Below are 72,089 nucleotides of genomic sequence, written 5' to 3'. Positions count from 1 at the left end.
TACCTCTCGTCTAGAATAGACGTAGTCTATCCCCCTCGTACAGTAGGGTACAGCGGGGCAAGATCTGCTTAGGCACCGGTTTTGATCAAAAAGTGCAATTGATATACTTAGATTACCTTTTATACCCACGGGTACGAGTCAAGAGTTGTAGCTTTCATAAATGGTTTGGCATCCCACGAGGGGACCGACCACGTACTAGTACTACGTTGGCAATCGGGACATGTGACTGTGTGGCTTACAATAGGTCAAAGGCTCAGGTCGCTCCAGCCTGGGTGCATCAACATACTTCTCAGAATCACCTGATCAGATGGTATTGATGCACCCAGTTTGATATACCTTAAGGTACGTGACTGGAGTTGTGGGTTTCATGAATGACGTCGCATCTCCGAAGAGATCGGGCCACGCACTAGTGCCACGTTGGCTAAATGGGACGTGTAAGTGAGTAAAGCGATAAACGTGCACGTGGTGTGTGCAAAGTAAGGTGGGGTGTGCCCGGGGCCTTTTCCAAACAAATGGGCCCATGGCCCAATCAAACCAATTATAACATGAATTATATGGATATAAGCACCATTCCAATCACATAAACATTTAATCATGATCAACATTATGACCAACATCAAACATGCATTCCCAATGACATTATAGCACATTAAATAGGCAATCATCATGAATCAATAATATGGTCCGGTTCACGATTTAAACATGCACATATACGGTATGTGGCAATCAATTAGACTCGATCATCGCAAATTTTATAGTCCAATCAAGGGCGCTTTGGGGTGACCAAAAGATAATTCAAAATTTCCAAGAATTTCGGATTAAGGGTATGATAATGATCAATGAAATAAGAGGATGGTTTTATTCATTTAAAAAAAAAAAAAAAAAAAAAAAAAAACAGATTGAGCCCAATCAAGGAAATTCAAAAAACAAAACAAAGAAAACTTGCCTATATGTTGCTATGGGTAATATTTAGAAAATGACTTTGTTGTTTTTTTTTGAACTCCTTTTTTTTTTATGAAAAGAAAATCTCCAATCTTTTTTTTTATTATTTTGATTTTTTTCTTTTTTAGAAACAAATTAATTTCCTCTTTTTTTTAAAAAAAAAAAAATTGATTTTGTTTTAAAACAGCAGGATAACGTCGAGCTCAACAGCAGCTCAACGTCGAGCTCAACGTCGAGATCACCAGCTTAACGTCGAGATCAGCAGGTTAAATCATCGAGATCAGCAGGTGAAATCGTCGAGATCAGCCTATAACAGCAGGCTAGTCGTCGAGATCAGCTTAGAACAGCAGGCTAATCGTCGAGATCAGCCTAGAACAGCAGGCTAATCGTCGAGATCAGCCTATAACAGTATACCAGCGTCGAGATCAGCCTGTAACATGGGATTTTTCGACGAATTGTTCGCCATTTCAGTTTGCTAAGACGAATAAAATCTCTATGAACCTCCTGCTAATGATTTTAATCTTCTATTTAAAAGAAATAGGGTGAAGAATCATGCTTCAACCGATCTCTTCATGTTCGAACTTGAGATCAAGAAAAAACCAGCGACTTTGAACTTCTTTGATCAACGAAGGAAGCATCGATTTTTCAACGAAAACCGCTCGAAATTGATCAGATTTTAAAGGGATTGTGGATTCGACACTTTGCATCTCTACCTCAAACAACATCGATCAGATTTAACAGCTCTAAACCGATCTGTACAGAGGCGTTAAATCGTTACACACGGTCTTTGATGAAGACGCTGAAGAAGATGACATAAATTGAAAAAACCAGCTTTTTACTACAAGCACACCCCCCTTTAAATTTGAATCATTGAGGGTGTACTAGTAAAAATCCATTTTTAACACTTAACACCCCTTTTAAAAGACAATTTTCCAGCCATGTATGTTGCTGTCGTTGACAGCAACTCAAAAATCCCTACTTTTTTTTTTTTTTTTTTTGAAACTCTATATGCTGTCAATGGACAACATGTCTTGCCTAATAAATTAAAATAAAAACGAATACCTACCTAATAAGCGAAAAAGCAAATAACTAAATAAAAGTTAAATCAAGCACACACCCAAATTTTCAATTGAAATATACTTATATATGTAAAAAAAAATCATGGTCTAAAAATCTCATCCTCAATAAAAGTATTCCTTCGAAATCTCGTATTATTTCGGATCATTCCGAATGGCCCTTGATTAAACCATAGAGATGATATGTTAAATCAAAGTGCTCCAAGTAGAATCAAACAATCAACGACATACCAACAAGAATAAAAATAATAAAGAAACAATAACATGAAACTAACTAAAAATTAAATAAAATAAGCAAAACAAATAAAACTAGGTCATTGGCAATGTCCCCCTACTTGGGGTTTTTCAAGTTTGATCCTCAATGTCCCCAGTGGAGTCGCCACTGAAAGCGCCCTCGATCCGCGGGGTGTGCGGATCCGCTTTTGATCCTTGAGGTTTGGGAGTCGCCACCTAGTTATTACGGTCTAGGAACCAAATTGACCCTTAAATGAATAAAAAAGAACTAATCTACTATAGAAATCTGAATCCGGGGATCATGTTACGGGATTGGAAGGTGTTAGGCACCAACCCCGCCCGGCCAATGCCGGTCTCTACTTATCCCAAATAGATCTACATCGCTAATGATAAACCTAGATTAAAAAAAATAAAAATTAACTTACCTTTGATCTGCAAAAGTATTATTCCCTCAGATCTGGTGAAAATGGCTCCTTGTACCGTATTCCTTACTTCATTCTATCTCCGGATCTGATTTCTGATATCCGAGGTAAGGTATCTCCTTCTTGGATCTGGATGCTTCGAATTTGTTGTGAATTTTTGGGATGTTTTTGAGAGGTTTTTGGGTGTTTTTTAGGCTAAAATCGGAGTAGGGGTGTTAGGGAAGGAGTTGGGGCTCCAAAATTAGGGTTTTGGGGAGGTTATGGAGGCTTCTTCACCTACTTTTTCTAGGGTTTTTTCTTTGATACGAAAATAGGGTGTGGAGGCTCCTATTTATAAAGTTTTTAGAAGCATTTAGGGTTTGATTAGGGTTTCTTTTTAGGGTTTCAATTAGGGTTTTGACTTAGTCTTTAGGGTTTTAGGGTTTTGACTTTAGTCTTATGAGATTGACTTGATTAGTTTTAGATTAGGGTTTGGATTTAGGGTTTTGACCTTAGTCTTATGAGATTGACTTGATTAGTTTAGATTAGGGTTTTGATTTAGGGTTTTGACCTTAGTCTTATGAGATTGACTCGATTAGTACCTTGACTTCAGTCTTGCTTGATTGACTTTAATTTTGACTTCAGTCTCATTTGATTGACTTTAATACCTTGACTTCAGTCTTGCTTGATTTACTTTTAATTTTTGGAGAACCCCCTTCTATTATATCTTTAATTCTTTGAACCCCCAAATGGAGGGGTCCTTAAAGAAATATCCCACGAACCCTCAACAATTTTGCCTGAGAGTCCAATTAATCGATTTTTTAGGTTCAACTTTTTAAATTAATTTCATTAATGTTTCACTTTAATTATTTAATGTTTTATTTATTAATTTCGAATTTTTTAATTATGAAAATTGTGAAATTACCGTTTTGCCCTCGGAGAGGATTTTTTACGTTTTAAGTCGTTTTTCAATGTTCCAGGATGTTTTGGAATCAGTTTTTCGTAAGGAATTCAATGGGAATGTTGGTTTTTGTCATTTATGAAGTTTTTTGTATGAAATGATCGTGAACTTTATGAGGGGTATTTTCGTAATTTTATCAAATTTTGTGAAAATTGGCGAAGTGGTTTACTTGGTTTCGATTTGTTGTTTTATGTGTTTGAACGGATTTTCCTAAGCGTAATGTAGGCTCTAAGGTTATTTTGAGGTTAGGGGTATTTTGGTAATTTAATCATTTTTAGTGATTTTTATCGTGAAGCTTCTTTTTGATTTGCAAGATGATGATTTCTATGTTTCTGGGGTCGTATTTTCCTAGCGTATCGTGGTTTCTAAGTTTTGTCAGTTCGAGATACCTCATCCGGATTTCTGAAACATATCTGGTAACAAAATAAAGCATTGGAATAAACATCCATCATTGGGAACTTTTGCGATCGGGTTGACGAGTTGATTAATCAGGCGGATGCAAAAATGGGGTGTCTACAATTCGTAATGACTCAGTCTATCTCGATCCAACAATCATGATGGGCCGAGCCATTTAAATCAAAATGAAAATCAAATTCTTTGTTAAATTCGAATTTCAACCCATTTTCAAAGAAGGAAAATGATTTACAAAAGAAAAACATTTTCCAAGAAAAATATTTTCCAAAAGAAATGAAAAAGAAGAAAAAATAATTTACAAAAGCTCTATTTTTGCATGAAAAATTTTGAAATATATTTTTTACCAAAAATCCATTTTTTGCATGGTCCTTGGAAAATTATCAAAATATGTTTTTCTAAAAAGAGAATAATTGCAAAAAATAATCAGATTTGAGAAAATTATTCAATAAAAACATTATTTTTCAATAATTTTCAATAGTGCAATAAAATTATTTTCCTTCTAAATAATCATTGAATTAATGAATTGTTTAAAGGATTGGTGCATAGAATTCGATAAAATCTCAGGATTCATTCAAAACGTTATCAAGGGGGTAACACTGAAATTGATCAGATTCACCTTCAATGAGATTTAAGGGTCCCGGATGTTTTGGAATCAATTTTTCATAAGGAATTCAATGGGAATGTTGATTTTTATCGTTTATGAAGTTTTTTTATATGAAATGGTCGTGAACTTTATGAGGGGCATTTACGTAATTTTGTCAAATTTTGTGAAAATTGGCGAAGTGGTTTATTTGATTTCGATTTGTTGTTTTATGTGTTTAAATGAGTCTTCCTAAACGTAACGTAGGTTCTAAGGTTGTGTTGATGTTAGGGGTATTTTGGTAATTTGGTCATTTTTAGTGATTTTTATCGTGAAGCTTCTTTTTGATTTGCAAGATGATGATTTCTATGTTTCTGGAGTCGTATTATCCTAGAATTGCATGATTTCTAAAGTTTTGTCAGTCCGAGATACCTCATCCGGATTTCTAAACATATCTAGTAACAAAATAAAGTATTGGAATAAACATCCATCATTGGGAACCGTTGCGATCGGGTTGACAAGTTGATTAATCAGGCGAGTGCAAAAATGGAATGTCTACCGATGCTCCTCTTTGGTAGAGGATTGAAACAAACTAAATAGCAAATTTATTTTGGTAGATAGTGCGATATCCGAATGCCAAAGCTAGTGACAGTTTATTTTGCAGCCTGATTTAGCAATTCGTCTGGGTGTTCTGATCCTTGAGGGTAAAACTCTCCCCGAATTAGAAAAATGTTAGATCCGTGAGTGCGAGCTCTCACTGGCAGTGTCAGATCCTTGAATTTTAAAAATTTCTCCTTGACTGATGTGACAACTGTGCAAGTGTGTAGACTCAAAATCTGAGATAGATTTCAAAGAGTTTGAGTTGGAAATGAGTCAAATCTGAGCATGAAGTGAATATAAACTGAGCATAATTCCAAGAAAACCCTTGGCGGCATCTGAGCATAATTTCGAGAAAACCCTCGGCAATAATTGAGCATAGTTCCGATAAAACCCTCGGCGACATCTAAGCATAATTCCAAGAAAACCTTTGGCGGCATCTGAGCATAGTTCCGAGAAAACCCTCGGCAGCATCTGAGCATAATTCCAAGAAAACCCTTGACGGCATCTGAGCATAATTCCAAGAAAATCCTTGGCGGTATCTGAGCATAGTTCCGAGAAAACCCTCAGCGGCATCTGAGCATAATTCCAAGAAAATCCTTGGCGGCATCTGAGCATAATTTCAAGAAAACCCTTGGCGGTATCTGAGCATAATTATAAGAAAACCCTTGGCGGTATCTGAGTAAAGTTCTGAGAAAACCCTCGGTGGCATCTGAGCATAATTCCAAGAAAACCCTTGGCGGCATCTGAGCATGATTCCGAGAAAACCCTCAGCGGTAACGGAGCATAGTTCCGAGAAAAGCCTCGGCGGCATCTGAGCATAGTTTCGAGAAAACCCTCAGTGGCATCTGAGCATAATTCCAAAAACATCCTTGACGGCATCTGAGCATAATTCCAAGAAAATCCTTGGCAGCATTTGAGGATAGTTCCGAGAAAACCCTCGGCGGCATCGAAGCATAATTCCAAGAAAATCCTTGACGGCATTTGAGCATAATTCCAAGAAAACCCTTGGCGGCATCTGAGTATAGTTTCGAGAAAACCCTCAACGGCATCTGAGCATAATTCCAAGAAAATCCTTAGCGCCATCTGAGCATAGTTCCGAGAAAACCCTCGGCAGCATCTGAGCATAATTCCAAGAAAACCCTTGGTGGCATCTGAGCATAATTCCAAAAAAACCCTTGGTACTATCTGAGCATAGTTTCGAGAAAATCCTCGGCGGTATCTAAGCATAATTCCAAAAAAACCCTTGGCGACATCTGAGCATAATTTCGAGAAAACCCTCGGCGGTAACTGGGCATAGTTCCGAGAAAACCCTCGACGGAATCTGAGCATAGTTCCGAATAGTTCCGAGAAAACCGTCGGCGGCATCTGAGCATAGTTCCGAGAAAACCCTCGGTGGCATCTGAGCATAATTCCAAGAAAACCCTTGGCGGCATCTGAGCATAGTTCCGAGAAAACCCTTGGTGGCATCTGAGCATAATTCCAAGAAAACCCTTGGCGGCATCTGAGCATAATTCCAAGAAAACCCTTGGCGGCATCTAAGCATAGTTCCGAGAAAACCCTCTGTGGCATCTGAGCATAATTCCAAGAAAACCCTTGGCGGCATCTGAGCATAGTTTCGAGAAAACCCTCGGCAGCATCTGAGCATAATTCCAAGAAAACCCTTGGTAGTATCTGAGCATAGTTCTGAGAAAACCCTCGGCGGCATCTGAGCATAATTCCAAGAAAACCCTTGGTGGCATCTGAGCATAGTTCCGAGAAAACCCTCGGCGGCATCTGAGCATAATTTCAAGAAAACCCTTGGCGGCATCTGAGCATAATTCCAAAAAAACCCTTGGCGCTATCTGAGCATAGTTCCGAGAAAACCCTAGGTGGCATCTGAGCATAATTCGAAGAAAACCCTTGGCGACATCTGAGCATAATTATGAGAAAACCCTCGGTGGTAACCGGGCATAGTTCCGAGAAAAACCTCGGCGGCATCTGAGCATAGTTCCGAGAAAATCCTCGGCGGTAACTGAGCATAGTTCCGAGAAAACCTTCGGCGGCATCTGAGCATAGTTCCGAGAAAGCCCTCGGTGGCAACTGAATATAATTCCAAGAAAACCCTCGGTGACATCTGAGCATAATTCCAAGAAAACCCTTGGCGGTATCTGAGCATAGTTCCGAGAAAACCCTCGGCGGCATCTGAGCATAATTACAAGAAAACCCTTGGCGGATCTGAGCATAATTCCAAGAAAACCCTCGGCGGTAACTGAACATAGTTCCGAAAAAGCCCTCGACGGCAACTGAGCATAATTTTGAAAAAGCCCTCGGCGGCATCTGATTGAGTAAAACTGAGAATGGAAGAATAAATCTGGGAAAGAATGATTGAAAATGAAATCTGAAAAAGAGGTATTGAATCTGGGAATGAATAGATCTGGGACAGAATGATTGCCCTACCTCCTATGTGAGATCCAAAACGCATTTGTTTAAACCTTAAGGTTTTAGCCAAAAGTTTTATGAATTTAAAACTTGAATTTTTATTTCTTTTGAACCTCAAGGATTTTTCGAAAAACTGTTATCAAGAGGGTAACCTTAAGTTTGGGGTTCCCATTACCTTTTAGGATTAACATTGCTCAAAAACAAAATGCCCCTAGTTTGACAATAAACATGGCATTGGAGATAATTGAATACATCATGCAAAAAAATGCCCTTAGTATAAGGGGGAAACTATATATTTAGAGGAAAAAGAAAATGCCCCTTGTATGAAGATTTGAAATATTTGATTACCACAAGCGCAATAAAGATCTAACTTTTAATTTTGATTTTATTAAAGATTTTGAGTCAAGTTTACGAGAACAAAATATTTTCTTTTGAGATCATCATAGAATTCACCCTTCTCTCCATTGGTTCACTTAGGGAAGTAAAAAATTTCAGATCAATCGTAGACGAGATACTTATGGCTTCTGAGTCTGTGTTTGGTTTAAGCTAAGTATTGAACTTGATTATTCGGACTTCAAATGTTACAGCTCGAACCTCTTGAGATTTTATTTTGTTTTTCTTTGTTGCTCTAACTTTTGCCTAGATCGCCTTTTCAGGTTTTCAATCTATCGAGCTTGTTCTAGCTTTTGCCTAGATCGTCTTTTCAGATTTTCAATCTAGCGAGATTTTTCTTTTTTTTTCTTGGCTCTGATTGTTGTCAAAGTTTTCCTTTCAGATTTTCAACCTTGCGGGCTTGCCTTAATTTTTGCCTAAGTCGTCCTTTTCGAATTTTCAACTTAGTAGGCTTCATCATTTTTTTTTCTTCTGATCTTCTAGAGTTACTATCTGATCATGCTTTGCTATCTTCCTTGACTTTTTGTACTGTACTTAGGAGGACTTTTATAGGTGGGCTTAGGACTGGGTATAAAAAGAAAGGAATTTTGAGGCTCAAAAACCCAAATGCCCCTCGTGTGACATTTCATTTAAATTTTTTTCTTGAATTTTCTTTCCCATTTTGGATGATATTTCTTTTATACTTTGGTCTTATGAGATGGACTTAGTCTTTAGGATTTTAATTTAGGGTTTTGACTCTAGTCTTATGAGATTGACTTGATTAGTTTAGATTAGGATTTTGATTTAGGATTTTGACTTTAGTCTTATGAGATTGACTTGATTAGTTTAGATTAGGGTTTTGATTTAGGGTTTTGACTTTAGTCTTATGAGATTGACTTTAATACTTTGACTTTAGTCTTTCTTAGTTGACTTTTAATATCTTGACTTTAGTCATACTTGATTGACTTTAAGGTTGACTTTAGTCTTACTTGATTGACTTTGATTTTTGGAGAATCCCCTTTTATTGTATTTTTAATTCTTTGGACCCCTAGATAGAGGGGTCCTTTAATAAATATCCTAGCAACCATCAATAATTTTGCCTAAAAGCCTGATTGATCGATTTTTTAGTTTAAAATTTTAAATTAATTTTATTAATGTTTCACTTTACATTATTTAATGTTTTATTTATTAATTTCGAAAATTTTAATTATTAAATTTGTGAAATTACCGTTTTACCCTCGGAGAGTATTTTTTACGTTTTAAGTCATTTTTCAATGTTCCAGGATGTTTTGGAATCAGTTTTTCATAAGAAATTCAATGAGAATGTTGGTTTTTGTCGTTTATGAAGTTTTTTTTTATATGAAATAGTCGTGAACTTTATGAGGGGCATTTTCATAATTTTGTCAAATTTTGTGAAAATTGGCGAAGTGGTTTATTTGATTTTGATTTGTTGTCTTATGTGTTTGAATGGGTTTTCCTGAGCGTAACGTAGGTTCTAGGGTTGTGTTGATGTTAGGGGTATTTTGGTAATTTGGTCATTTTTAGTGATTTTTATCGTGAAGCTTCTTTTTGGTTTGCAAGATGATGATTTCTATGTTTCTGGGGTCGTATTTTCCTAGCATAGTGTGGTTTTTAAAGTTTTGTCAGTCCGAGATACCTCATTCGGATTTCTAAAACATATCTGGTAACAAAATAAAGCATTGGAATAAACATCCATCATTGGGAACCGTTGCGATCGGTTTGACGAGTTGATTAATCAGGCGAGTGCAAAAATGGGGTGTCTACAGTTTGGATGCCGACTAAGTATTAGTTCGTTGTCTTGATTGGTCACGATTGTGACACTAAATTTTTTTGGGGCAACCTGAACTAGACTAACCCATTTGCTATCTGAAAGTGGTATATAATACCTGCATTTAACAATTTGAGGATCTCCCCTCAGACAATATCTTGTAAAATCATAATTAGACAATTCTGTAGTTCTTCAAAGGTTTGAAATTTTTCTGAAGGTGGATTTGGTGTATAACCATAGAAGGACTAATGCCCTTGATGTCAATTATGGTCTAACCTATAGTTTCATGATGTTCGCATAAAACATCAAGTAGCAGCTTCTCGAGAGACATCTTTAAATCTGACAAGATGATAGTATGAAAGATTTCAACTTATCCAAGAAATACATATTTCATTGTGTGTGGCAATTACTTCAATTCAAGCTTGGGAGTCTTCCTAATTGGTGATGGAGGTGAAGGGGTGGGAAGACTCTCAACTTTTGGTTGCCATTTTTGAAAACCTATCGCAGGGACAAATTCAAGTAGGAAGTTGACCTCCCTAATGGATTTTTCCATGTCAAAATCAAGGCTAAATTGGCCTAGGTACTTTTATAGAGGGTCAATGTTCTCCACTTCCTAAAATGTATTGTTGATCAAAGTTTCAATCATTTTGACCTCTTCCAAATTATTCAGATCTATGGGTTGGAATTTGTTATTGAAGACATTCATTTCGATTTTCATGTCTCTAAACATTAAGGTTATGGTTTTATTTTTACATCTTATAACAGTATCAGATGTTGCCAAGAATGGTAACCTTGACCAATTTACCTGCTCAACTCAAGTGATATAAATATGTTTAATTTCTCCTAGTTGTTTGTAACTAGAAAATTGGAGAAGGTTCACGCTAACCCCTAGGTCTAACAGACTTTTCTCAACCATAGTATCCCTGATATATATAGAAATTGTAGGACAACTAGGGTCCTTGGATTTAGGTATAATTGTCTGTTAGATTAGATAAGAAGATTGGATTGTCATCATAATTTTTCTTTGCACAAGGTTTTTTTCACAATGGTGAGATCTTTGAGAAATTTAGTATAAGAGGGAATCTGACGGTGAAAGCGCCCTCGATCCGCGGGGTGCGCAGATCCGCTTTTGACCCTTGAGGTTTGGGAGTCGCCACCTAGTTATTATGGTCTAGGAACCAAACTGACTCTAAAACGGATAATGAACTAATCTACTATAGAAAATCTGAATCCGGGGATCATGTTACGGGGTTGGAAGGTGTTAGGCACCAACCCCGCCCGACCATTGCCGGTCTCTACTTATTCCAAATAAATCTACATCGCTAATGACAAACCTAGATTAAAAAATAATGAAAAATCTTACCTTCGATCTGCAAAAATGATATTCCCTCAGATCTGGTGAAAACGGTTCCTTGTATCGTATTCCTCACTTCGTTCTATCTCCGGATCTGATTTCTGATCTCCGAGGTAAGGTATCTCCTTCTTGGATCTGGGTGCTTCGAATTTGTTGTAGATTTTTGGGATATTTTTTAGAGGTTTTGGGTGTTTTTTAGGCTAAAATCGGAGTAGGGGTGTTAGGGAAGGAGTTGGGGCTCCAAAATTAGGTTTTGGGGAGGTTGTGGAGGCTTTTTCACCTACTTTTTCTAGGGTTTTTTCTTTGATACGAAAATAGGGTGTGGAGGCTCCTATTTATAAAGTTTTTAGAAGCATTAGGGTTTGATTAGGGTTTCTTTTAGAGTTTTAATTAGGGTTTTGACTTTGGTCTCATGAGATGGACTTAGTCTTTAGGGCTTTGACTTAGGGTTTTGACTTTAGTCTTATGAGATTGACTTGATTAGTTTAGATTAGGGTTTTGATTTAGGGTTTTGACCTTAATCTTATGAGATTGACTTGATTAGTTTAGATTAGGGTTTTGATTTAGGGTTTTGACTTTAGTCTTATGAGATTGACTTTAATACTTGACTTTAGTCTTACTTAATTGACTTTAATTTTGACTTTAGTTTTATTTGATTGACTTTAATATCTTGACTTTAGTCTTGCTTGATTGACTTTAAATTTTGGAGAACCCCTCTCTATTATATCTTTAATTCTTTGGACCCCCAAATGGAGGGGTCCTTAAAGAAATATCTTGCGAACCCTCAACAATTTTGCCTGAAAGCCTGATTGATCGATTTTTTTATTCACATTTTAAAATTAATTTTATTAATGTTTCACTTTACATTATTTAATGATTTATTTATTAATTTCGAAATCTTTAATTTTTAAAATTGTGAAATTACCATTTTGCCCTCGGAGAGGATTTTTTACGTTTTAAGTCGTTTTTCCATGTTCCAGGATGTTTTGGAATCAGTTTTTCGTAAGGAATTCAATGGGAATGTTGGTTTTTGTCATTTATGAAGTTTTTTTGTATGAAATGGTCGTGAACTTTATGAGGGGTATTTTCGTAATTTTGTCGAATTCTGTTAAAATTGGTGAAATGATTTATTTGGTTCCGATTTGTTATTTTATGTGTTTGAATGGGTTTTCCTAAGCGTAATGTAGGCTCTAGGGTTGTTTTGATATTAGGGGTATTTTGGTAATTTGATCAATTTTTAGTGATTTTTATCGTGAAGCTTCTTTTTGATTTGCAAGATGATGATTTCTATGTTTCTGGAGTCGTATTTTCCTAGCGTAGCGTGATTTCTAAGATTTTGTCAGTTCGAGATACCTCATCCAGATTTCTGAAACACCTCTAGTAACAAAATAAAGCAATGGAATACACATCCATCATTGGGAATCATTGCGATCGGGTTGACGAGTTGATTAATCAGGCGAGTGCAAAAATGGGGTGTCTACAGATGGATTGTATTTAAGAAGGGATATTGATTTGAGCATTTTTGAACACTTCTAAAATCTCTTCTAATTGTTTTTCCTTCCTATTGTTTGTAAGCTTATGTGGGAATGGGGCCATTAGATTAACTATTTGGGTTTCACTTGGTGGAGGTGTTTCCTTTCTTTAATCATCGTTCTCTGTCGCAGGCTGCTTAGAATTAGAATCTATGACCTTTGTTAGGGACTTGTGCCTCTCGTTGGGTTCATAGACGTGATTGTCCACCAATTTTTTTAAAAATAATGGATGAATAACTTGGATAGAGTCATTAGACATACCTGGTTGACTTTCTATGTTGAATTGCCCTTTTGGGGCATTTTGAACATCTCCTCATGGGTTTGGGACTATTTGACTAAGGAATTGTCCCTTTATTCCCCTCCACAACAGAAAGACTTAACCGAACATCAAGTTTGGTGATTGCTACACATTCACTAAAGTGATTTGTGATTGGTTTTGGTTGGTTTTTATTTGTTGTTTTTACTTTTTCAACTTAGTCATTATTACTTCTAATGACAAGTTTGTTTGTGCAACCGGGGGGAATAGTTAGTCATAGGTTTGATAACAATCGCCTTTTGATTAAAATTCTAAGATGGTGAAGAGTATTGTTTCTGCATAACCAAAGCTAGGTTCATAGTGGGTTAAGGTTGTTTATTATATCTCTTTTGGAAACTAGAAGCACTACCCTATTAGATAAGTTCATTCTGACATTATGAAAATTTTGGGTGGAACCTATTGTCAAAGTGATATGTCTAACTCTAAAAATTAGGGGTGAGTTTCCTATGGGTGCTATATGAACCAATAACATTGGCTTGCTTAGCCTTTACTATTGGTAAACTCATATAGCTCTGATGGAATGGTCAAAGCTTTCACATAGGAGACATGCTGATTTTGTCGTACTTGCGACACAGATTATTGGGATGGCCTCTTTGTAATTCGTTTTCACATTGAAAACATCAAGGGTATGTTTGATTGTACATGGAAAATAGGGTGGAAAATGACATTTTTCAAGTGTTTAATTGCACATGGAAATGAAAATTCATTTTCCACCCCATTCAAAATGTCCACTAAATCATGGATTTCACTTTCCCACCCATATGGGTGGAAAAATGAAATCCACCAATATTTTTCATCCTCAATTCTTCCCTACCACCACCACTACCACCACCACCACCACCACCATTACACTAACCTCGCCATCGTCACCATCGCCGTCGGCTCCGTCTCCGACCACCTTCTCTCTCTTTTCTTCTTTTTTTTTTTCTTCTTCTTCTTCTCCATCCCTCACCTCCTCCGCCACCACCACTACCACCACCACGTTCTCCCCCCATCTTCCTCACTTACCTCCGTGGTCGTCCCCAATGCCGTCGTCGTTGCCATCGTCGTCGCCGCCACCTTCGTCACCACATCTTCCCCCTCCTTCTTCCTCATCATCTTCTTCTTCCTCTCATCTTCTTCCTCCTTCTCCTCTTCTTCTTTTTTTCATATTTTTTCATGATTTTATCCAAGTGAAATCAAATAATGGAATTTGATTTTCCAACCCTACCTATTTTCCACAATTAATTTTTCATGGATTTCAAATTCCATGGAAAGTGACTTTCCATGCAATCAAACATACCCTAAATTTCTGATTAAGGATTTGCAACCCGCTAATCAGGCTTGTCATAACAGTCTTGAGATCAAGATCAGTCTTGATCTCATACATGCCTGGTCTCTTGGCTCTCATGTCTTCTCCATCGAATTTTTATAAGTGGGTACTCCAGTTTTGAGCATTTTCTACGAGTTTTACAAGAAACTCATATGCCTTATTAGGATTTTGAATCATGAATTTGCCTTTGTGCATAGACTTTAGTAGGATACGTTGACAAGTGAAAGACCTCGATAGAAGAAATTGATCAATTGGACTTTATCTATCCCGTGATGAGGAATATTGACAAGTACGTCGTTAAATCTCTTCCATATCTAGGAGAATTCTTTATCAAGTCGTCCTTTGAAATTTTGAATGGCAATCTTAAACTGCTCGATTTTTGCCATTTGAAAGAATTTGGCCATTTATTTTATTGATAACTCATCATATGTAGTGATAGAGTTCTAGGTCAAGGAATTCAACTTTGTAGTTGCATGATTCTTTTGGGAAAGAGGGAACAACCTTAATTTGACACTCCTTATTCAAGTTACTATTTCTAAAGGTCTGACATAGTGTTAAAAATTTGTCAAGATGGTTATAGGGTTGTTAACTCTTAAACACATAAAATTTAGGGAGTATATTAACTGTGGGTGCCCTAATTTCTAAGGTGGAGTGACTGTAATTGGTGCAACCAACTCATTTAGAGTTATTTGTTCTTTTATAATAGGTTGACATGGGACAGGTTGCTAATCCATTTCGAGGATATGAGGAATAGGTATGAGATCAAATTCTCTTCTAACCCTAGGGAGTGAGTGAGATCTTGTGATATCTAGATCAAATGGCTCAAGCGATTCTTGTTGAGACCTCTTACATAATGTATACTAGAGACTCACATAGAAAACATGAAGGAATTCACACAGTACCTTTCCGGGGTTCCTATAAACTAGACAACTTTTAAATGTGTCAAAGGTATAATCTACGCTTCCAACCTAATTTTCTAAAATCAAAGTCAGCTAGTTCAATCTCTATATGAGAGGTAGTGCACAATGTTAAGCAAGAGTACTCTTAAATCACCTTTTTGTGTCAAATAGATATAATATATTCCCCTTGTACAATAAGGTACAGCAGGACAGGATTTTGCTTAAGCATTGACTTTAATCAAAAAATTTAACTGGTTTAACTTAGATTAGTTTTGCTTGTTGAGCTCAATGGGACCTAAAGTCAAGTTTATCTAATTTTAAATTAATTATAGATGATTTTGAAATTTAATTTCTTAATAGGGCAAGAAATTGGTGATGAAATCTCATTCTTATCTTAATGTGTTTGAAAACGACATCGATCCGTGGGGTGTACAGATCCGTTTTTGATTTTTGAGGTTTGGGAGTCGCCACCTAGTTATTACGGTCTAGGAACCGAGCATTAACTCTAAATAGATAAAAATAACCTACAAATAAAAAGAAACTATGGTCTGGAGATCATGTTACAAGGTTGGAAAGTGTTAGGCACCAACCCCGCCCGGCAAATGCCGGTCTCTACTATTTCTCAAAAAAGGATTACATTGTTAAAAGACCTAAAATAAATAAATAAAATAAATAGAATAAAAAAATATACCTATACGATAATCACAACGATTTGTTCCCTTAGAATTGGTAAAATGGCTCTTCGTAACATACTCATCGTTTTGTTTCAGTCACTCGATTTGCTTCGGATCTCCAAGATGATGTACCTCCTTCTTAGATCTGAGTATTTCTTAAATTTTTTTTATGGATTTCTGAGTATTTTTGAAGGGTTTCTAAGTATTTTTTTAGTAAAAGCTGGGATTTAGATGATAAATAGGGAGTTAGGACTTCAAAATTTTGGCCTACTTTTTCTAGGATTTATTTTGACTTGCGAAATTAGGTTGTGGAAGCTCCTATTTATAGATTTTTTTTGAAAGCATTATGGTTTGACAAAGTCTCCTTTTAGATAAGGTGAATTAGAATTTTGACTTAAGTCTTATTTGATTGACTAGATTTCTTTAGATTAGGATTTTAATTAGGATTTTGACTTAAGTCTTATGAGATTGACAAGATTTTTTAAATTAGATTTTAATTCTTACGTACAATGAAAGAATATATTTTTGATTTTTGAAGAATCCCCTTTAATTATATTTTAATTTTTTAGGCCCCCAGATGGAGGGGTCTTTTAATATTTATCAAGCGGTTCCACTTAAATAAGTGGGCAACCATCAACAATTTTGCCTAAGGGCTTCATTGATTAATTTTCTTGATTCAAAATTTTAAATTAATTTTATTAAGATTTCACCTTCACTTTACGTTAATTAATGTTTTATGTATTAATTTTGAAATTTAAAATTGTTAAAATTAAAAAATTATCGTTTTGCCTCCGAAGAGGATTTTTGTGTTTCAAGTCATTTTTCAATGTTCTATGATGTTTTGAAATCAATTTTTCGTAAGGAATTCGATGAGATTTATCGATTTGTGTCACTTATGAAATTTTTTGTATGAAATGATTGTGAACCTTATGAGGGGCATTTTCGTAATTTTATTGAATTTTGAAAAAATTAGCGGAATGGTTAATTTGATTTCAATTTGTTGTTTTATGTGTTCAAAAGAGTTTTCCTAAGTGTAAGGGAGGCTCTAAGGATATTTTGATGTTAGGGGTATTTTGATAACTTGGTCATTTTTTAGTGATTTTTATCGTAAAACTTTTTTTTGTCTGTAAAAATGATGATTTCTATGTTTTTGGGGTTATATTTTCCTAGCGTAACATGATTTCTACAGTTTTGTTAGTTTAAGATACCTCATCTAAATTTTTGAAACATATCTAGTAACAAAATAGAGCATTGGAATATTCATCCATCATTGAGAATAATCGCAATCGGGTTGACGAGTTGATTAATCAGGTGAGTGCAAAAATGGGGTGTCTACAGTATTATCCTAGTAAGGGTGCCCTTTTTACTATACGCAAGTCGAAAGTGTGTAATTAATTCACCCAAAAGCAATACAGAAACCCATTAATAGTAATTTCATGGGGGTTCAAGTCTTATCTCTTGTTCTATGGGAGATAAACTAGTTGAATCAACTCAGACCACTAATACCAATCTTGGTGTACAAATCCAATGGACTGAGATAGTTACGTCCTACTGTCATCTTTCCCTAAAACTATTCTACTCCTAGCCTTCTTGGATAAGTTCAAAAGTTAAAAATGTGTTTACAATGAAAAGAAAAACCTGCTACAAGTCTGATCTAAGAAAAGAAAAGTGGTGTTGATTTGTTGAAAAATCAGATCTTGATGACTAAATAAAGCTTCAGCCGCATTGTTCCTTATGAAATCCTCCACCTAAAAACAATAGACAAATCCAAAATCAGAAAATTAAAAATAAAATATTCTATTAGGTTCTTAAAGAGTTTGGGAGATTTTCAAAGAAAACTAGTTGCAGATCTCGAGGTTTCATCGTGCTACCCAAGAAAGCCTAGGCGTTATGGTAAAATTTTGCGTGATTCAAATTTTTTTTTAATTTTATTTGTCCTGAAAGATTAATAATCAAAATAAAAATATTTAAGAAAAGTTTGTAAAATAAAACTTGGATTTGTCGAAAACCTTAATAAGATTTTTGTCAAAAATTGGATCAAAACGTTGTCCTTAACAGCATCACCAATTTATTTGTCGTAGATTATCATGCAAAATAAAAGAGAACAAATACTGAAAACCTTGGCAAGCAAGGGTTGATCCACAAAGACAACGTTGAGCCACAGTTTCTGATTTAAAACGATCACAATTCAAAGTAACTAATGAAAATTGATTGAAACTAAATTTAAATTAGCAAAAATAAAAAGGAAATGAAATCACAATGTAAAGGATTAGATTGGTTAAATCCACAGAGATTAACCCATCTCATCAATTTTTTTTTGTTTTTTTGTTGTCTTGATCCAATCAACAATTTAATGTTGCTGGATCGGAATATTAAATCTATTAAACTCATATGCTAAGTCTAACCTTTGTGATTAGATTTAATATGATAAAATTAAAATGTTAGATATAATATCCCTAACAAAACATAGTTTAACTTGAATTTATTTAAGCTTAAACCATTAAAATTAGGAAAACAAATACTAGATCTGATGATCCCTACCTAACAAAATAATATCACAATTAAATAAGAAAACACAAATGTAAAAACAATTTAAACTATTTGAGATAATCTCGCTAAGGCTTCATCGACCTCTCTAATGGAGGTCTAGCCAAAAATCATTGCTAGTATAATAAAAGAATATATAACAAGAAAACAAAGAGATAAAGGATATAGAGAGAATAGATTGATACTTTCTTTATTAATCTTGGCCTGAAATTGATATAAAATTCCTTCCATTTACAAAGTTTGAACAGAAAATAAACTAAGAACCTAAAAATTAAAAAATAGGAAGAAATGAGGTAGAAGAAGATAGGAGATGATGACCTCAGATTTTAGTCTAGTCTTTTATTTATAGAGACCAGATTAGGGTTTCATAAATTCAGAGAACTTTTGTACATAGTAAAAAGTCAGAATCCTAATTTATTAGGTTGCAAATCAAGCTACCATAAAGTTGCACAAATCCCGAGGTAATGCTTGCCAACTTCACCGCCCTGCCCTAGGAGATCACGTGGTCGCGATTAGTGTGGGCCCAATGGGTTTGGATTTTTGTTTGTAATCTTCTCTTTGATCTTGGAGTGCAATCTATTCTTTCGATTGTCATAGATCGTCCTTTTGGATCTCTAGACTTTGACCTATTACAAATAAATAATAGAAATTAGGCCAAAAAACATAAATTATTTGAAAATGAAATAAATATGGATTATTAATAAATTATATGTATTTAGGGTATTTAATGTATGATTAAGCCTTAGAGTGTTTATAATTAGGGCCTTAGAAATGACTTTCTATGACCTAATCAAAAGTAAAATGATTATTTTGTAATAATTGTAGAAGAAAAAGTGAAGGAGTACTCTATAATATTTGTAACTAAGGGAGTGTGCTATAATAACTATTAATTGTAAATAAGGAAGTTAGTAATAATTTCAAAATTCTCTTTCTATTAATAGAGGATAGATCTTAAAAATGAGTCATAATTTATTCTTGAAATTTCTAGATCACAGAAAGAGATCTGGAAAGAATGAGAAAGAGGAAGGAGAAAGTAAATCTAGAACAAGAGAAGATAAAGTAGAAACTCAATTAATGGTGGTCCAAATTGTTTAAATTCTTACTTTTCTTTTAGTTTTTCTTAATGAAAAATCCTACTTCGACTCATTCCTGCAAACTACAATGACAATACAGAATAGACTTTAGTAGGATCAATGCAATTGAGAGAGAGAGAGAGAGAGAGAGCAAATTATGGCTTTGACTTAAACAAGCAAGCGAGAACACTAGTGACAAGCGAAACATCTTTCTTGAACTCAGAAAATGATTCTTGTGTCGTAACTCGATTGTGTGCATCCCAAAAATTATATACCTGCTAATTTAGTGCCCACCCTGCCTCATATTGTGCTGGAATGGTATTTCCTACCGATCCATGCTGCATTTTGGGGTCGATAAATGAGTTGGCTTCCCCTTGGATCCATTGCCAAGTAATGGGCTAGAAGTCTTGTCTTTCCCTAGAAACTACTATGTTAGGTCTGAAGAGAGATGAGACTGGATATTTAATAGGGGGAGTAGATGCAAGTTTTTTCTTCCAATAGCCGGCCAAGCTAACAAAAACAAAGAAAGCCAATATAAAATTTCTTCTTTAGAAAAGTTCCTAGAATAATTAAATATGAGATATTTTGATGCTCATCTATTTATTTGGTGTATTATATTCAGTTTCGTGAATTGTTTTATTAGAGAGTTGTTATTGCCACACCAATTCCTATTTAAATACCAAAGAATTGCACACAGTTGGTGTGGCAGTAGAAAAAGTTGTTGTGGAAATGAAAGTTTTATACAAAAGTGGTGCGACAATATAACTTTATATATATAGATAGATAGATAGATACCCTTTTTTAATTATTTTCCCATTTTAATTAGTATTATTTTAGAAAGAAAAAAAATCGTTGCTAGCATTCAGTGTAAGAATCAACACATCATAACCAACCCATCAAAATCGTTTAACCTCACGCTTCCTTCAACCTCTCTCTCTCTCTCTCTCTGGGTTTGAATCTGTCCACCATGTGAAATCTCATTCCAGGCTTCCTGCAACAACACAGAAGCCAAGCCCATACACCCATCTTCTTGCATGGATCCTTCTCTCACACTAGCAATACATTCTTTTTTACAATCAATTCAAATGAAGAAAAAGAAGGAAAAGAGATCAAAAACAAATTCCTCCCTACTGTGTTTGTTTGATCTGTAATCTCTTTTCAGATCCATACCAATGCCGGTACCAGATCAAAGGACGGGCAACATCTTTGTATGGTTCCTATCTTTCCTTTTCTTTCTTGCTATAATCGCTGGAGGAATTTTCCTCATAATTTACATCTCAGTCCCTGTAACAGAATCCACTGCCTGGTTTCCTGTTGCAGGAGTGGTTCTGGTTGCAATTCCATGGTTCTTTTGGTTCCTTACAATCTTGTATAGATGCATTTCGAGAGCTGTTTTTAGCCGTGGCAGTGGTGGTGGTGGTGGAAGAGGTGCTGGTGGAGGTGCAAATGTTGGGCCTACGGCCATGGCTGAGGTTGGTGCAACAACGTCTAACTCTCCGAAGGTGGAATCACCAGCTGGCGGTGCTGCACGTGTCCATTTTGGAACTACCATCGTCGTGGATGATCAAGAATTATGTCAAGAGGGAGATGCTGGTCATCGTTCTCGTGGTAGGACATCGGGTTCATCAAGTTTGTCTTCTTCTTCTCGTGAGAGTGAAATGCCATTAACCTTGTCAATGTCCTCTTGATTTCGATTAAAATGCTGTTCATGTCATCATTGGTACATTTTTTTTCCCTCATTAGATCAGATTGAGGTTTTTCTTATCCGATCATCTTTTTTCACGGAAGAGTGACATGTCATTAACCTAATTGACGTCCTCTTCAAACTTGGGTTAGAATGCCATTGGTGTCATAATTGGTACATTGTTTTCCCTTATTGGATCAAATTGAGGATTTTGTTGTTATATCGTCTTCTTCGTGTGAAAGTGAAGTATCATTGGCCTTGTCCTTGCACACTCTTGACTTGATTACAATAGTGTTGATCCCATCATTGGTACATTGTTTTACCTCCTTGTATCAAATTGAGCTTTTAGGTGTTGAGACCAATTTCTCAAATACATCAATTGTTTCTCCTCTTATAGATACAACTTCTAAAATTCTAGATTTTTTACATCAATTCCGAAATTCCAAGGCACCTTGATCACTGTGCATCTGAACTGGGTCCAATCTAATGTAGAAAGAGGTGGAGAATGAGAATGAAAAGAAATGTCTCAAGATCATCGTTACATTTTTGTTAATTATTATCTATCAACAGTTTTTCTATCTTTTGATTGGAAAATTGAAACTCCATCAACTTAGCACAGGGAACCAATTTGCAGCCACAAAACCGATCCAAATTCCTATAGATTTCTCCTTCCATCTATACATTGAAATCAAAATTTACAAATGTGTCAATGAGAAGATTAACTGTAACGAAATTTTATACATGGTCCAAATTAATTTTGTGGATGCTCATCACTTGATAATCAGATCATTGATTCATCTAGCAGAATACAAGTAGTATTGAAGGCGAGAAAATAAAAAAGAGCCTTATGAGATAACTTGATTTTCCCTTCTTTCTTTTATATATATATATATATATATAGAGTAGCGTTCAATGGCCAACAGCTTGGCAAACATTTTGGCAAACACATTTTTCAAAACATGGGTTAGAGGTCTTGGAATGGGCTGATTTTTGGTGAGGATGATCTCTATGGTGAGGAGATCATCATCACCAAAAATCAGCCCATTCTAAAACTTCTAACCTCATCAAAAATGGTTTACAAAAAATGGACGGTTCACGATTTTTCAACTTGTAAAATGGGGCTAGAAGTTTTGGAATGAGCTGATTTTTGGTGAGGATGATCTCCGCACCGTAGAGATCATCCTCACCAAAAATCAGCCCATTCCAAGACCTCTAACCCATGTTTTGAAAAAGTGTTTGCCAAAATGTTTGCCAAACTGTTGGCCACGGATAGGGACCCATATATATATATATATATATATATATATATATGGGAAATGTTCAGCAACAAACATTTTGGCAAAACATTTTTCAAAACATGGGTTAGAGGTTTTGGAATGGACAGCTTTTTGGTGAAGATGATCTCTACAGTGAGGAGATCATCATCACCAAAAATCAGCCCATTCCAAAACTTCTAACCCCATAAAAAATGGTTACAAAAAATGGACGGTCCACAATTTTTCAACTTGTAAACTGGGGTTAGAGGTTTTGGAATGGGATGATTGTTGGTGAGGATGATCTCCTCACCGTAGAGATCATCCTCACCAAAAATCAGCCCATTCCAAAACCTCTAACCCATGTTTTGAAAAATGTTTTGCCAAAATGTTTGTCAAAATGTTGTTGCTGAACGGGACCCTATATATATATATATATATATATATATATATATATATATATATATATATATATATATATATATATATATATTTTAACTTTTTTGATTTGTAGATTTGGTATTCTCATGTAAGGTTGATTACCATCTGTAATATCCTCTTAAGATACTTGAATTTATCATGTAATATAAGGGGAAAAGATATTAGAAATGATAAGAGTTCTTTTGAGGTTTTTTTAACATATTCTTGGTTTACTGTGGTCAGTGGGGCCTATGGGATCAGCGTCAGCTTTCGTAGTGTTTATAGATCCCTCCATGTTCAATATCATGGTGGTCCCACAACTAGAGTTACTGACAATTCATCTCGGTCTCATACTTTTAAAGCCCAATCAAATTTATGAAGAAAAGAAAAAAAAAAAAAAAAACTCGTAATGCGGAACATAAATCAAATCAACGGTCAAGGATCCCGATGAAAAATTTATAATTATTTAGGCTTTTATTTATTTGGGTGTAGATTTATCCTTTAGAACTATTTTATATTGGTAATTTTTATTTTATTTTTTTTATTTTAGAACTTTAATTATATAATTTTTGGACTTATTTCCATGTTTTGTTGGTGCACGGTCTTATAATATTTAGGGGCAATGTAGTAACTTTGCTTGTTTTTATTAAAAAGCTAATATGAAAATTAGGAGAAAATTAAGAAAATAAAATTATTTATTTGCTAATTTAGTTTGACTAGGATTCTTGATTTATTTTCTTTATATAGATTGTATTAAGGTTTATTTTTATTTTTTAAAAAAATAAAGATTTGATGAATAAAAAATGAGTTTATTTAAATAAATAAAAAAAATTAAAGATTAAAAGAAAAAAAAAAGAATAGATAGAAAGATAAAACCTTGGTATCATACTAAGGGATTAGGGTATTTAGTTTCGACTTTTGCAAATATGACCACAATCCCAATGAAAATGATTAAAGATTTGTAGGATAAGAAAATGATTAAAGGTTAAAGATTTGGAGAGAAATTAATAAAATAAAGATTGAAGAAAATGGGAGAAATGATTAAAGCTTGAGGTTTGTAGGTTTCAATAATCAAGAATCAAGAAAATCAAGAACATCGAACTAAAAGAAACTCAAGAAAAAATAAAATAAATTAAAAGAAAAATAAACATTAGAAGAAAAAAAGTGAAGGGATAGAACAATAGAACCTTAGAATCACACCAAGAATGATGAAGAACTCATTTCACTCTATCAAAGAAACTCATTATCTAGTTATCAAATCTACATTTTTTAATAAAAACAAACCCTAATACAATTTATATAAAGAAATAAATCAAGAATCATATCAAATTAAATTACTAAATGAATAACCTTATTTTCGTAGCTTTCTCTCTCCTAATTTTTAAACCCTAATAAATTTAAATATAAGACAAACTAAACTTAGTAAATTACCTATAAATATTATACTAAGACGATGGCTAATGAAACATGAAAATAAGTCTAAAAAATATAAAATTAAAGTCCTAAAATAAATAACTAATCTAAAATAATCTTAAACAATAAATTTAGACCCAAATAAATGAAAACTTAAATAATTTCGAATTTTCCATCAATACCCTTAACCGTTGACTTGATTTGCGTCCCGCATTAACTCGATTACGACATCTTTTCTCAATAAAAAATGATATCAAGATAACTCTACGTAGATCACGATTTTTAAAATCATGTCACATTCTTATGTTTCTAGCCAGTGTTAAATATGAGCTAAAGATAACAAGGCATACCACCACACACACAATTAAGCAATGTGGGTTTGGACATGGTGTTATAAAATAAGATGCATCGTATTCTAGTGGATAAGATACATTGTATCATTATGAATGATCACTATAAGAAAAATAACCTATAGCGGTGAATTTATCCATAGCACGACTATTTCACTATAGTAGCGGATCTAAATTTTGTCACAACCTCGATCGCTGTAGAACTTGTGACGGATATAACTGATGTTAAGTCTTGAAATATAAATGTACCGTCAGAATCTGGTAGACGGTGCTGATGGACTTTGCCTCACTGATCTAAAGTCGCTCCTATCACCGCTTTCCTCGTACCGATGTGGTACCTGCCAAAATCACTCCGACGCTTAAGTTAGAGAAGTAGAGGAATGGTCTAAAGATCTGGTTAGACCTCCAATCAGTCAAAAATATCCCTGCTTCTATGCTAACTGTGATATTTATGAACCCTTACTACGAATTAGGGTTTTCTTCTCTCATGGGCGGTAATCCTAGGGAAACCCTTGATTCTGTAGATCCACAAATGGAAAAATGATCTTCTGGATTGGTCTTATTATGCTGCAGAGATCTCCTCCGAGATCTCTGGGATCGACGTGCGCATATCAGGATTACGATTATTTTATGACCAAGTTTGTCCTGATTGGCAGACTAGGTCTCATTCAGTAATGTGCTACCCTTCTAGCCAGACTAGGGAGATTTCTAGTTTGACCTGCTCTATTGAAGGGTAGCGCCCATATGCTAATTTGTACATGGTACCACTTAACCAGCTTCCCTCTATAATTATCCTCTCTCGAGGAGACACGAAGTCTTTATGTCTTCTCGAGACACGTATCTACTTTCTCATCAGCTGTCTTGATTCTCTATAATTACTTTTACCCTTAATGAATAGACACATTTAATGCACCGTCGTTTCAAATCATCTTTGATGATTAAGACGAATCACTCTTCATCTGTGTTCGTCCACTTACCCCACTATCATCTATACTACCCCCAAACTGCGACGTTCAGGTTGGACTTAGGCTGTCCTCTTAGTTGTATATACTATTTTATTTTCTCTTATAAATATGAGACATAGTACTTATTCTTCTTCTTATTGTGATATAACTCTATGATTTCGTCTCTCTGCATTCTATGAAGAATTATTTATCTCTTTCTTTCTACTTCACTATTACTTTTACATCTCTCAGATTGAGATAATCTTATTTCTTTATCTTCATATTTCTGCATACTTACTTTCTTAATGGTTGCTAACATAACCCAACTTCAGCGGAGACTCTATATTTCTACCTCTATGTCTCTTCGGGTTAGTAATGATCCCAATAACCCTAGCGAATGCCGTCAGGGAGAAATCTTGGTATACATCGGTCAAATTAAGGTCGGCTTTAGTTTCCCTCTCTCTCACTTCCTTAGGGAGGTATTGAGTAAGATAAACTAGGCCCTAGGCCAAATGTCTGGCAACTTTTACCATTTAGTGGAGATTATGGAGAAAATGGGCATAACCCCAATAACTTTCTCTCCAAATACAATCTAAAAGTCATCTCCCAACGTCTGGGGTATTATTCACTATTTTCCAAGAGTGCAGTAGTAGCACTGGCTCCTTCTTTCTCCAGTGTTGACAAATGGTGGTACAATGACCCCATGTTTATCTCCAAGAACTGGAAGTTTTCCCCTAGCATTCCTCATGAGAGATTTAGAGTCCCTCAGACCTTTCAAGGTAAGACTGACTTTAGGTTTCTGGTTGTTTAAATCCACTGTCCGGTCTACAACTTAATCTGTTTTTAATTTTTGCTTTATTTTTCTTCACAGATTTTTTTGCCTTTTCCATTGTCAATGCTAGGAAAGAGTAGTGCAGAGCATCCAAAGATCGGAGGCTAGTGGCAGTGGACCTCCAAAGTAGAGTTGCTGAGGGGGTGGTGATGGAAGACTTCTCTTTTGTTTTTGCCTCGACCACCTATACGACGAGTCTATTTTGATCAGGCTAAATCGATCTCAAAAGATCTCCCTTTTCTCCTTGCCTTTGTTTTTCCTTAACCACCTACACGACATACCTTATATGGTCAGGCTTCCTTTGGTCATGCCGAACATATCCCGGAAGATCTTGATCCTTTCTTGGCCTCTATTTCTAATCTTCCTTCATCTCCAATTCTATAAGGGTCCTCCGATGCCATTAACATTGACTTCTCAGAGTTTTCTTTCTCCTATTCCCATGCCATCTGGGCTGCTCCTCCTACTGACCCAGCCAAGAAGAAGAAGAGGATGAGTCTGGCCTTTTAAGGCTCCACTTTCCCTAAAAAAGCAGGCCAGTTAATACTAGTGCGTGGGAAACAGGTCATTCCTGCTTCTGCTTTTGCTTTTATTGTAGCTACTGCTATTACTATTGCTACTGTTGTAGCTGTTACTATTCATACTGGGCTTCCTGAGGAGATTTAGGCTCGGGTAGAATAGAGATTGGAAATTATCACGAAGCACCGCCCTGCTCCTAACCTTCAACTACGTAAAAGGCGTAAGTTGGTCAAGAAAGTTTTGAGGGATCCTTCCCCTTCCACAAGAGTCAAAACAAGAGGGTGTCAGTCACCTTAAGACTCTTCTTAAGGAAACTGCATTCTCCTGGAAGAGTCGTGAAGCCCTCCTCTAAGGTAGAAATAAGTACAATGATTTGCGGACTTCCTTCAACCACGTCTACAATAAGAGCCGCGGGGTGAGGAACCCTATTATTGCTGCCTCTCTACTCTCCCACTTCATTTTTCCCAAGGATTGGGATGTTGTAGACCAGGCCAATGCTAACTTGGGTTTCGATCAGTTTGTTCATGGCCTCTATCAGGTAGCTCTCTACTCTTCTTGTTCTGCTATTTACTTTTCAGGCTTTACTCACTTAATTGCTTTACTCTTCTTTACAGGCTAACATATGTGGAACCTTAGCCTTCTTGAAATGGCGTGAAGTTGAGGACCAGACAACTGCTCTGATTAGGGAGCATGAAAAAAAAAATAACTCTACTCCAGGCTGAGCTAGCCTCTTTTAGCCAATTTTCCCAAAAGGCTAGGGAGAAGATGGAGGCTAACTTGGCCCAATTTTCTTAGGAAAACCTAGCACCGATAAGAAGATGATAGATCTCTAGGGTATTTTTCAACTAGAACTAACCAACTGAAAAAGAGAGAATGCAAATGAGAGATGTAAAGTTAACGGATCTCTGAGAGAAAGTGCAACAACAAGAGTTTGAGCTAGGCTCCCTAAGAGGTGGTATTGAATCAGCTAAAGTAGCTCAGGCCAAGGAAGATGAGGCTGAGACCAGGAAACTATTAGGGAAACTACAGGCCCAATACTTTCGATTAGTAGAGGAACCTTCTACTAGGGCTTACTATGAAGACTTTGAGGCTGCTCGACTTTAGTACGAGGAGGAGAAAGAAGGCAATGAAGAGGAAGATAAGGAAGAAAGTCCTCTTGTTTCTCTTGTTAGGAGTATGTCTTAGATTTGGCATTTTGGGCTAGTCTCACCTTTTCAACTGGATGGGGAGGGAAACCCTGTTGCTGTCTTGGAATGAGTCCCTGGTTAGCTTATGGAGACTAGGCTTACCATAGAATTGGTCCAAATCAGATCGATTAATCCACCTATTCATGCCAGTTATTTGCCCCCTGACTTACCTTTTGACCTGCCTCCTACCCCTGTTATTGATGTTGATCAGAACGAGACAGTTGACCCTCCGAATCCTATTGTTGAGGTTGATCCTCTAAATTTTGCTGTTGAGACTTTTGTCAATCAATCATTTGCCAACGAATGAAGATTTGCTATTTGGGTTTTGCTTATGCTCTGCTTTTATTGCTATATTTTGTACTATACCATTATTGGGATTTCTCTTGTACCTTTTTCTAGTGATCAATGAGAAAATTTTGTCATCAACTTCTGTTTTGTCTTTAATATGAACTTTATTTCTCCATATTGCTTACGTTGCATACACAATCTATTAGGCTACTTTTTATCTTAGCATAAATTTCAATAACGCTTTGCTTAAAGATTCCAATAGATTTGTTTCTTCACATTGCTAGCCTTACTTATGTCAATTGTTAATCTGCCTCCAATTTGAACTTTATTCGTACTGTTTGCACTGTATATTCCACTACTAAACTGTTTGAATTGCTCATATTTACTACCTCTTCCCCCTAGGTTCTACCTTATGCAAATTTTACTTAGGTGAAATGATTACATTAGACTTTGGAGAGGTTCCTTTGAATTATTGTCCTTAAAGAAGGTTATAACTCAGCTTTATTTCTTTGTTCCCACAACGGCTATTCTTCAACACTTTTATTATTCTAAGGCAAACTGTAGTCTTTCAGCAACTTCTCTCCTACCCATATATAGATGTTTTTGAGGATATATTTTTCTACTAAACAAATCTTTTTACTCTATCACTTAGGACAAAACTTGATCGTCCAGTTCTTCACTCTAGTGGTTAAAGCAGAAGAGAGTTGTAAGGACTGGACTCTAGGATGAACTCAACTTAATGCTAACTTACTTGTGTTAGAGTAGGGCCCCAACTAGTTTCTTATTCTGCCAATTAAGGTAGAGAAGACGCTGTAGGCTCGGATCTAGATGGGATCCATTTTTAGTGCTATTGTACTCGTGACAAAGTAGGACCCTAACCAGCTTCTTACTCTGCTAATTAAGGTAGAAAAGACCCACGTAGGCCCAAATCCAAGTAGGACCCGTCTTCAGTGCTTTTGGACTCATGACAGAGTAAAACCCCGATCAGCTTCTTACTCTACTAATTAAGGCAGAGAAAACCAACGTAGGTCCGGATCCAAGTAGGATCCACATTAGTACTTTGTTACTTGTATTAAAGTTGGGCCTCGACCAACTTCTTACCCTACTAATTAAGGAAGGGAAGACCCACGTAGTCTCAGATCCAGGTGGGATCCAACTTAAGTTCTCTTGAACTCGTGAAAGAGTAAGACCCCGACCAATTTCTTATTCTACCAATTAAGGCAGAGAAAACCCATGTAGGTCTGGATCCAGGTGGGATCCACATTAATACTTACGCGTATCAAAGTTGGGCCCCAACCAGCTTCTTACCCTACAAATTAAGGCAGGGAAGACCCACGTAGGCCTTGATCCAGGTAGGGCCCATCTTCAGTAGCTAATCCGCACGTAGGCTACTGATGATCAAAAAAGATTTTTTATTGATAATATCTTTTCAGGTTACATGTATTCCACGGTCTAGACAGCTCTTGACCGGTTATTGTTATCAAGTAATAGACTCTTTTTGGCCTATTTTTGCTACTCAATATGTCCCTTCCCAATTAACACCCAGCTTACCACTATTCTCCTATTCTGTGTTCTGAAATACTCTACGTAGCACCAGATCACCTTTTTAAAACTACTTGTGGCAGACTTTCATATTAAAGTAGCTTCGCAACTTCTTGTAATAGCTTTCTAGACTTATCAACATTGCTTATCGCTTCTCTTCCAACAGATCTAGTTCTATGATTATCTGCAAGTTGTTCTGGTCAATCTGCACTATTCTGGATCTTATGGTGGAGAAGTTACTTTCTATAGGAATCACTGCCTCCATTCCATAAGCCATAGCGAACGGGGACATCCTTGTGGAGGTTCTGGCAGTTGTCTTATAGGTCCATAACACACCATGTAAGACTGTTCTCCATCTTCCCTTTATTTCTCCCAGCATTTTCTTTAACGTATCTATCAACACCTAGTTGGTAGCTTCAGCCTGTTTATTGCCCTATGGATATTGTGACATGGAAAATAACTATGTTATCCCATGCTATACTCGTCTTATGGAACACCACATATACAATCCAGAAAGGACTCATATAATCAGAGGAGAGGTTACGAAATAGATTACTATTCTCAGACCAATAAAATAGTCAAGGTAGAGCTCTCAAAATAGATTACTATTTTCAGACCAATGGAACAGTTGAGATAGCCAATAAGAATCTCAAAACAATCATCGAGAAAATATGTCAAGATTGGTCAGAGAAGTTACCATTCACACTGGGGACATATCGTACTTCAATACAGTCTTCCACTAGAATCACTCCCTATTCTCTAGTGTATGATATGGAAGCAATCTTACCAGTTGAAATGGAAATCCCATATCTCAAGATATTGATGGAAAGTCAATTGCTAGAAACATATTAGGTCCGTCATCGGTACGAAGAACTAAACCGGATTGAAGAAAAATAACCTAGAAGTTATGTACCAACTATAAACTTATCAAAGAAGAGTCACTCGTACGTTTGACAAGAAAATCAAAGTTCACCACTTACAAGTCAAGGATTTAATCATCAGACTTCAAAGAAAATTGAGCACTCATTCTCGACCATAAGAGGAAGTCTGAACCCAATTGGAGAGATTCATTCATTAAGAAAATACTACCTGAAAAAATCGTCAAATTTCAAGATCATGATAGAATTGAACTACTAGAGTCAACCAACCTTGATCAGATCAAACGGTACTAAATTTAAGCAAGACATCTTTGGCCGAATTAATTTTCTTTCTACCCAGTTTAATATCTCCTTTCTTAGCCCTTTGCAGCCTTTAAAAAAAAATGTCTTTTTCTTTCTCAGCCTGATCACCTAACCTAGGGAGGGAAGAATTCGAATTACGTTTTGGTTTGATCCTAAAATTCGGGAGCACGTAGGCAACCTGAGAAGTTACTTCAGGCCCGACAACATCAAAATAAAAAAAATAGATTCCCCCACAAAGAAAAAATTCAAAAATAAAAAGAAATATTGTCAGAATGGGGAAGAAAATTCAAAGAAAAAGAAAATAATGCCATACAAGGGGCATTTGGATTGTTGAAGCCTCAAAATTCCTTTCTTTGCCCAGTCCTAAGCTTACCCATGAAAGTCCTCCTAAATACCGTGCGAAAAGTCAAGGAAGGTAACAAAGCATGACCAGACAATAACTCCAGAAGTTTAAAATGGTAGAAAAAGAAAATTGAGGCCTGCTAGGTTGAAAAATCGAAAGGGCAACTTAGGCAAAAATTAAGGCAAGCTCACAAGGTTAAAAATCTGAAAGGACGGCCTTGGCAACAATCAGGACAAAAAAAAAAGAAAAAATTATAAGCTCGTTAGATAGAGAACCTAAAAAGGCGATCTAGGTAAAAACTAGAGCACACTCGCTAAATTGAAAACTTGAAAAAGCAATCTAGTCAAAAGTTAGAGCAACCAAAAAAATAAAAGAAAATATTCGTTGAGTTGAAAAGCTAAAAAGCGATTCGAGCCGAAACATCAAAAGTTCGAATGATCAAGTTTCAATACCCAGTTTGAACCAAATATAGACTCAGTGGATATAAGTATCTCATCTATGATTGATCTGAAGATCTTTATGTCCTTAAACGAACCGACGGGGAGAAAGAACAGATTCTATGATAAATTTCAGAAAGAAATATTTTGTTCCAATTTCTTTGAGCGTGACTCAAAATCTTCAATATAAAAAGTCAAAATTAAAATTTAAACCTTTATTGCGCTTGCGGTAATCAAGGGTTTCAAACTTTCATGACAAGGACATTTCTTTTTTTCTAAAGAGTAATGTTTCCCCCCTTATACTAGAGGCATTTATTTTTTTAAACTATGTTTAATTATCCCCAGTGCTATATTCCCTATTAAATTAGGGGTATTTTGTTCTGAAACCCAATCAATTTCAATTATAAATGATAAGGTTTACTTTGAATTAAAGGTTACCCTCTTGATAGCAATTTTGAAAACTTCTAAGGTTCAAAGAAATTTAAAATGTTGACCTGACCTTCATAAAATCCAACTCTTTGTTTTTTTTTTTAAAGGAAAAAAATCAAATACGGCGTGAATCCCCCATTTGTTTCCCAAAAGAATTAATTCATTACTTTTCACCCCGAGCAGGTAGAGTAGAACTCCGAGAAAATTATTTTATTACTCTTTTACCTCAAACAGGTAGAGTAGGACTCCCCAAAAAATTTGTTCATGACTCTTTCACCCGGAGCAAGTAGAGTAGGACTCTCAAAAAAATTAGTTTATTGCTGTTTCACCCCGAGTAGATAGAGTAGGACTTCCTAGAAAATTAGTTCATTACTCTTTCACCCCAGGCAGGTAGAGTAGGACTCTCAAAAAATTAGTTCATTATTTTTTTATGCTGAGCAGGTTGAGTAGGACTCCCAGAAAATTAGTTCATTACTTTTTTACCCCGAGCAGGTAGAGTAGGATTCCAAAAAAATTAGTTCATTACTATTTCACACATGTAGACACCGCATTTTTACACTCGCCTGATTAATCAACTTGTTAACCCGATTGCGATGGTTCCCAATGATGGATGGTTATTCCAATGCTCTGTTTGTTACTAGATATATTTTAGAAATTCGGATGAGGTATTTCAAGCAAACAAAACTGTAGAAGCTACGCTACGCTAGGAAAATGTGCCCCAAAAACATAGAAATTATCATTTTTCAAACAAAAAGAAGCTTCACGATCAAAATTACTAAAAAATGATCTAATTATCAAAATACTCCTAACATCAAAACATCCCTAGAGCCCACAGTATGCTTAGGAAAATCCTTTCAAATACATAAAACAACAAATTGAAACCAAATAAACCATTTTGTAAATTTTTAACAAAATTTGACAAAATTATAAAAATACCCCTCAAAAAGTTCACAATCATTTCATACCAAAAACTTCATAAGTGACACAAATCGATAATTCCATTGAATTCATTACAAAAAATCGATTCCAAAACATCCTGAAACATCGAAAACTGACTTGAAAAGCAAAAGTTCTCTTTAGGGACAAAACGGTAATTTTTCAATTTAAAAAATTTTAAATTCTGAAATTAATAAATAAAATATTAAATAATGTAAAGTGAAACATTAATAAAATAAATTAAAAAATCTAAACCACGAAAATCGATCAATCTTGCTCTCAGGCAAAATTGTTGAAGGTTAGCCAGATATTTATTAAAGGACCCCTCCATTTGGAGGCCCAAAGAATTAAAAAATATAATAAAGGGGGGTTCTCCAGAAAGAAAACAAAAATATATTCTTAGTCAATATAATAAGACAAAAGTTAAGACAAAAGTAGAATCCTAATCTAAAGAAGTCTAGTCAATCTAATAAGACCAAAGTCAAACCCTAACCCTAATAGAATTCTAATTTAACTCTAAAAGTATCTTATCTTATTTAAAAGAAACCTAATTTAACACTAACTTTATCTAAAAAATTCCTTAAAAAATCTATAAATAGGGACCTTTACAACCTAATCTCGCAGGTCAAAATAAACCCTAAGAAAAGTATGTGAAAAAGCTTCTCTAGCCTCATCCAAACTCTAATTTTGAAGCCTTAACTCATTACCTAACATCCATACTCCAACTTTAGCTCAAAAAACACCCAGAAATCCTTCAAAAACACCCAAAAATCCTTAAATAAATCAGAAAGATTCAAAATCTAAGAATGAGGTACTTCGTCTTAGTGATCTGAAGCGAATCTGGTGACAGAACAAAACAAGATATATTAATTGAGGGGATCTCTCCGCTAGTTCTAAGGGAACCACCATTGCAATCATCAAGGTAAATATTTTTTATTTTTTATTCAAGTCTTTTTAGCAATGTAGTCTTCTTGGAAAATAGTGGAGACCGACGTTTGTCGGGCAGGGTTAGTGCCTAACACCTTCCAACCCCGTAACTTGATCCCCAAACTTAGTTTTTTTGGTAGATTAGTTGTTTTATCCTTTTAGAGTCGATGTTCGATTCCTAAATCGTAATAACTAGGTGGCGACTCCCAAACCTCAAAAGTCAAAAGTGGATCCGAGCATCCCGCAGATCAAGGGCGCTTTCAACCCTGAGTAGGTATAATAGGACTTTCAAAAAAATTAGTTCATTACTTTTTCAGCCCAAGCAGGTAAAGTAGGACTTCCCAAAAAATTAGTTCATTACTCTTTCATCCAGAGCAAGTAGAGTAGGACTCCTAGAAAATTAGTTCATTACTTTTTCATCCCGAGCAGGTAGAATAGGATTCCCCAAAAAATTAGTTTATTACTTTTTCAGCCCGAGCAAGTAGAATAGGACTCCCAAAGAAAATTAGTTCATTACTCTTTCACCCTTCACAAGTAGAGTAAGATTCTCAGAAAATTAGTTCCTTACTCATTTACTCATGATAGGTAGAGTAGGACATTCAACTTTTGCTCAGATATTTCTTAAACCTTATTCAAAATTTTCTCAAGTTTTTATTTAAACTCAAATTTTTCTCAGGTTTTGCTCAGTCATCTTACTTAGTTTTTTCATAAATGCGCAAAGTAGAGGCACACTTTTTTTCAAAATCATCATTACACTAGTGCACACACTTGCACATTTGATCAAAGACCTAACAAACATTTAGTTTGGGGAGAGTTTTACCCTCAAGGATCCGAATGCCTCAACGAATTGCTAAGTCAGGCTGCAAAATAAGTTGTCACTAGCTTTGGTATTCGGATATCACACTATCTATCAAAATAGAATTTCTATCTAATTTGTTTCAACCCGCTGCCCAAAGAGGGGTATCTGTAGACACCTCATTTTTGCACTTGCCTAATTAATCAACTTGTCAACCAGATTGTGATGGTTCCTAGTGATGGATGAATATTTCAATATTTTTATTTGTTACAAGATATATTTCAGAAATTCAGATGAGGTATCTCAAGCAAATAAAACTTTAGAAATCACGCTACGCTAGGAAAATATGACCTAAAAATGTAGAAATCATCATTTTTAGACAAAAAGAAGCTTTACGATAAAAATCAATAAAAAATGACCAAATTATCAAAATACCCCTAAAGCCCACGTTACGCTTAGAAAACCCTTTTGAATACATAAAACAACAAATTGAAATCAAATAAATCATTTATCCAATTTTTATCAAATTCAACAAAATTACGAAAATACCCCTCATAAGGTTCACAATCATTTCATGGGAAAAAATTCATAAGTGACACAAATCGATAATCCCATCGAATTTCTTACGAAAAATTGATTCCAAAACATCCAGGAACATCGAAAAACGACTTGCCTAGCAAAATTTCTCTTTAGGGGTAAAATGGTAATTTTTCAATTAAAAAAATTTTTAATTTCAAAATTAATAAATAAAACATTAATTAACATAAAGTGAAATCTTAATAAGATTAATTTAAAAATCTGAACCAAGAAAATTAATCAATCAAGCTCTTAGGCAAAATTATTGATAATTGCTCACTTATGTAAGTGGAGCTCCATTTATATTTATTAAAAGACCTTTCCATCTAGGGGTCCAAATAATTAAAAATATAATTATGGGGTTGTCCACAAAACTTAAAAGTATAATCTTTCAATGTACGTAAGATTAAAAAATATAATTTAAAAGAAACCTAGTCAATCAAATAAGACTTAAGTCAAAATCTTAATTAAAACCTTAATCTAAAGAAACCTAGTTAATCAAATAAAACTTAAGTCAAAACCCTAATAAAATAACCTTATCTTATCTAAAAGGAGACCTAGTCAAACCCTACTTCTTCTAAAAAATCTATAAATATAGAGCCTCCACAACATAATTTCGCAAGTCAAAATAAATCCTCAAAAAAGTAGGTAAAAAAGTCTCCCTAGCCTCCTCTAAACCCTAATTTTGAAATCTTAACTCCCTACCTATTATCCAAATCTCAGTTTTTACTCAATAAACACCTAGAAACCTTTCAAAAATATCCATAAATCCTTCAAAAAATACAAAAAATAATCAGATCTAGATACCTCAACTTGGAGGTCAGAAGCATATCCAATGACGGATACAAAGCAAGGGATCTCATACAAGAAGTCTCTCCATCAATTCTGAGGGAACAAATCGTTGTGATCATCTAGGTATACCTTTTATTTTTTATTTTTTATTTATTTGTTTTAGGTCTTTTAGCAATATAATCTTTTTTGGGGAATAGTAGAGACCGACGTTTGTCGGGCGGGGTTGGTGCCTAGCACCTTCCAACCCCATAACGTGATTCTCGAACCTTAGTTTCTTTTTAGTCGTAGATTATTTATTTTTATCTATTTAGAGTCAATGCTCGGTTCCTAGATCGTAACAACTAGGTGACGATTCCCAAATCTCAAAAATCAAAAATAGATCCACACACCCCGCAGATCGAGGACGCTTTCATATACATATATCAAATATGTTTCATGATGATGATGACAATATTCATCTATATTATCATCGTCCTCGTCATTGTTATAGTCATCATTTTGATCTATTTCAGTTAAAGATTAATAGTTTTGGGAAGAGAAAACAATGATTTTTTTAATCATTTAGATCTTTTTTTCATTGATATGTAAGAGATAACCATAATTCAAGGCATGCCATTAATTTTAAAACATAGAAGTACCTCATATATTCTCAAACAAACATGTTTCTTTAAATTTCAAAAATCCTTAAAATGAAAATTACGGTACTTTTGCTTCAAAAATCCTTTTTATATTAATGTTTGATAAATTGATAAAGAGTCCATATTTTTTCAAAAGGGGCTTTTTGGTACATATTTTCAAATTAAAAATAGGCCTATGTGATCATTGTCATCACTTTTTTTTTTTTAATAATTTAATTATAGGTGATTAAAAAATATGATTTTATGATTAAACATCTTATGATGAACTTTATTATACAGAAAAAAAAAATTATAATTATTTTTATGGAAATATACAAGAGTAAATAATTATAAACCAAGTTAAAAGGTTTATCTTGTCTGAGACGAATTAACTCATCCAAGAAAACTCGGCCTCGTCCATGGATGAGACGTCAAATCAAGATTTGAAACCATGCAAATGAACAATCTCAAGAAAGCAAAAAAAAGATTCGAAGATATTAATGTTGATCATACAAACAAAGCTGCAAAAAAGATAAACGTGTACATGATAGACTTCAAATATAAAGAAGATAAAAAAAGGATATATAGTTGTATAAATCTCTCTCTTCTGCTATGCTATATTATAAATAAAAGAAGTATAAACATGTCCTTGTTCTTGTTCTTGTTCTTGGAAGTTTACCTCCTCCACTTCATCTGAATATCAGCAAGCACAAAGCCTTAAATCTATCCCACAAACAAATTAAATTGATTTTAGGTTCGATCGGCTTTTGTCCTTGCGGATACTCAGATGCCATGGATGTGGAGGCTCTTGAAAATTAGAAGCTCTGCATCACCGCCCTCCTTTCTTTGATGATGGAAAACTCCATCACCGACTCAATAAGGGAGTTAATTAGTTTGTATGCAAAGTTACCGTGGGTTCCACTAAAACTACGAACAACTTTTAAGGGAACCTTACAAAACCAATTACAATTTTTCTAAAAGAACAAGTATTAACCGTTGAATTTGATTTTGTACTTCCACGGTCAATTTTATAGGTCCTATGAATTTTGTTTTAAACATTATTCATTTCATTTTTTATTTTTTATTTTTTTCAAAAAATAATTATAAATATGTACTGTTATAATGAGAGAATACAGAGTATAAGTGGCTCGACATCAAAATTTGGATTTCGATCAGGTATGCCTCCACTTTTACATTTAGGGCATGGCAAATTATTTTCAACTGTTTGAGCATATCATGGAAAATCATACCCAAAGCTAGATTTATATTATTCTTTTAAAATTTTAAATGTTATTTTATCATTTAACATATGAAATACATATTTTGAATTTAAAAATTCTAAAAATAAAGTTAATAATTGAAAATTGTAATATATTAATATCATATATTAAATGATGTTTTAATTTATGTTTTTTTTTTTTTTTTGCCTAAATTAAAAAATCATTTAAAAATGCTAAAAATAACATTTAAAAAATTCTAAAAATAAATATAATTAAAAAAATACTACCTCCTACAATTTTATTTTATTTTTTTTTTAGTTTAAAAAAAATAAAAATAAAACTAGAAAGTGGCATGTCAAACCCACTTGTATCAAAAGGATTTATTAATATTTTAAAATATTGATTAAAAGGATTTTTCAAGATTATATAAGAAAAAAAAAATGTATTTTGGTAGTTTTCAGAACTTATTGGTGTAGATGTACATATACCCAATCCACGGATATTACACTCAAAATCTCGTAAAATCCATATGCATGCAATTCCCTACTAATATATGTAAACCCCTGAAACTTGCAAAAATGCCGGAATTTCTTATACTACTTCATGAAATTCAATTCTACTCCACTTAAAGAGAAAATCTGTTAAATTTTAACCTTCGGATTTCTTACGTGAAATCAGAGCATGAAGTTAAGAGGAACTAATTTATATGCAGAAGAGATCGACATATTCGAAGGAATTGAAAGTGTATAACATCGATCTAGCAAAGGTAGAATTCTTTCACTCTCAGTTTAATCGAGAATTCATAATAAGGTTGTAGTTATTTTCCATCCTTAAGTATGATACACTAATGTTTTTTTTTTTTTTAATTATAAAAGTTTCGTTTAATACTACCATGATGGTAGAATACTTTCTTTTTCTAATCTTTATGATATATTTACTATATGATTGTGGCATATATTTGGAATATCAAAAGTATATAAGATATTCTTTTATATAAAGATTGAACAGTTTTCATTGAAAAAGTTATGATTGTATGATCGCATTCATGAATTGATTTTTTGTTTGATAGAAATGATCGAGTCTTTTAATAGAAGAATTTCTTTAAATACGATTGTTCTGTTATCAATATCTAGGTCATTGAAAATTGGCAAAAGAAGTGAAAAATTCAAGTTGAATGAACTGTTTGTATGGCATCGGTAGATGTCCAAGAGGATGGGTCGGTTAACGTGAATCTCAGAATGTGGATTACTGTAGGATATTAATAGTGTACAAGTGATGCAGGTATGTAAGGTTAGAAGTTACTTTTTGGGGTCTCTATTGTTGGGTTTTATTTTTGAAGTCCTTATAAATCTTGGGATCTTCTTTAGAGTATTTAATGTATATATACTTGTGGAGTTTCACTATGTATGTTTATATATATTTTATAAAGCTGCACTCTCATGGTTTTGGTATATTTTTTGAAGATTTGTTTATTTTAGTTCAGATTTTAATTACCGCCAGAATTAGACCATGCGCAGTTTTTAAATTATATTTCACGGAGGAATGACATGTTAGGTTGGGTCCCCGGAGGGGTGTGACATAAAGATCCAAATTTTTTAAAAGTTGGTAGAAAGTTAAGCCTTTAAGTTGCTTTCTCGAATGATGAGAACACTATTTGCAGAAACATCTGATTTTGGTTGTACGGAGATCCAAAGAAAATTAATCCAATTCATCACGACACTGTTATTCTTATTTAAGGCCAATTTTGAAAATGCTTCGGTTAGGATTTAACTTGTCCGAGCATTTTATTCGGTTCTTCAAAGAAGACTGCTTTGGTTTTAGTATCATTGGTGATTTTAATGATGTACTTCATCTAGATGGAAAAAAAGGGTGGAATGGGGAGAAAAAAAAAAAGATAATTTTTTTTTCACATGAGTGCAAATAAATCGGGCTTCAAGTCCGTTGTTTCTTCTGATAATCCAGGTCCTAGTGGAGATCTTCTAGATGGGATATCTTCTAAAGTTTTCGCTAGTAGTTAGAATAGTGGTCGTTGTGCTCAGCCTTTATCAAGGGTATGAATATTCATGTTGCGATTGGACTATTTGGTTTCCCAAGTTTCTTTTATCTAAAAGCCTAGGATATTATAAAGGACAACCTTCTTAAAGAGGTATCTAATTTCTTTGATGGAATTAGCCCAAGGGCAGTTAATACTATGGGGATCGCTTTAATCCCTAAGGTTGAGGTACACATTTCCTTTTGGAATTTTAGACCAATATGTTTGTCTAATATTTTATATGATATCTTGTCTTTAATCCCTATAGTTGAGGTATGCATTTCCTTTTCGGATTTTAGATCAATAAGTTTGTCTAATATTTTATATAAGATCTTGTCTAAAATCGTAGCATATATATATATATATTTCTTCAATGATTTGAACATGAAAATAATAGGGAACATCACCCTGAATATCGATATGAAGAAAGTATATAACCGTCTGTAGTGGTCTTTCTTACTAGCAGTAATGAGGAAGATTGGATTTTCTGAAGCAGTCCTAAAGCATATCCAAGGATACCTCCAAAACTCATCTCTCTCTTTATCTTAGTAAATGGGTCCTCTTTCAATTTCTTCAATTGCCCTAGAGGTTTGAGACAAGAGGATCCCATATATCCCTGGGTTTTGCTTATTCTTGCGGAAGAAACTCGTTGGTTAACTTTGGAAAAGCAGGGAGATTCAAAGTAGGGAGAAGAAGAGTAGCTCCTACCCATCTCCTCTTTTCAAATGATTTGTTCCTTGGCTACGAAAAAAGATCCAAGAAAACTATCAAGAAGTTTCTAAAAAGTTATGAGATGTCATCAGAACACAAAAAGTTAGTGTTGTGAAAAACAGATATTTTGGAGCAATCATGTGGAAAACATACAAACAAAATATATGATTCAAGAAGTGCTGGCCAGGGTTTCCACATGGTACCTGTCCTTCCAACTATATATCATGGCGTTCCCCTATTTTCAGGGAAAGTAACCTACCTGAGTTATGTGCAACAAGATGTTTTCTACAGTCTCTCTTAGGATGGAAGGATAGGTCGGTTGACGCTTTTATCTCCTATTATTTCTACCATCCCTTCTTATTAATTTGGTGTTTATCCCCCCTCTTCCTTCTTCGATGACTTCGGCCTTGGAGATCAACTTTACCTTATAGAAAGAAAAAAAAAATTATAATTATTTTTAAAAGGTTTATCTTGTCTGAGACGAATTGACTCATCCAAGACAACTTGGCTCGTCCATGGATGAGACGTCAAACCGATATTTGAAACCATGCAAATGAAACAATCTCAAGAAAGAAAAAGAATAGATTCGAAGAAATTAATGTTGATCGTACAAACTAAGCTGCAAAAAAGATAAACGTGTATATGATATAGCCTTCGATCAAATATAAAGAAGATAAAAATCTTGGAAAAGGATATATAGATATGTATAAATCTCTCTCTCCTGTTATGCTATATTATAAATAAAAGAAGTATAAACATGTTGTTGTTCTTGTTCTTGTTCTTGGAAGTTTACCTCCTCCACTTCATCTGAATATCAGCAAGCACAAAGCCTTAAATCTATCCCACAAACAAATTAAATTGATTCTAGGTTCGATCGGCTTTTGTTCTTGCGGATACTCAGATGCCATGGAGATGGAGGCTCTCTTCTTGAGAGTAAGAAGCTCTGCATCATCGCCCTCCTTTCTTTGATGATTAAAGAATGCAAGAAATCGTGATTGGGAGTTAATTAAATGGAACTCCATCACCGACTCAAATAAGGGACTTAATTAGGTTACCGTGGGTTCCACTAAAACTACAAACTACTTCTAAGGGGAACCTTACAAAACGAATTACAATTTTTCTAAACGAACAAATATTAACCGTTGAATTTGATTTTGTACTTCCACAGGTCAATTTATAGGAGGTCCTATGATTTTTTTAATTTAAAACAGCTAAAAATAAAGTTAATTTGTATTTGTAAAAAATAATATATTAATATCATTTATAAAGTGTGTTTTAATTTTTGTTTTTTTTTCCTAAATTAAAAATCATTAAAAAATGCTAAAAATAACATTCAAAAATTTTTAAAAATAAAAATGATTAATAAATACTACCTTCTCCGTTTTTTTGGTTTAAGTTTAAAAAAAAAAAAAAAAAAATTAAACTAGAAAGTGGCATGTGCAAACCCACTTGCATCAAAAAGACTTATTTATATTTTAAAATACTAATTAAAAGGGTTTTTGAAGATTATATAGGAAAAAAAAAAGATATTTTTGTAGCCTTGAGAATTTATTGAGGGTAGATGTACACATACCCAATCCATGGATATTACACCCGAAATCTCATACTTATTAGTGCACGTAGGAGTTTTAGTTCAAGAACCATAAATCTGTGCTCATGGGAATACACACTTCCCTCGAGATACACTTTTTTATAGGGAAGTGGAGTGGTGTATCCCGAGGAGCACAAATCTACAACTCCCGAACTTGTCACATGGGGTGATCAGATTATCACGATTCTTCCCCAAACAAAAAACTAGGAGAGAGGGAGAGGGAGGGGGTGGAGATATTGAATTTTTTAAGTATATATATAATTAAGGTTGTCAACGGATAGGTATCTAATCAGATAATGCTATATCCAAATTCAAATTTGAAAAAAAAATAGTGATATCTGAATTCAACTTCAAATTCGAATTTGAAAAATATATTGAATATTCGATCCGATAAATGGGATTTTACTTTGAGAGAGAGAGAAAATATCTACCTAAAATCATGAATGCTTGCCGACCGGAGAAGATGGTAGTTATGGAGCTCGCATAGTGGAAAAAAAAGAGTCTTACTTAGAGAGAGAGAAACTCAACTGTAATTAAAAAAAAACATCGAGTTCGACAGTAAATAAAAAGTGGTGAACTTGACAGTAAATAGTAGTGAGTTCGACAAAAAAATGTGAACTCAACACTAAATACAAAAAAAGCGTCAAATTCGACAGTAAATATTATGAACTCGATAGTACAAAGGACCATTAAGAAAGAAAAAGCTTACTAAATGTCCTGTCAAGCTAACGTGAAAAACTTAGGGACTATTTTTTATAATAAAAAAAAAAACCCTTCCGCAAGGGTCCTTTTAGTAATTTTTCCTTTTCTTTTTTGGTCATTAAGAAACCTGTGATTTTCTTTCTTGAATATTTTTTTCCTTCCTGGAAAAAGTAAATTTTGCTCCAAACCTTAAAAGTTAGCACATACATCCAGAGGTACAATGTCGCTGTGGATGCTTGGTCGTCGAACTAACACTTGAGCGCACTGATCTTACCAATCTCAGACCCACTCTTAACAGAGCATTTGCAATTGAAATTTCCAGTTGAATCGAGGAAAAAACACCCAACCGTTTAAACCAAAAATCCAACACTTGATATTTATCTTCAATATATAATATATAATAGGATTATCAACATACATATAAATCCCATCCTAATTAGATCTCGTGTTTACATGGTCGGGATCAATTTTATTTTTATTTTTATTTTTTCTCATAAGTATCTTGATTGGTGATGCAAGCTATAACTTGAAAACCCAGAATCTGCAACTTCCATCACGGTTCAACCATAATCAACTTAGGCTAATTTATCAAAACATGCACCAAAAATTGATTAATTCCTTGCATTATTCAAAATAATTTCAAAAACGATAACATACGTTTTTTATACAATAAATTTCAAAACAATAAAAAATAAAATGAACAGTAATTTCTACAAAAGAGTTGGGTAAAAATATTTCAAGGCGTATTAGATTTAGAGAGTCATCTATGGTACCAATACTTATATAATAGACTTTGATTTTCATAAATGTGAAGGATAGAAATGGTAAAAAGGTACAACTAAGAGAAAAAGGTATTTTGAGTATGAAAATTGTCAAAACTACTGTTCATCTTATTTTCACTGTTTTGATAATAAAAAATAAAATAAATAAAATTTTGAATAGTGCATCATTCTGGGAATTAATGAATTTTTGTGCTCCATTTTGGTAATTTCCTCTAGGAATTATATATACATCTTTGCAACTACTCCTCGTATCGATTTTTCATATGAAATTTACCTATTTTTAATTAATTTTTGTCTAGAACTTATTTTTGGCAAATATTTGAGAATAACGCAATGATAAACTCAACAAAACAAAACAAAAAAAATTCATACAATATTTTTATCAAAAGCCAAATTGCTATGAGCAAAACAGAACTAGCAAAAATTCCCATTAAGCCCCTTCTGTACAATTCAGCATAAGGAACAAAACTGATGGACCTTCAAGTCCATGAGTAGCAGAACCAAGTTAGCTACAATGTGTCTTGTTAATTTGCACTTTTCTTCTTCCTCTTTGGTTTCTTGGTATGTGATGTTCGTTTCTTCGAAAAATCTTTTGATGGTTTCCGTTTCTTGCTCTCCTGCTTCAGTGAGTTCCCATTATCTTCTCTCTCTATAGAAGTATCACTAACGGACCCATCTTCATCTGAACTTAAGACTAATTCCTCCACAATATCCTCGTCAACAGCTTCCTTGTCGTGGTGCTCTTGTTGCTTCTTTTTCTTATTTTTTATTTTCTTCTCTTCTTTTGAGTCCTTAGCCCTGCATTCAAAGACATTGACACTAGCATGATTAACTATACTGGTGAAGACTAGGGCTACAACTTGGGCAGGCCAAACCCGATGGGTTCAACCCGACCTCGGCTCAGGTTTGGGCAAAAAAAAAATTTGACTGAACCAAACAGGGTTGGGGTAGGGTTTGGGCATAGACATATGGTTATAATTTAAAAATATTTTTAAATATTTTTGTATTTTTGTCACATTTCAAACTTTAGTTAATAATCACCTTTTTCTTTACATTTTGCTTATAATTTCATGTATTTGGACTTCGAAATATATTTTTAAGACAATGATTTAAAATAAATATTTGTAACATTTTTTTTTTTTTTCCACTTATCTTTCTATAAATCATTATCATTGCTAAATTATCTAATATTAATGAGGAATGAGCCAACTGAGCATATTTCATGCCCGAGGTCAAGTTGGGCGTGAGCACAGGTGGGTGTTCGTCAAGTGTGGATTGGACATGGGTTGATCCCCAACTCCGCCCAATTTGCATCCCTAGTGAAGACAGCATAAAAACAAGAATAAAATATAAGCAAATATAATCCGTTTGTTAATAATATCATAACCCTACTTGGAATTGCCTCCAGGTAACCATGCTGAGTTGAAGACGGTAGAACCTTCTTCCATATCCATGACGTCATCACCTTCTTCGTCGCTGTCTGGTATCTTTTTACCAAACACGGATGAGTGTGCTCCAACAAGAACACTGGAAATGAGATAAGCATTATTATGAAACAGGAATTCTTGACCAAGTAAAAGAAATAAATACTTAAAAAATTATGGCAAACCACAAGGATGCAAACCTAGATTCCACCATTGAATCATTTCTTTGTTGTGCTCTTTGGCGTAGACTAGCAATGTATTGAGACAGTGGGCTAGCCCCCGACTCCTTCTCAATCTATAGTGATACAAGAGGTTCATCAACTCATCAAAAAAAAAAACAAAGGCGAGAATACCAGACTTTAATAACTTGATATACAATAAAACCAAATAAGCAATACAAAAACTAAGATAAAGAAATGTGAAAAAACAAAAGATCTATTCAGCAAATAAATTGGCATCATGTTTCTGAATCATGGCCGCAACATGATGACCAACATGAAAATTTTCTTAGAAACACAATCAAAAAATTTTGGAACCATGGCAAGACAGATTTGGGTGCATTTTCTTGCTTTGTTTGGTTTAGTGGGTTGCTTTCCAAACTTGATTCGCTTGTTGTTTGAGAATTGGTTTTATTGGGGCATTTCTTTTAGAGAAGTGACACATATTCTTTGGAGCCCGGTGCCTTTTGCTATTTGTTGGGGAATTTGGAAGGAAAGAAACAGATGCATATTTGAAGGCAAAGAACTCATGATGCCGGACATTGTGATCTCGATCTTATCTTTTTTGGTTTTTTGGGGGAAGTGTTACAGCTTTTTTATTTATTTATTTATTTATTATTATTATTTTTTTTTTTTTTGAGGGGGGGGGGGGTCTTTGAAGATCTCCTAGTAAGATGGGATCGTGTTTGTAATCTGCAAGTTGTTCAGTGGGTCTCTGTAGGGTTATCATTCTTTTCTTCTCTCTTGGTTGTTTACTTGAGCACCTAGTAATTTCTGGTTTTTTTATAAAATTCTTTGCCTATCCAAAATAAAAAGATTAAATTCCAATTATGATGTCTATTTCGGCCATCTAGAGCTGGAAATTTTCAACTAGAATGGAAATCAATACAATTTTCAAGGAAATGATGGAAATATTATGACATGATGGAAATGTTGAGGAAATTTTCATTGAAAATGAAGGAAATGATAAATAAATAAAACACTCACTAGTCATCAAACTACACTAAAACACCATATGAATTGTGGGAATGAAGATTAGAAGTGTTTCGCCACACGTTTGCATAATAACTATCTACGAGTTCAACACTTGAAATAACTATATATGCTTCAAGGAAATAAGAATAACAGTATTATATTAAGTACAAATACTTTAATTGTAAACCACTTTCCTAAATGAACAAACTATCATGTACTAAATTCTCACATTACTATAATCTATAAAATAAATACATTCACATTATCATACACTTTTTTGTCTTTTAAATATGTAGGATGCAATTAGAACATGGACAATTGTATTTGCACTTAATTGAATATTTCAGTCAAAATGCACTATTCAACGAAATATTTCCACCAAAGCCTTGCATTTTTTTCTAAAATTTGATTATTTCGGTTGAAATTCACTATTCACCAAAATATTTCACAAAATGAACACTGATTTCCACCGAAATATATTTATAAATATATTAAATTTGCTGCTAGACCTTGTGAAAATGGAAATATTTTGTGGATATATGTCGAAATTTGATACTATGGTGGTCAATAATTAGTGAGTGAAGGAATGTCAACACAAGTTCTAGACCTTGATTGGACAGGAATGTCAACAGTATATTGATACATTTAGAGTCATGTATATAGAGTGGGTGCAGAAAAAAAAATAGCCATGACATGTGTTTAGCTCAGTGAAAAAGTATAAAGAAACTGTAGATGTGCACACCTCAAGAAATGATGCTGCAGAGGGATCATTCGGTAAAAATGAAATGGTTGCACGCTTTGCATTCGTGAACTCAGAATTAGCCTCAATCTGTTAAATTAAAACCAACCTGAGAATATGCATCAAGAGCAATCTATTTAAATGATGATTAAAGAAAGACACCAACTCACAAAGTACCTGACGAACAAGCTGCCTTATTTCACGACGGAACCTTTCAATTTTGGTAGATTTACAAAAGCTCCGCAAACGTACAGCAGGAATAAAAGCTAGCTCAAAGAAAGCAACAGAATAGCTCCATTGAGTCAAATGTTCTGAAAGCTCCTCAACCACAGAGAACACACAGGCCTCCTGAAATGCACGTGTCTTCAATGTTGGCTTGCTTACCTGCCAAACGGTTCCCCCAAAAATCCCATAAGCAACATAATTTTGAACTCAGTTCACAACAAAAGATAATAAAGACAGATTTAGAGAGCTGATATTGTCACCCCAACGTTTATTTATTACACCCCAATTAAAATAAGGGAATGGAGGAGAATCAAGTAATAGTTGGGGTGCAAATAGAAGCTCTCATTTTTTTTCCTTAGATTTCTATTTTTGGGTTTAGGATTTTATATGAACCTAATCATAATTTGTAAACTACTGACAAGGTTTGAATGTATCATAATGTCGAGATTATAATTTGAGCCAAACCTTTGTAATGTTTAATGAGTATTTTAATCTTTAATTGGGGTGTGATAAATAATTTAAGAAAATGGGGTGTAATAAGTAAAACTTGGGGTGCCAATAGCAGCTCTCTAAATTTACCTTCAATATAGTACGCAAATCAATGGCTTTTCCAACTCCCCCAGTTGGTGGTCGATTCAATTCTTTCATTTCCAGCATATCCAAAAGGGGCAAAGATACAGGAATGAAAGTAGACATCGAAGCAGCAATTCGGTTGAGCATTCTAGCACACCGTAGCCTCAGTGGGAAGTACCGTGCAGTTGGAACCAAACGGGTCACCCCAGAAATTATTTGAGTAAGTGGATAAGCCAGAGGCCGGAAATCAGCTTCCGAACCATAAGCACAGATAGCTTCAGTCCAAAGCTCAAGGCAGTTCATGAACTTCCATTCGTAAACCTTTCTAAATGCTTCCTGCAAAACAAGTATCGAATGCAAATGAGGCACAATGTTTTTTATAAATATAAAATTAGAGAGCTGCTATTGCCACACCAACTTTTGTTAATGCCACACCAAGATGTTTGCTAATTCTTTGGTGACTTACATATGAATTGGGGTGGCATTAGCAAAAGTAGGTGTGACAATAGAATCTCTCTAAATTTATTAGAAGAAAACAAGAAAGTCAAAAGGACCTGCCTAGGAAAGAAAGGGCAGTGCAAAGACTTGAAACCCTGCCTTGCACACCAAATACCACCTGAAGAGTGCTCATTCCCTTCAAAGATTATGTAACGTATTTCTTTTCAGATGCCCCACCACACAATAAAAAAGATTTAAAGACCATAAAATCCTCTCTTTTATGCAAGAAGGCTTTAACCTGCCAGCTTTGAAATAAGGATAAAACTGAAATTGGGAAACATCAAGAAGGTACCTACCTCACAAATTTACTAAGGAAAAAAAGAAATCAACTGAGGAGATACCGCTAGAGATCATATCCTTCATGGTTATAATTATATCCAATGTAGATGACCGAACGAAAATTCCTACCATAAATGGGACCCCAAAGATCCAAATAGTGACAACCAGGAAATCCAAGGAAGAGACTAAGAGCTAGGGATTTATAAAAAGACTATCAAAAATGCACTATCCCAATTACAGACATAGAAAATATCACTGCACCACTCTCCCAACCAAAATTCATAACCCCCCTATTTTGCCTCAATGAATCTTCCACCAACTATCATGATCAGTCCCATAAGAAGATCTCATTTCACCACTCTCCCAACCAAAATCCGTAACACTATTGCCCAGTTACAAGTTTCAATAATAAAAGGATGATAGAAACTTTATGGTGTTCCTCATTAACCAAAGAAAGGCAAAGGCATAGCATATTGACGGTAATGGTCACAAGACATGTGGCTTAAGGGATACTAAGCTAGCAGGAAAAAAATGATGAAGCGATATAAAGGAGTTATCCATTGTTATGCAATTGTGAATGGTAGAGCGTTACCTTAGTCTTCATATTAAGTGCCTCCCGCAAAATCATGGCCAACTGCCTAATGAAGACAAATGCATGTTGATAAGCAGTCGGTAGGTCCACCCCATAAAGTTCAATGACACAGTTCCCAAGAAACTGAATATGCTGCAATTTTGTTGGATTTACAAACTGACAGTTCATAACATACGCCTTGTATATACCTTTTAAGCACTCATCTAAACAATCAGGACCAAGTCGAATGCACAAATCTCTTATAAACAGAAAGGAGACAACTGGAAGGGCACCTCCCCCTGTACCCCAGAAATGAAGAGAGACCTGTAAAAATAAAGGCATAGGTATCATCATTGGCTATCGCTTGGTGGAGGATTTAATATTTATAAATGGCAATAATGGACACCGCCAGGGTTTAGTCCCATAGTTGCAAAGCAACTTTGAGGGTGTTGGTTCAAGCGAAGTTTTTTTTTTCTCCTAGGCAAGCGAAGTGGTTAGGAGCCCGTTTGAATACACATTGAAAAAAAATAACTTTTTTTTACTTTTGAAAGTTAAAAAGGTTAAAAAGCTTCTTTGGATTCATTTTAAAAAACTACTTTCAAAAGTAAAAAATCTAAACTTTTAAAAAGCGAAGGGGAACTACTTAATCATTCTAAAAGTTACTTTCTCCCAAAGCTACTTTCTATCCAAACGGGCTTATGTCAAAGTGGAAGTGGTTTCAATAGGGTTTGATAAACTCTCCACACACCTATACGAACTTAGCTAAGTCAGCACCATCAGTTCAAACCCAGCTTATCCATCAAAAATAAAATAATGGACAGTACCATGATATCATAATTTTTAATGCTTTTTGTGAGTCATAGATATACAAGGACAGTGACATATACATGGTGCATATGCTCAATAATTTGAAAGGTCCAATGCCCAATCAATGGCCCCCTCCAGGTAGTTGTCCCAGCTCCAAAATAAGTTTTGTTGAAATAATTGGATGATTCTATATAAAAAAATATTTTGACACCTCCAAATCAATACCATCATTTGAGATGGTAAATAGCGGTTATAGAGGGAAAAAATCAATTACTAGATGTCTAGTATCGTTTGAAGAAGTTAATTTTAAAGGTAATAGATATCTCAGGTGGTACCCTACTGATGGTCCAAGACAACCTGTCCATTGACATAGACAAATTTTAGTGGTGTCCCAATGTTTTCTTTAAAAACTTAATTTATTTGTTTTATTTCTTTTAAAATTGTGTTAGAATTAATGATGAGGGTACCCTGGTACTTCACTAGCTAGTTTGTAAGAGTTCAGGTTTCATGTCATAATGAAGGGTATGGTTTGGACATTTTACAGAGTATAGTGGGGCTAGATAAAATTGTGCGAGGGGGACCATGCCTTTTGTCTTGGGACATTGAAGATTAAAAGAACCCCGAGGGAATCATTTCGGGGGTATTCTAACCACTTCCCAACTTTTTTGCTTGGTAATCTGTGTTGCACTCTTACTTTTGCTGAATTTATTTCAGTTCTTCACAAGCTGGCGACTTCTTGTCATCAATATATCAGAACTTTCAGCACACTTTCTATGCTAGTTATGGATTATTGAAGGGCTCAGTTCTAGGGGAGCCAAATAGCTACTACAAGTTTTCAATTTGTGAAGAAGGAAATGATGAAGGCCCCATCCTACCTCCACCTGACTGAGAATGTGCTCGAAGAAAAATGAAATGCCTCCCCTGTCAAAAAAGGGGTAGTTTTAAATCAAGGGGGTCGACCTGTAGCCTTCTGTATAAATAAGATTTGTGCAGCCTGCAGAAGGTTATTTGCATTTTTTGCTCTAATAGCCCTTACTATTCTAGTCCCAAAGAAGGCGGGAGCAGAGAATATCTCAGATTTTAGAAATATAAGGTTGGTGGGGTCAGGTTACAAAGTGTTAGCAAATCTTCTAGCACACATCCTCAAAGTGCTGATTTCCAACATTACATGGATTGAACAAGGAACCTGTGCTAGAGACTGACAAATCTTGGATGGTGTTTAGATTGCAAATAAATGTATTGACTCAAGATTGAGACAGGATTGTCCGGGAATTATTTGGAACATTGATTTGGAAAAATCTTATGAGCATGTTAATTGGGAGTCCTTGAGATAAAAGTTGCTAGGATGAGATTTGGGCCTAGATGGATTTTGTGGATTATGAAATGTTTTCAATTGACTTCCTTTTAGATCTTACTTAATGGGAGTCCGGAAGGTTATTTTTACAGGTTCTAGAGTTATTAGGTGGGGTGATCATCTACCTCTTTTTTAATAGAGGCATTTGGCAAATTTATGAGGATTTATTTAAAAACGAAGAATTTGATGAATAAGGAGTTTCTTGAAGTGAGTTTTCCACCATTCTTCATGTGATTCCAAGAAACCCTTGGTGTGATTCCAAGGTTATATCCTTCTATCCCATCTCTTTTTATTTTAATCTTATTTTTTTTCTCTCCTTGATTTTCTTTGAATTTTCTTGTTCTTGATTTTCTTTTTCTTTTTTTAACTTTCTTGAGTTCTGAATTCTTGCAACCTACAAGCCCCAACCCCTAATCCTTTTCTCATTCTCTTAACCTTTAACCCTTTCCTTTACACTATTGAAAGTATTGTAATTGCAAAACTATATGCTTTACAACATATAGCCATTGGGATTGTGATCTTGCAACCAAGCCCTTGGGGTTGACCCTAAACTTTTAAGGTAACCCTATTTTAACCAAAACCAAACCACCGAACCAGCTTTATTCTCTCATTATCTTGCATCACTTCATTTGGAATGATAAGAATGAGAAGAAGTTTTACTCCATGAATTGGAAGCAGATCTACTCCCCAAATAATTGAGGAAGATTGGGAATCAAAAGCTTTTGGCAAATGAATGTGGCTCTTCTTGGGAAGTGGAAGTTGAAGTGGAGACTTAGAGAAGAGACGAATTCTTTGTGGAGAGGGGCGGGCTATCAAAGCAAAGTTCAGGTGTAGCCAAGATGGGTAATCTAACAAGGATCGGAAGACAGTCATATGGGTGCAATGTGTGGAAAAGGATCATGAAACATCTCCCTATGTTCTGCAATAGGTTAGATTTTAGTATTGTGAAAAGGAAATAGAGTTCATATTTGGGAGGATAAGAACTATGGAGTGTCGCCTATAAAAGAGTAGTTTCCTCGTCTTTATGAGTTGTCTTCTAAGAAATGATGTTTCATATCTGATGTCAGGCACGAACTAGAAATGAGTTGTTATCTGATTTCAGCTTCAAAAGGAATTTTAATTGGAAATGTTAGGCGGTTGTATCTCTTCTTAGTTTAATTCCACATGTTTCCATGATCCCAAGGGAGGATTGGCAAATGATACAGAACGTGAATGGAAATGAAGAACTTTCTATCAAATTTTTCTATGAATCTATTTTGCCTCCCCCACATTTTATCCTAAAAATTCAATTTGGGCACATAAAATTCTGTTTAAGGTATCCTTTTTCATTTAGGTTGCATCTCTAAACGAAATCCTAACAATGGGCCAAGTAAAGACTAGGTGGGGCTAGTTGGTCAACCATCTCTTTATTCATTGTTCCTAAGCAAAGGAGATTTAGAATCATTACATTTCTCTATTCCGTGTTTCTTGGTGCTTCCCTAATTATTTACTTGCCATCTTTCATTGTTGGAAAATCAAATTGCTATGACGCAAATGGAGGATCTTATGGTTGATTATCCATTTTTAACTTGATCTATTTAAAGCACTTGAGCATGCAATGGAGTTTGGTCTTAACTCGGATCGTGAAACTTAAAAGAACCTTTATCCAAAGGTTTGAGGTTGGCTAAACAATTCATGTTCCTTCATACATAGGGGTGGGATGGTGTGGGGTCAGATGCTTATTTCATGATAGATCTTTTCTCCATTGGAAAAAGACTGATTCAGAAGGTTCTCTACATGAAATGATTCCGAGAGGGTGGAGACACCTCATTTTTTGCCTGCTAACTGGTCAATTAATCACCCACAAGATGGTGTGTTTCCAGTGATGAGTATAGCTTTATCTTAGGCTTTTGGAGTTTTCTAAAGATAATTCAAATACCTAAAAGAATATCCCAGCCAGAGGATCTATGATCCATCAGAAGGCCCATTACATTCAAGCCAAACAATAATTTCCCTGAAAATCTCAAATCCAATCAAATGACCAAAATACCCTAAAAATCACAGAATCCCCGTTTAAAGAAGTTCATCCATGACAAGAACATCTTAGAATGACCTATTTAGTAGGCAATCCTGAGATTTCCAACAATTTGTAGACCCGTTTAACAGTTTCAGACCTTTTCAAACCGTAAAGCAAAAGCCCATAAGTGGCTACCCTGGCCGATCAACAAGCATTTAATTCTCCAAATCAAAATTTAGTTTTCAAAGCATAAACAACGTATAGAATCTTTACTAACCTTAATGTATTTCCTCAATAGGCTTGGAAATGCAGCCAAAAATACGGCTGAATATCGGAGACGCCTTAAGGTGAACGAAATCATCTCCGTGTCCGTCATTTGGTTCAAGACATGGAGGGCGTTTCCAAGATATGACTTTACTAAATGCCCATAATTCTTCCACTCTTTTGAGTTCATACTATTTATTATGGTTTCTTTCTTTCCTCCTGAAGTTGGCAGTTTCAGCAATCCTCGAAGAATCCCGTCCATTTCACTTAGGACGAACAACATTATTTTATTGAAAACACTACTAGACATGATACTAAACTTGACTGAAGACTCATCCTCACCCTCATCACCATAATGGCATGCCGTGCGGAAAGCTTTCATAAGAGAACGGACTGCACTTAGCTTTGCATTTTCTCGAATCAAGTTACACCATGAGTCAACCATTGCAGTTGTAATAACATTCCTTGACTGTTTATGGGCCTTTTCTGCAATAGTAGTCTCATCTTCCATGTCAGCATCAACAGATTCTTGCAGTTCTGTGTCGTCCATGTCGGTTTCAACATCTTCCTACACAAGAATGGGACGGGTAGTTTAGGTGACATAAGGTTTCTTACACATTAGAAGAGAATTACTTGTTGTAAATGTAATTGTTGACACTCACATCGATGTCTTCGTCATTGAACTCTAGAAGTTCCTTATCGTGATCTTTCAAGAAATTATAGAATTCTGGGTCCTGTGGAGAATAAATGAAACAATAGAACTGTCAACAATTAGAATAACCAGACAGAATGATAGTTCCCCACATGAGAATGCATTATAAATAAGTCAAATCTGAAAATCGCATTCATTGTGGCTATACTGTTTCCAACTAAAGAACTACTTAACACTGAACAACAAAGCAAAAAATTATAATGACCTAAATGGTACAATGAAAACTGTTGCATGCATTTTCTAAACAAGCAGAGCACCCATTTTTGAAACTTTCCAGACTCCAGCACTCCATGACTTCATGTGTATGGCACAAAAACGAATAGGCATTTGCTCAAAAGAGAGAAAATCCTTCAATGAGGAACATAGTTTCACATTCTCTTCCCACACAACAAACAAAGAAATATGCATTTTGCACTCATATACCAAAATTTGAGGCTACATTTGTTAAAATATCCAAAGCATGATATTCATACAAGCAAACCAATGGGTGTTGAATGTTGGGAAAAAATCGAGCTAGGTTAGGGCTATGTAATCGTTCTTACTAGCAGGTGTTTTCATATTATATCATCAAGTTTCATATCAAACTAGAATGATACATCAAGAATTCCCCTGTTGATATCATTTATGCATCCACAATAAGTAACCACAGATTCACAACATATTCAAAGATTATACTATTCAAAATATAAAAAAGACCACCATCATGAGTCCGAATTAGGATTCATTAACAGATAAAAAACATCAAATCAATGGCATTCTCATTTGCATCCTCATTATTTTGAGCATTATTCATGATTTAATCATGAAGTTCGTAAAAGTCGGGTATTATTATGTTGAGGGTCTAAATAGAATCAACTGGTGTTTTGTTGACCAAAAGCCATGTGGATTCCAGCTAGTGGCACAATGACTAGTCAAAGAAAAATGAGAGAATCATGAGGTCAATTGTCAACAAAAAGCAGAAATGTGTGAGAGATTAGGATGTGGAATTGACGGTAGTAAGCAAGAAGAAAGCTGACTTGTCCTAGAAAAAGATCAAAACACCACATGTCACCTCGCTAATAAAAGAATCCTATGGATCAAATAATAGTTTAGATCATGGCGGGGCCCCCATTGATAACCATGATAAGGCGCAATGAGAGACAAAAAGACTTGTGCGACTTAGTCGAATCTGTGGACCACGTGAAACTATTACCAGAATACCATCAAGCCATTAATGGTATGACAGGCGAGGTAACTGACGCATGTGAGAATGGTTAACGATAGCTGAGGTATAACATATCAAATGGTGACACGTGTGAAGTTGGTTATGGCGTCAAACTAAGTTAGAGCTATACTAAAGATAGAGTTCCATCTGGATTTATCGGCTGACAATGCCAACATGGATTAGGGTTTGACAACGCCAGGTGGTGTAATGTAACGAATTAGGGCTTCCTATAAATAAGGGAAGAGAAGACCTTTGAAAAGGACCTTATCCAATATTTTGAACAGTCTACATATTAAAAAAAGTCGTGATTAAATAAGTGAATGAAAAAGTGACGATTTAATCGCGATTTTTTCAATAAGTTGGAAACTTTGGTGACTATGGGGATAAGGCATTGATGACGATGTTGATTCAAACCCTGATATATGTATGAGCATAACATGCACAAACCGTCAATGATTTATGGGTGTTGAATATTGGGCGACCAATTAACAATAGTCATTGATTGAGAGTAGTAAACATTTTTTCTTTGGAGAGTTTGTTTTTAGGCAGGAGTCCGTTTGCTCAAGCTAGTTTATCTGTTTTACTCCTTGCTTAGGTAAGTCACATTGACTACCTTTTGTAAATTTTCCTTTTCTTTAACAAAATTATGTTTACAATAAAAAATAAAAAGAATTATGATATGGATCATTGCAAACGCTATAAAAGGAAAAATTTAAAATGAATACATATGTGAAAATGGATGAGTAGCCCCAATTGCTGATAACTATGATAGAATTAATTGAGATGGTTTGGTCATGTACAACAAAGACCTATAACAACCCACCCCAATTAGAACAAATGTGCCAGGTGACTATTCTAACAAGAACGATAAATGACCAAAAAGGATGTGGATTAGGTAGTGAGAGCAGAGGTGAACATAATTGAATTTATATATGGTGTGGCTTTACAAAGAATTAAATCGAAGAACGGAATTTGTGCATCCAACCCCAAATATTTGGCATAAGGGTTTGATAATGATGATGAATGCACTTGCACCTTAGTTTATGAAACTATGCCCTAACTGCCATTCCCGCTTCCCAAAATAATTCAACTAAAACTGGTTTGCAACAATCACATCTCGTTCAACCACTAGAGTCCCCTCCAATTTCGTGCAACTAGGACGTACAGAAAACGTAACATAAGGTCAGGACTCTTGGACCCCAGAATCTGAACAGATATGGGTATCTCCAATAAGCTTTGTTGAACGTAATTCCAAAAAAAAAAAGATCAAAAAGATAATTGTGACTCCTCAAAACCACCCATCAAGTCCTTGATGCATTTAAGGCACATTAACTCCATAAGTGGAATGGGAACTCGCGCATCCTCACAAAGTGGATGTTCATGACCAAATTTTCCAGAGAATGTTCACTTTTGACCACCAACTCCCAAAGGAAAATGCAACATCACGTGAACCTAGTGTTTTGAGGTTACAAAGACAAGAATGCATCAACAAGTCTTCAACAAAGAAATCCCTTCTTCTGATTACTTGGGATTGAGATGAATCAAATAAGAGGATTTAACAAAACCCATGATGGCACACCCCAAACCCTTTAAATTGGTTTCTTTTCATTCGTTTCACACAATCAGACAACTCCAAATAGAAGCACCCATTTCGAAACCAGAAAAGAATATCCTCTCTTTTTGTATCACTTATCTGTTACCACCTCATTAGAAATGTTATGGATGTGATGTAAAGTACAATTAGAGAAAAAACCTCCATAATAGTTTTCACTTTCTAAAAAATAAGATTTTGAGGAGGTTTCTCCTTATTGACAATAAAGCTTTGGCTTGTCGACTCAAAAAGAACAACCATAGTAGCCCATCCATAATTGTTAGGTCCCTCAAGGAACACCAGATGTTTATTCTAGCCATAAGAAGCAAGCTTTAACAAATTATAAATCAGCCTTTGAGATTAGATATCTTATCCACCACTCTTAAGGGATTAGCTACTAGGGATTTCCAACACAAAGATGATAACAATTTAGAATCCAAAAGCATTAGGGTGAGTCAAATTGCTACTTTAAAGAAACACATGTTACACGAACAATAGGCCCATATTTTGTAATGTTGGCTTCCTATTGCCCATCATCCATACTTTCTATTGTACCGTGTTTCAGTTAGCTGAAGTTCTCAATATAATGAAGTATTTTGTTTCTTCAATGAGGAAGATATACTTTACCATTGAGTTTCGTTTCTTCACCAAGTAATGATAAACATAATCTGATCAAGATCCTCATACAAGTGTCCATATCCAAAATATGTAGAACAACATAACCAGTGATGACCATCGGGAATGTAACCTCTAAAACAACACTCCAAACCTCTTTGTCTACAGAGACAGAGTTTGTAAGTGGAATTTGGGGTGGCCCACCTAAGGAAGTCCACAAATTTTTCTACTTATAAAAAGATACCATTTTTTATAAAACATTTACAAAAATAAATAAATTATTGTAATTCTCTTTTTTTGTGTGTGTGTGGGTGGGGGGTTTACAACATTGTGGCATCCCTCCATATGAAATATATATATATATATATATATATATATATATATATATATATATATATATATATATATATCCTACACTCCATTGAAGATTTAAGAGACTGGTCTAACAAGGTGTGACTTCTACTTTAACAAAATATACTAAAACAGGAATTAGTTCACTCAGGAACAACTTGCAATGGACAAAGTTATCCCAATACTTGTGGTTCCGTAATTAATATTGTAAAAATTAAGTACTTTTTCTTTGATGGATGTAGCACTAGAGTTTTTTGCATCAGCTTCAGTCAATTGAAAATAACTCACAAATCCATAAAGATTACCAAACATGAAAAAAAATATCCAGAAGTCACAAATCCTCATTTTATGCTCAAACTAAAAGGAGGAAAAATAAGGTGGAAGAAAAAGGTGCAAAAGGATTCCACCTTTTCCTGAAGTCTTTGCAATTGGTTCATGTGTTCTCTAGCTTTCCGACGAGATTTTGAGAGATTGGTAATGTCCTCCTCTCCAGAAACCCCATTGCTACTCTTATCTGAAAACAATCAAACAAATTGAGAAAAAACTCAACTTTAAGTGGAGAGAGAGACTGAGATGCATAGAATTTGCACTTGCATGCTCTGCAGTGTATAGGGTAATGGTGTAAATGGGTCAGTTCCTGAGATATATAGAATCACGAACCATCATATTTTCCCAATTTTGGTACTTGTCGGTTCCAATTCCAATTCTAAAATAAGAGGAACAAGAATCGGAACCAACAAGAAACATGGGCAGAAGCAGAAAGAGACAATTGTTCACTATAAATGGTGCCAAGCTAATAATTAAATCATTTTTTTCTCTCCACCTAAGTTTTACAGAATTTATTTTTTTTGTAAACAGAAAAACTAAAATATATATAAGATTGATATTCTAACAAACTTATAAAGAAATCCAAACATACTAAACAAATATAGAAGACTCATTCATGTCTTATCACATATGGGTAGATCCTAATAATCTAGCAGATGTGATATGATAACAGCATGAAATAAACACCTTAAGAAATAAATAAAAGAAAGGGATGATGATATGATAATAGAATACCTGGAGAGTATTGCTCAGGAACCACTTCCATGTCCTCACTACAGTCTGAAACGACGACCGAAAGCTATTCAAATACCAGAGAGAGAGAGAGTCTTTAGGGTTTTGTTTGGGCTATTTGATACTCCTGCCAACGGATACGAATCGAATCGGATATTCCTATACCCGAATTCGAATTCGACTAAGTTATCGGATATCCGATTCGGATTCGAATAGATTATATTTATAAATAATAAAAAACTCGATTTTTTCTCAAAACATCTTCCCCAAAAAAAAAAAAAAAAACCCCCATCTTCGAACTGTGTCAAAAACCCTTGATTTTCTTCTGAATTTCTTCAACCCCTTCATTTTCTCTAAACCTATCCGTCAAAAACCCTAGATTTTCTTACACTTCAGTCTGCAAATCAAGGGTTTTCAGGGTAAGATTGAGAGAAACTCAAGGGTTTTCTCAATGGCAGTTTGAGAGAGACTTACCTAGAATGGAACGATGGATAGTCGTCGGATTTCTCCCCTATTTGTACTGTAGGTGTGGTGGTAACTGTGTAAGTAACACATGGTTTTAAAACTCTTTTTGATGTCTCGTCTCGTTTATTTTCGAGACCGAGTTGTCTCGGACGAGACAAATCGTTCAACTCGGTTTACACCTATTTAACAATTCAACCAAAGAATAAACTTCGTATTTTCAAATGAGTCCTTTCTGTGCCATCACTCGATCAGTCAGTTCTCACTGGAGAAGAAGATCGAAACCCTACTTCTCTCAGTCTCAGTTCTTCGATTTGGGAAAATTTATCGGACGAGTGAGTCCAGTTTCGGAGAATAGCTCTCATCAATGGCGGAATCAGAGTTACAGGAATCTTATATTGCAGTCGGCTTCTGAATCAGTGAGGTTGGAGAGCCTCTCCAACTTTGATTCTGGTAATAATCTTCCGAACTTGTAGGCTTGTTTCTTTAACTGTTTTATGTTGGATTTCTCTTCATGTCTGTATTGTAATTGTTTTGTTTCGTTTCGATATAATAATCTGCATTTTCAGATATATTTTGGGAATGCTCTTGATGTTGATTTTCAATTATATGATCAAACCCTAGAAATCTATGATTCATATTTTCTCTGATTCTGTCTATCCAAAGCTTTAATAGTTGAAGCTGGTCCAGAAAGTTGAAATGTGATATTTATGCTTGATTCAATCATGGAATTTCTGTTGCTGATGTCACTTGCCTCTGAAACCAATTATAAATATGTTTTTCTCTTAGAAATCTCTGTTTTTTATTATTTATTTCCATATAATTGTTTTAAAATTCATGTTATGAAACGCAACATTTTTACTTGGAGTTATGCAACCATGCAGAGATGAGCTTTTCCTTGGAAGGTTTTGGAGCTACCTTTGTTTTGAGTTAAATTGTTAGCATAATTTCACTAGAGTACTATTTTTGCTGGTAAAAGATGATTTACTACGAATGACCAACAACGCAAAGGATATAGGGAGGGAATGTGAGAGAGGGTCTCACACAAATATAATTACCAATGTTGTTGGAGTTGGTTTGGATTGTAAATGTAAGGAATGGATTCAATACAAATCATCTAATTAAAAAATGATTTCCTAATATTTTGAGAAAAAATGAAAAATATCTAAAAAATGAAGTAGGCCTAAATACTACATATTTCATAACATAGAAACATATTTTTTGTGCTTTACGTAGTCTATGTTAATGTTTTCAAAGTCACTAGAGGCTTAAGCCTTGAGACTTGCCTCTGGACGAGGTTCTCATAAAATACATTGAAACTTTAAGGAAAAGCTCTTTTCCCCAAATGCTTATGCCTAACTCAAAGAGACATTAAAAAAGAAGCTTATGCCTTGGGGGACGTCCATACGTTTTTTCTAAGGTATATGCCTAATGGGGAATGTATTATATTTTTTTTGGCTCTTTTTTTAAACATCATTATATAATAGTCTTTATAGCTATAAAGGTATTCGTTTTATAACACTTAATTTGTGTACAATCTCTAGTTTTTCTTACTCTACCTTTTTTTTTTAAATTCCTGATTTTTATTTCTCTCTACATGCCAAACTTATTTCTACACTTCTTCTATTATTAGGTGGTGTTATGCTTTTTTAGTTGGATCGATTATTACAAAGTGTTCTTTTCTTTTAGGAATTAAAAGTATAAACTTAGAAAGTGTTAAATTATGGATATGGTGTACTTTCATTTGATTTGATGACCTTGGAATTTTGATAGTTAACTTTGGAATGTAAAAACTATGTTTTGTCATTTTTTTCATGATTTTTTCCCATTTATTAGAAATTTTCCTATTTATTACATGTTGGATTATTTATCTATTTAAAAAATGAATTCTCGTGTAAGGCTTACACCTCAAGATTTCTGTTGGTGAAATGTCTCTCCTTTTAATTTGTCTTTACAGCATGTAGTGAACATTCAAATATTGGTATGTACACCAAAAACCTTTTCACTTGAAGGAAATACAAGGTAATAGGGAAAAATGGTTACCTTTGATGAAGTAAGTTTGTTTTAATCATCGACATTCTTCTAATATTGTTTCTTTATATGAAAGCAAAGAAAAGTAATAAGAAATAATTCTAGGCATATTTGTTTGAAACTAAAAGTAATAAGAAATAATTCTTGGTATATTTGTTGGAAATTCATTCTACTAGCTCCAACATCTTGATCATCTTTGGCTGAAATTAACAAATTTTTCACTTATCTTTCTATGGTTGCATATGGCATCCCTAGAAAGATGTTAACATCATACTTTTCAAAATTTTAGAGTCAAATGTACATGCTTCTGATGTTACCGTCATTAGAGAAAAGCATAGTCACCAAGTCGTGGTGTCGGAATAAGATGGCAAGGGGAAAATTCAAAAAATTGGTAAAATCAGAAATCAAACAGGAAAACATCGAGTTAGGGTTAAGCTATGTAATTGTTCCTACTAAGTGATGTATTCTCATATCATAACATCAAATCCCATATTAAACTACAATAATAAATAACCAAACTCCATATTGATATCATACAACTAACCACAGGTCTACAAATATTCAAGGTTTATGTCATTCAAAATATAAAGAGTTTATAATAATGAGTCAAACGTAAGATTCATCAACTGGTCAATATTATCAAAATCAATGTCATCCTCATTACCTGACGTTTCATCAGTATCATCTTTCGTTTTTTTCTCAATTTAATCACAGATATTGTAATCTAATCACGAAGTTCGTAAAAATCAGGACTTATTGAAAAGTCCCAATTAAATAGGTAATGGAGAAACTCACGATTTTATCGTAACTTTTTTCGGTAAGTCGCAGGATTTGTTGATTATGTGGATGGGTACTTCATCCTATCTTTAGCATGAGAGTTGTCTTTTGGAGTAACATAATTAGTACCCTGATTTGATTCAGGGGTTGTGACAGGACTCCTTGAGGGACAATGCTTGAGCCACTATGTATCCATCACAAGTTTCTCAAAATATTCTTTTCTACTACATTTCTACAAGATGGATTCTTGTAATATAAAATAGTATTCTATGCTTCCAAAGAAGTAAAACAGGAATAAAATATCGAAAGGTCCAGGATTATCTGACCCTACTCATCCCAAATCAAGCAATTTAGGTTGGGTTGGGTCTAGTTTTAGTTAACAAAAAGGGTTTAAATATTGTATTGATTAGTATGATCAGAGCACGTATTCGATAATCCAGACTGAATATGGATATTTAGCTTCGATCGGGCCCGACCCATTTTAGTCCCCAAGGAATCCCCTTATGTAGAAAGCCCATAAATCATTGGCATCTGACCAACTAAATGAATCTGAGTATTCCACAGTTTGGTTTGTTGCCTTGGAAAGACCATCCTTTGTCCACTTGTTTCTCCCGAGGACATGGTTAGGAAAGAATCTAGGCTTGCTCCAGGGACCTCCAAAACACCCTTTGACGGTCTTAGATGTTAATATCTCCTTTGTACATGCCCAAACAATTTCAAGCGACTTTCTTTTTCGTTCTTTTTCTCCTACTTATGATTGTTGTCTTTCCTATTCCTCACACATTCATCTCAAAATCCTCATTTTTGCTAGACATTCTATGTTCATGTTGTTTCATGGTTGCCAAACTTTCTGTGTGATATTCTTCGAAACGTTTAACATTTGAGTGGTTTAACAAATTTAAATTTTATTGGATCCACTCATCTTGAAAATATATTTTCCTTTAAATATTTGTAGTTCCAAACACCTAACCAGGTTTCTCTAATTCTAGGCTCTAATCTTTCTACAGGCTACTCTTACTCCATCGTTAAATTTTGATTTTTTTTTTTTTTCTTATGTATGTTTATATGCATATGATTTATAATGTGATGCTATGTTCGCAATATGTTATTTATTGATACTAAGACCACTTAAAGTTTTAGGAACAGATTTGTGTGCTCATTCTATATTTCATTCAGTCAATTTATATCATGAGTTAACTTTAGAACATATTACTTTATTTGCCGGTGGTGGTTTATTAGATTGAGATTCAAACTAAAGTCAGGTTGCTTATAACTTACAGGAATTATTGAGGTGAAATTGGATAGACCAGGAGCCAAAAATGCTATTGGAAAGGATATGCTTAGAGGTTTACAATATGCTCTTGAAGAAGTAAAGATGGATCCCTCAGCTAAAGTTATGATGATATGCAGCTCAGTTCCTAGAGTTTTTTGTGCAGGTGCTGATTTGAAGGTAAAATGTCAATAGATTAATATTGTTGTTACTTTGTTGTTGGCATGGTCAAAATTGTGGTCATTTCTGTGGTGAAAGAATATGTTTGAAAAGTAAAGATGCAATGTGGTAGTGGAGATAACTTTTCAAGCACTAGCATTAGCCAAATTTATGGGAAATAAAATCAGAAGTGGCCAGGTGATGGGAAAAGTGAACACAGATAAGCAATGGGGCTTTGCCAAGATACATTATTACTGTTAAGCCCAATTTAGAAGTATATTAACATGTAGCATGATAACATTTAGGTAATTGCTTCGAAAGCTGGTTCATATTATCCTTTATAAGTAATCAAATGTTATTTGTATCTATAATATATACTAATGTCTAAAAAGAAGCGCGGTTCCAATTATTCTATACTAATGTCTTGATGTGTAACCATGTGTATCTTCTATGTAAATGACACATTTAAAGGGTAAATATCTTTTATTTTTTTGTTTGTCTTAGGAGGAGAGAGAAATGATTACTAATCTGGTTGATCGAATTGAAGGTTATTCAATCTCTCTATTAGAGGATGATAAACAGGTGTGGTTGGGGATTCAGTACTACTTGTTTAAGATTATATCCTTCTATTATTCTTTGGATTCTCCCATGAGAGATTATTTTCCAACCTCAATGATGTGGGGATCAAAATCTCCTCTAAAGTTGCTTCACCAGATCAAATCTTTACCATCAATCACTTAGTAGTATAATTATCTCTCTGATTTTTTTTCCAATATAAATTAGCTAGTAAATCAGTTGACCAACTTCTTCTCTATTGTGCTATCGTTCTGGGAGTTTGGTTGTCATTCTTACATATGTTTGGGATGCGTTGGATTTGATTCTTCCTATGTCAGTTCTTGATCTTTTTAGTTGATAATACATTGTTGCCTTCTGCTCCGGGCAGAAGTTGATATGATGACTTCTTCCCTTCGCAGTTTTGTGGGGCCTTTGGAAGGAAATAAATGAATTTTTTCTAATGGAAAATAGATGCTATTATTATTGATATTAGGGACTTGTGTGCCATTGGTCCAAACTCTCCATTGATATTAAGGGCATTTTGTTTTGAGGATTTTTATTCAAATGAGACAATAATGTAAATGGACTGAGATAGTGAAGTGGATATAAACACACATTCAATAACAAAAGGCATGGTTTTGGATAGAATTGAATGGAAGAACAAGATTTATTTTAGCCAACCCCAAATGATTGTAGAAGATTGTTTTTGTACAAGCAAATATCCTTAAGATTATAGATCTTTGAGTACAAGTGGTTCTCAATTGCCAATGATTGTAGAGGGCCACTTTTTGAAGACTTCATCTGCAAATGGAGCAATATTGTGGATAGGAGGGGTAGTATTTTACTTGCTACTTGTCTTTTCCCTTGTAGGTCTTCTCGACACCTTAGGTGGTGGTATCTATCCTCCTTTGCTCTTCAATAAAAGTCTATGCTTATTACAAAAAGGGGAACCAACTGCTCTCCTATAATGTTCCAAGGACCTCTTTTGAGAGTGCTACAGTCTCTATTGAACTCGTCATCAAATTTGACGAAACATAGTCCTTTGGCATCAACTTTGATGTCTAGAGATCTTTCAACATTCCAGAGTTATTTTTTTCACTGATTCTTTGACCAGATAATAAAGCATTTTTCTCTCAATGAATCTCCTTACGGGGCTGCCTTCCCACAGTGATTCTCCTACTACAATTACATTTTAGGGAATTGAAGTGGGACTTGGCCTCTGTTTTACTTAGAGGACCCAAAAGAGCAATTCATGATAGGAAGCAGGAGTAGAACTTTTGTTGGTGATTTGTTGATCAACAGTGTTGTCATGTGCGATCACATATGCCAACTTTGTTAACAAAAGCACACATGCCATCGTTGCATATGCGATTATATCATTATGCCATCACATACATAAGTATGCCATGGCATATGCGATAGCATACTTTTCCAATGGTCAAAATTTGACCATTCGTGAAAAACTTACTATTCTTTTTATAAATGTCTCATTATCACCCTCCCATTCCTATAACATTTTAATTTATTTCTAGTCTCATTTTTAGTCTCTTCTAACTCTCATTTTAGCTCTCTTCTAAGTTCTATTTTTTATTTTGACAATCTAACTATATTTTCTACGTCTTTAACTTTTCAAATCATCTCCTTCGAGCTCAAATACAAGAATTAAGATTCAATAAGCAAGAGGATTTTTCAATATTCAATAATTAAGAATTCATCATCCAAGAAGCAAGATTTCTTGTTTTCATATTGTTTTTTGGGTTTGTGCATCCTTACATGCTTGTTAAACATACAAATATAATTAATTAAAATATTGAAAATATAAAGAATGCAAAAAAAAATTATTTTCTAAAATTATTGTAATAATTACAAATTTTCCTAATTTTTTCTTTTTTCTTTTTTCCCCCCCTTTGCGCACAACATATGTTGATCGCACATCACCACATATGCTATTTGAAAACACTGTTTATCAGCATCTCCTAATGAAAGGAGGGATCCCCAAACCAGAAGGGATAGCTGCTTCCACTGATTTTGATCTCAATGTGAAGCTCTTGATGTTGTCTTGTCTAGTGAGAGTCAGGGGAACAGGTGTGGTTAGGACTTAGGAGTTTCTCTTCCTTATCCTACATTAGCTTAACTTTATCACTTAACCTTGCGTAACCAGATGAGAAAATGTTGATTACTATGGTCAGTGTGTATGCCATTGTAATTGCTTCTTTATACTATTATGCATAAGCATTGGTAGGTTTGGATGAATGTTATTGAGTCCAAGTTGAGAACCGTGACAGTTTTTCATTTAAAATAATTACTAATAAGTTTTCATAAATTGTATTGGCAGGAACGCAGGACGATGAATCCATCAGAGGTCCAGACTTTTGTCAACTCTTTACGGTCAACATTCTCATTATTAGAGGTTAATTGTCAGCAACATAGTTTCTTGAATTTCTTTGCAGTAAAAGAAACATGGATCATTTGTTGGACTTAATTCCATTACCTGTCAACTTCGAGTATATTTGACATTTCTTCAATCTCATTTTTTTCTCCTGCACATGTTTAGTTCTTGTGTGGATGTGACACATGTCCTTGTCTTGATGCACATTTTCAATATTTCTTAACCAGGAACTTCGCATTCCCACAATAGCTGTTATTGAAGGAGTAGCACTTGGTGGTGGACTGGAAATGGCTCTCTCATGTGATCTTCGGATATGTGGTAAAAATGTGTTACATATATTTTCCAATTATTCAGAGTTAGATGTCTGAAATATCTATAAACATCATGATTTAGGAGAAGATGCAGCATTTGGTTTGCCGGAGACTGGACTTGCTATAATACCTGGGTATGCCCTTAATTTATAATGGTTTTTGTAAGAGTATTGTTGTCTCTGTTAGAACTGTTTGATTATTAACCGACTTATACTCTTTTCTTCATAGAAATTAGCCCTATTTTTTTCCATAGGATTTGTTTAAGCTACAACATAATGAGGAGAGAGTTCATTGTCTCCAAAATCTTAATGGAGTTCATTATCTTCATTACTGACTGTACAAGTCGAGAGCAATTAATGGAGTGCATTGTCTCCAAAATCTGTTGGATAATGATGTTTTGCAATTTACCGGACAGTGAAATACTGTTTTTCCTCATTTGAATTTGAAAATGTTTCTTTAATTTTTCGTTCTGGATTTAATGTGTAGATCTTTGAAGTAATAGTTTTGGAGAACATTGTCTTCTGAGTTTTTTTTTATTTTATTTACAGTGCTGGTGGAACCCAACGTCTTCCAAGACTGGTTGGAAAATCAGTTGCAAAGGAACTAATATTCACTGGTCGGAAGATTGGCGGCAGAGATGCTATGTCAATGGGTACAATTTAATTGCGACTTGCTTTGTGTTCAAAATTATTTTTGTTTCATAAATCAGATAAACTTCATTGAATGGAGATGCATTTTGAGGCAGGTCTTGTGAATTACTGCGTTCCTGCTGGCGAAGCTCATTTGAAAGCCCTTGAAATTGCTCGAGATATAAATCAAAAGGTATGTAGTTTCTGACAAGGCAAAAGATCTAGTGAGATGCCCACACTAGTATCTGATACAATCCCATGCCCGAATGATCAAAATATCAGACGGTTGCAGAATTTTATTCTACCATATTACAACTGAATTTCTCTTCCCCGTCGCTTATTCTTTTAGAGAGATTCTATTGACTCACCAACTTTTATTGATAGCACCCCATGATTTGTGCTAACTATTTGATCATGTACATATGAATTGGTGTGCTATTTGTAAAAGTTGTCTCCTTATTAGGAGTAGGACTGCACTTATCCTTGTATTTGATATTACCTGTTTTTATGAACCAAGTCTTACATTCTTGATTCAAGACAATGTCTTGGTCTGGAAAAAAAACCCAAGACTCTCAACCTAAACATTCCCAAACAACGTGAAACAATCCCCGAAACTTTTAGTGTTGGGAGTGGGTGCAATGTTTCATTCAAGTATTGGCCGAAATCCAAATACCTCAACCGAGACATTCTGAGATGGTACAAAACTTTAAGCCATGGTTCTCAGCACTATCACTGCATACGTGCCTCATGTTCATTCAATTGATGAAGCACCTTTTGGACCAGACATGGTTGAAACCACGTCAACTTTGATTTGGGCTCGGCCAAAAAAAGAAAAAGGAAAAGAAAGAAAACAATGATCAGATTTAGCTATTGTGTGTTAATGCTGATGAATCAGAAGAGTTGAGATGTGTTGTTTTTCTCAGGGTCCATTGGCCATCAGGTTGGCAAAACGCGCTATTGACGAAGGACTTGAGGTAGAGTTTTCTTCGGCTTTAGCATTGGAAGAAGAATGTTATGAGCAGCTCTTGAATACAGAAGATCGCTTGGAAGGCTTGGCCGCATTTGCTGAGAAACGGAAGCCAAGATACATTGGTGAATAGAAGAGACATTTTTCAATAACTCAGTTTAGGGAAGATGCTCTTGGATGCCTGATAAGAATTAGGGCTGAAGAAAAGCTGATTCATTCATTAATTTAAGAGATTGTTTTAGAAACTTCAGACAGATGGAAACATGTTATATGCATTTGGTGTAAATAATAAGGAATTTTTTTTTTTTTTTTTCAGAAGAGGAAAGATAATAAAGTTGGAAGCCTATTGGTATCCTGTAAACAAATTCTCTAGAAACTCCATTCAACCTTTGTTTTTTAAGTATTTGAAAGAGTAATTCCTCATTCGCTTGACTTGTCATTCTTTTCTTTCTCCATTTCTTTTAATAATATTTTGATGGTTTATGAAGATGACCGATGCTGATGCATCGATGACCCAAGATGTTTTCCTTAAAGCTAACGGGCCTTGTAATTGAGTCCAAACCCTATCCAAATATATTTAGCCCAAACCTTCTTTTGGGCCTAGACTGGGCCTCTCATCCAAGCCTAGGATCTGGCAAAGCTCACTGAAACGATTCCGTTAAGGCTGAGTTCACCCTAAGATATGATGGCCACTCACCCCAAGAATCGATGCATTGGGTTATCAATGCATTGGGTTCAGACACGATTGGTACAAATTTTGTATCGATCGTATAATTATATTATTAAGCTTTTTGACATGATGTGTTGTCACAAATTAGATCTGCAAAAACAATATTTTCAGAGTGGCCCAAACCCAATCATATTCAATTTAATAAAAAATATAACTAATAAAATTTAAATCGGATTGGGGGTTTCTATCTGATTAGAACATGATTTATTCAAAGCTAATACAAGATTGTCAATTTGGATACCTATGGTATTGAAATTCAAATCCTTGATCCGGAACTAGAATTGTTACTTATTATTTAAATATATCAAATTTTGGTTATGATACGATCCATTGCAATCTTATATTATTTCAAATATTTTTCACCATGGGCTTCAATTCAATCTATTTACAATGAGTCCGATCCATGATGAAAATAATACAAAGCAAACAACTCGAAATCACCACCAACCAAACAACTTGAGAAGGTAATTTATAGTGTGATGTTGGACACTAAGAGCATCCAACCAATAAGATCAAGAAAAGTCTGATATCTTAAACAGGAAGTAGGAATGCGTTTGGCGAGCACTCAAAATTGTTTTAGATTCAAATTAAGATTTTGTAATAAATTTGAGAAGCGTTTCTTAGTGTGTGGTTGGTAACACTTAAGAAGTCTGAATGGAGGTGGTCCACCTTTAAAATTCAGACTTTAGAAGTTTTATTTTCGTTTGTTTTGGTTCAGATTTTAGATTTCAGAATCAAAATTCAGAAGTTTTGAATTAGTGATGGAGAGATGCTGAACGAAACTTCTAAAATCTGAATTATTTTTTTTATTTTTAAAATACCCTCCCCAAAATCCTAATTTTTATCACTTATCATTTTTTTATATGAACCTTTAAATCTTTATTTTTAACTTATCTACATTTCATTCCTCTACAACTGTGTTATCAAAGTCTCTCCTCTTTCTTTTGTTTCGTGTTTGAAAACGCTATATTTTTATAAGAACCCTAAAATCCTATATTTTTCAACTAGAAAATGAATTGATATTTATTTTTTAAGTACTATCTTGTTGGAATGTAATTTCCCAAGTATGAGTTCAAATTGAAAACAAAAATTTTGGGGTGTTTAATGTGTTAGAAATCAAAATTAAATATGTGGATGATTTCATTATGCATAACATGTTATGTTTTTCAGTTAATAATTTATTAGAATTACAAAAAGGTATTATTGTCAAAATGACCATTATGTTTTAAAATTCTATTTGTATCTAGAAACTTTTAAAAACGATAAACAAACAACTTTTTCATAATAAGATTTCAGATTTCAAATTCTAGATTTCAAAAAATATACTTCAGACTTTAGAAGTGTTACCAAACATACCCTTAGATAAGTTAAAAGACAAAAATAAAAATTAACTCAAACTTATTTTTAATTTTTAATTGTAAGAATTTGACAAAATTAAAAAAAAAAAAAAAATTTCCAATTAGATATTTTTATTTTTTTTAATTAATCAATTTTAACTAAAATAACCCTTAGAATATTTCTCTAAGATATTGAAAATGCATCTATGGAATCATTTCTATTGGACACATCATGATCCAAACATGATTTTACTAATAGGATTCTTTTAGAAGGTTGAAATCAATTCCTCTAGGAAATATATCCCCCTCTAATAAGTATAATAAATATTTTATTGATGTTGGACATTTGGATAGTACAACCTTAGCTTACCTTAGAAAAGTTAAAGTAAGAAAGTAATCATGAACCCTTTGAATGTCAGGTTTCCTAATTCCGACACTCACACTTCCACAAAACCCAATTTTCAAAAAGCAAGCTATTGGATTCAACAAGATCACCAATAAAAATGGAAATGTAGACGACTTAGGATGAATAAAATATTGAGTTAATCATTTTAATCACTATAGAGACCTAATCACCTTGTCCTCTTCAAGTTTTCATGGGATTGCTCACTTGCAAGCTATTGTCAAATTTTGATAATCATCCTTATTATCAAAGTCTTATCTCAAATCTCAATTAAACAAATCTTGTTCCACCATTTCATGTTGTCAAGAATGATCAAGACTTCTATTCTTGATTAAAACAAAAACAAAACAAAAACCCAAAAAAAATTTATAATTCATGATCACACTTTTTTTTTTTTTTTTTTTTTTTCATTTATAGGATTGAAAACTGATAGAATTTGAGTTGATGATTTAGGTTTTGTGATCTAAAGGATCCAATCCGAAAACATTAACCAAATCCCCACGAAACTGATCTAATTGTTATAGGATTGCATTTGAGTATCTAGGCGTTAATCATGAGTAAATGGAACAATGGAGCAGAGTGGGTGCAAGAAGCACCTCGGTTCTACCCAGATTCAATA

The 72,089-nt window shown here is 34.5% G+C and overlaps 3 protein-coding genes across 8 annotated transcripts; 2 read left to right on the top strand and 1 right to left on the bottom strand.

Moving 5' to 3' along the window:
• The first annotated feature begins 20,334 nt into the window (after positions 1-20,334).
• LOC147409844 (uncharacterized) lies at positions 20,335-21,398 on the top strand. The gene has a single exon (XM_086459823.1). The coding sequence runs from the start codon at positions 20,667-20,669 to the stop codon at positions 21,180-21,182; it is 516 nt and encodes a 171-aa protein (XP_086315949.1). The 5' UTR covers positions 20,335-20,666; the 3' UTR covers positions 21,183-21,398.
• A 22,915-nt stretch (positions 21,399-44,313) lies between these two features.
• On the bottom strand, positions 44,314-59,983 carry LOC147409843 (Noc2p family). Of its 3 annotated transcripts, none has more exons than XM_086431918.1 (12): positions 59,925-59,983; positions 59,454-59,498; positions 58,799-58,905; positions 54,581-54,652; positions 53,932-54,486; positions 49,519-49,821; positions 48,156-48,485; positions 47,529-47,735; positions 47,355-47,441; positions 45,620-45,714; positions 45,388-45,522; positions 44,314-44,793 (listed from the first exon to the last, which is right to left on the bottom strand). In XM_086431918.1, exons 2-12 carry the CDS (start codon positions 59,482-59,484, stop codon positions 44,520-44,522), a joined length of 2,196 nt encoding a protein of 731 aa, XP_086288044.1. In that variant the 5' UTR covers positions 59,485-59,498; positions 59,925-59,983; the 3' UTR covers positions 44,314-44,519. The 3 variants fall into 3 exon arrangements, with proteins under 3 accessions (XP_086288044.1, XP_086288043.1, XP_086288042.1); XM_086431917.1 differs by having other exon boundaries at positions 59,454-59,517; positions 59,925-59,969; XM_086431916.1 differs by lacking the exon at positions 59,925-59,983 and having other exon boundaries at positions 59,454-59,609.
• Positions 59,945-69,312, top strand: LOC147409842 (putative enoyl-CoA hydratase 2, mitochondrial). Of its 4 annotated transcripts, none has more exons than XM_086431920.1 (9): positions 59,945-60,365; positions 64,001-64,170; positions 64,654-64,731; positions 67,040-67,066; positions 67,321-67,411; positions 67,487-67,538; positions 67,953-68,056; positions 68,150-68,226; positions 68,957-69,312. In XM_086431920.1, the coding sequence occupies exons 1-9, from the start codon at positions 60,137-60,139 to the stop codon at positions 69,131-69,133; spliced, it is 1,005 nt and encodes a 334-aa protein (XP_086288046.1). In that variant the 5' UTR covers positions 59,945-60,136; the 3' UTR covers positions 69,134-69,312. The 4 variants fall into 4 exon arrangements, with proteins under 4 accessions (XP_086288046.1, XP_086288045.1, XP_086288048.1 ...); XM_086431919.1 differs by having other exon boundaries at positions 67,040-67,114; XM_086431922.1 differs by lacking the exon at positions 64,654-64,731.
• The last annotated feature ends 2,777 nt before the right edge of the window (positions 69,313-72,089 follow it).

Source organism: Akebia trifoliata, chromosome 2 (genome assembly GCF_017979445.1).
Source record: "Akebia trifoliata isolate Shusen 1 chromosome 2, ASM1797944v1, whole genome shotgun sequence".
In the NCBI taxonomy this organism is placed as follows: Eukaryota; Viridiplantae; Streptophyta; class Magnoliopsida; order Ranunculales; family Lardizabalaceae; genus Akebia; species Akebia trifoliata.
Note: the sequence above shows the minus strand (reverse complement) of the source record. Positions and strands in the feature narration are given on the sequence as shown.

Excerpts from the sequence above, each read along its gene's own strand:
- LOC147409844 (XM_086459823.1), top strand. The coding sequence starts at position 20,667 with ATGCCGGTACCAGATCAAAGGACGGGCAACATCTTTGTATGGTTCCTA.
- LOC147409842 (XM_086431919.1), top strand. The coding sequence starts at position 60,137 with ATGAGTCCTTTCTGTGCCATCACTCGATCAGTCAGTTCTCACTGGAGA. Across the intron at positions 67,412-67,486 it reads ATGTGATCTTCGGATATGTG|GAGAAGATGCAGCATTTGGT; the intron begins GTAAAAATGTGT and ends ATCATGATTTAG. Across the intron at positions 68,227-68,956 it reads CTCGAGATATAAATCAAAAG|GGTCCATTGGCCATCAGGTT; the intron begins GTATGTAGTTTC and ends TGTTTTTCTCAG.
- LOC147409843 (XM_086431918.1), bottom strand. The coding sequence starts at position 59,484 with ATGGAAGTGGTTCCTGAGCAATACTCTCCAG. Across the intron at positions 54,487-54,580 it reads TCAATGACGAAGACATCGAT|GAAGATGTTGAAACCGACAT; the intron begins GTGAGTGTCAAC and ends ATTCTTGTGTAG. Across the intron at positions 49,822-53,931 it reads TATTGAGGAAATACATTAAG|GTCTCTCTTCATTTCTGGGG; the intron begins GTTAGTAAAGAT and ends TTATTTTTACAG.